Consider the following 70406-nt stretch of genomic DNA (forward strand, 5'->3'; position numbering starts at 1 on the left):
ACAGCCTTCCTCATTATGGAGTAAACTGTTCAAGGCCATTTATTTTCCTTCACAAGACTTTCGTTATGCCCATAGAGGTGTCCGCCCTTCATGGGGTTGGTAGAGCCTTCTGTCAAGAATGGATGTTATACTACCTAATCTTCTATGGTCGGTTGGCGATGGATCAAATATCAAAATTTGTGAGGATAGGTGGCTTCCTAGGGCAATTCTTGGCAGTCCCGCTCAAAGAGAAGAACCAAAATTGGTGGGCTAATCTACTGGTATAGAATTCAAACAACTGGAATGTCACTACTCTAAATAAATTTTATGATGAACAAACAACTGAAGAGATTCTAGAATTCCAGTGTGAGCTAACTTTATTGCAGACAAACTGGTATGGACAGCAACAACCAACGGATAGTACACAGTTTGAAGTGGTTATCACTCAATTAGGAAAGCAGAAACAAGCAAACTCACGCGGCAAGCTTCATCCTCCTACCAACAGCCTCCACAACTTTGGAAGAGCATATGGAAGCTTAAACTAGCACCAAAGGTCAGGGTTTTTTTCTGGACTATTTGTCACAATGCATTGCCCACGAAAGAATCCAAACTTTGTTGTCCAAGCTGCACTCGCCTAGGTTAAATCTACTTAGAACTATGCTCTGCCTCGACGAGAACAAGGAAGAACCATGAAAACATTAGCCATTTTTTGAAATCCCCCGATTCGGGCACTCTGAAAATCAATATTGATGGGGCTTATACTTCAGGTCATACAGAGGGATCTATTGCTTTTATTTGCGAGGATCACTCCGGACATTAAGAAGGCTTTACCAGAACTATGCAAGCGTCATCATCGTTGCAGACGGAATCTCAGGCACTAATTGTTGCTCTACGCCACCTTTTGCAGCAAGGGAAGATTGAAACGCCTTTGGTGATCGAATCAGACAGTTTATTCTTGGTAGATTCCACAAACAGCCAGCAAGAACCCCCATGGGAGATCCGCCCTCTTGTCCATGAAGCCGTCGCTCTGTGTCGTCTTTTTCCCATCCTACATCTTAGGTTTTGCAAGAGGGAAGCCAACTACGCAGCCGGCTAGGCCGCAAGAGCACACAGCAAGGGTTCCCTTCCCCCGTCTTGGGTGGAATCCCCTCCCCCTCCTCTCCTTGACCTGCTTCTTTCGGACGCTATCGCAGCGGAATGTAATTTGCCCCTCTATCAATAATATTTCCTTTCTAACCAAAAAAAAAAAAAAAAACAGCACAAAATCCACCATAGGCTTCGAGGGTAGGACAGCCAATTGGGTGAGAGTTCATTTTTCCTTTGTGCCTTGGCTACTCAATCCGTTATCTTATTTGCCTCTCTTGAACATTGGGTTAGCCTCGCAAAATTAAGCTAGACCACCTTTGCAATACACTCCTCCAACTAGGCCTAGGTTGTTAAGGCTATATCTATTACCTAGAGGAATGTGAACAAATTAATATGATAAAGGAAAACATCTGGTGACAAGCTGCACAATGTGAATATCTTATCAGTGTGCAATAATTTATCATAATAAATAAATAAAAGTTTAAGGAATAGAAAAATGCAAACAACAATTATAGTAGTTCAACTTTGATAAGCTTACGTCCACTTTTCTGTATTGGCAGCCTATCGACTAGATTTCACTATGATGAATTAATAAGAGATTACAAGAACTGAGTATTCACATGAAAAATTATCTAATTTCACACTCACGACCTCTAAGAGATTACAATGTTTAGATCACAAGGACAAATGTATTGAGGATAAGATTTTGTTGAGCTTTGGTATTTAAAACTTATGTTCTCTCTCTATTCCTTTAAGCATCACGACTTCCTTTATACTCCTCAATATCCAACCTAATTGTTGGACACAAGCTCCAAGGATCATTCATCCAATCAACTCCTTGGACTTAAATGTTGAAGAAGATCCGATTGTTTCTGGATTGCCGAGAATAAAGTTCCCTAAAAGATCTGTCACCCATGTAACAAATAGGATTTTCATAAGTTGAGTCCTTCATTTGGAAAACATTCCATGTTCCATTGATTGAGATATTCCATATAAGCAAGATCGTATTCAATATTTTCCTTTTGGACAATCAATATATATGGCAACAAATCTATGCCAATCTTCTAGCCATTAGCTTAATGATTCATAGTCAAATCAATATCCTTATTCCATTGAAATTAAATATTAAGGATGAGATCTTCACTACAACCTTGAGTTTAGTAAGTAACGTCTGAGTTTTCACTTGTAAAAACTTACCATCAAAATCAAAAATCAATCAAGAAAAGTTTTGTCAATCTGAGATATTTACAATGCAGGTTTCCCATGGGCCTTGCTCACCATTTAGAAGACAACAAGCAAGTCAAGTACAGTCAGTTTGTACTTCCACTTTCCCATTTCGACTAAAGATTGACCCCAACTTCTCTTCCACGGAGTAAAGGGCATGAAGCAGAGCTAGATTTTGCACACTTCAGCTAAATTGACATGAACGGTAAGTGTGAAGCCATGGATCAACACCCATATGTGGTCTCAAATAACCACCGCCACCGCCACATCCATCGTTCTATCCACTTTCAAGCCTTCCATGTTAATCTTCAGCTCAACCCTCTTTAGTGGCACCCCATTGTGTGAGGACCCTAGGTCTTTACCATACATATATCGTCCGCTTTAGACTTTAAATCCTCATGATTTTATTCTTCTCATGGTAGCCCATACTATCTCAAGAAAACACAAATGTATAGTTAAAGGATCCAAAATCTTATGAGCAAGTCTAGGACTCTTTCCTAAGTGATGTGAGACAGAAGACATGCGCTTAACCTTGCCCATATACTACCGAGGCACAGTCTCTCCTGCCATCCCTCCATACTACCCTAGGTCTGGGTTGTCACGCATTGAGAGCTAAATGATTCTGTATCTCATCCTTATTTGTTGGTCTTGGATTCCATCTCAAAAAGGCAGCCTATTCCGTGAGTGCAAGGTCGATTACACTATTTGGGTTCGGCCAATGTGAGTTGAAGATAAGGGCATTTCACGATTTCCATTTTACCACAAAAGTTGAAGATGAGCATATCAGTATATGTTGTTTTAGTGGGTTGGATTTTTGTTATCGTTAATTAGTCTGCATTCGCACGTTTTTTGTATACATTAAGATATATTGTAAGTTTGCATATTGAACTGGATTCATCCTTACCACAATATATAATAACAAATTTTGCTGTATACATGTGGTGTATATCGTCTATTTGCATGTTGGTCTAGATATGTCTTTGACTGTTTTGATTTAGAATTCAATTAGCAATATATGAGGTGAATTGTCTGTTTACACGTAGGACTTGATTCATCTATTGTTTGTTTGAATTTGATCACATACATGTATTGCATATTTTGGAAAAGACACTAATCACACAAAGCACGACGAGTTGAGCCATCATTTGCCCCATGATGTGGAAACTTTACTCGAGTGCAGTCGGTAAAGTTCTCAGTTTTGAAAACCAAAAGGAAATTTAAATGTATATGTAACTTTAGCAAATCCTATGATATTGCAACATTTAACCGAAAAAGATGGTACCGTATGGGTGACATGTGGCTGCTAAACCTCTCCTCCAGTATAACCGAACCCTCGGAACTAGATATTTAGTTTTGGTAGATCAGCCACAACCGGATGTGAGGCGCTACATAGCTCATTGACATTCGGCGTCTTTTTTCTTGTACTAAATGTATGAGAACGAGCCGACATGATTGAACACGGTTCAATACCAAAAACGTACGTTATCGTGCAAAAGCCTCGAGGGAGGGCCACTAGGGGCACCCCGTCGGACCAAAAAGGGGGCCGACGGCCCACTGTTTAGCTCCAAGATTGGGCATCCTAGCCCCATTCTGGGCTTTGAAGCACCGCCGACACTTGCCTCGACAAGCTTAGAATGATCCTGCTTTTCTTCGTGGCCACCTAGTAGCGTTTGAGTCTAGTTTTCGTATTACCCAAATAAATGTAAATCTCCACGTCGGGGATTAAAGGATCCGAAATAAGTGTTTTTTGAGTTAATCTCACCAAAAACTCTAAACTAGTATATCCGTAACAAATTTAACCTAATTAATTTTTTTTACCACAAAAAATTACAAACTAGGTACACCGTGACAAATTTATCCTCTGTTAATTTATCATTAATTTGCTAAGTTGAATGATATGTAATAATTAACAGATGTACCGATTTGGGGTCTTAGCCTTTATTTGTCACAAGTGTAATAGTTTGTGCTTTTTTTTTGTCTTAAATCCAATTTAACATAAACTAACGAATGGTAAATTTATTTTAAATATAATGTTTTGGGGTTTTTTGTTTTAAAAAAAATTAATTTATGATAAATTTATCATAGGCATACCGATTTTGAATTTTTTAATCAAAAAATTAATTCGAAGTAAGTTAAAGTTGTTCATGATATTAATCTTTTCTTTTAATGGATGGATCTCTTATTATTCATCAAGCAGGATTTCAATATTCGTGCTTCTCAAGTTGTAACTTCTCCAGTCGTCATATGATAACATCGGTAGCACCCGTACCTTGCCTTACTGTTGTTGTTTTTTTTTTTTTTTTTTTGTCAGAGCCTTACTGTTGTTAGTTACTCGAAATTTCGATCGATTTCAGTCGCGGATACTGTTCATCTTGAGGGAGCCCGGTCTTGTCACGTCGGGTAATGTGGACTGAAGTAAGGACAGGACCATCCTTACATTTTTTTTTTTTTTTTTTTTTTTTTTTTTTGGTCATGAGGACCCTCCTTACATTTGATGGGAGAAAATCTGCGGATATTCGTTGCGGCGTTGAATATTCGACGATCATCAATGTATTCATCACTGACGTGCATGAGTTTACCAGTGGGCCGTGGACCGGCGGTTGGCTCTGTCCGTCGCCGCACGCTCGAGATCGGAAACAAGAACAAGGACGGGAAACAAAGAGGAACTAAAGTGACGAAAACAGAGCGAACCGGGGACTGTGGAAACCCACTTGTTAAGTCCGAGTTTCTTTTAAAATCCATTCCTGTGCGGATTCGAAAAGGAAAGGATGGGACTCGAGCTCGAGAAGAGTGCCCGGGTGGCTCCCCATGTTCTACTGATTCTGGTCCTGAGCCTTGCCAAGTTCGTCAATGGCGGAATAACGAGCAGCTACGTGAGAAGCGCCAATTTGTCAGCTGATATGCCGCTGGACAGCGATGTGTTTCGAGTTCCTCCTGGGTACAATGCGCCGCAACAGGTGGGTTTCTTTTTCTCTTCTTCCTTTCTTCCTTTTCTGTCCGTTGAATTCATGTCTTTAAGGAAGGAAATCGTTTTTTTTCCTTCTTTTTGAACTTGTTGGTTTTGTTGGGTTTCGTGAGCATTACGCTGGGGAAATGGCTGCTTAGAATTCTTGATCTCGTGTAAACCGATGGTTTCGAAGGCATCAAGCAAAATTCGAAAGGAACAGTCCCAAAGGTTTACACTTATGATATGAAGTCATAATTTTGTCTATTGACATGCTTTACTTTTCCTTTTTTCAGTTCAAATTGGCCGGCGAGCTTATTGGTTGGCTAATGTTTTCTGCTTTTATCCTGTAGATTGAGTTCATGTGCTATAATGCTTCTATGATGTTTTTATCTCATGTCAGGTTCACATCACCCAAGGAGATTATGTGGGGAAGGGTGTGATCGTCTCTTGGGTCACTCCAGATGAACCTGGTTCGAACACCGTGATTTACTGGGCCGAGGGCAGCACGACCGAAAGCCGTGCCGAGGGCATAGTCACAACATACAAGTACTTCAACTACACTTCAGGCTACATCCATCACTGTGCTATTGAGGATTTGGAGGTAACGTGTTCCCTTTGATGGCTAGTCTCAAGAGTCTCGACTTGCTATACTTACTGATTTTGGAGAGTCCGCCAATCACTGTAGTTTCATTCCATGAGATTGAACACTGCTAGATGGGTCGGATATTATCAATGATGGCCGAGCTTTTCAAACTATGCAGTATGACACCAAATACTACTATGAGGTTGGGATTGGAAATACCACAAGGCAGTTCTGGTTTGTAACCCCGCCTGGAATTGGCCCAGATATTCCTTACGTGTTCGGCCTCATAGGTAGAATAATTCATTTGCAGCATTCGAATGAAATCTGCTGATTCTGAATTAAATATTGCTGAAGTCTGATAAAAAGGAGACCTTAATTTCTTTTTCAGCTATGCATTGTCCTGTGGCAGCATTCCCCAGCTCAGGCATATGTATGGGCTGAATCAAACATACGCTTTTCTCTTGAAAATTGAATGTATGGGCTGAATCAAACTATAATTGCAAGCATAATTGATCACATCACCCCCCCCCGGCTTTCTCTCCTGGAGGGGGTACCCGAGCCCTCTCATTGTTGCATTGGCAACATATAATAGCAGATTCACCTACTCCTCTTTGCTTCATCATCGTTACTAGACTTTGCAGAATTAAATAAACAATGATGTGAGTGTATCTGGAATTCTGTGAAATACATTTTTGATTTGGTTTTAATCCTCATTATGAGCAGGAGATCTTGGCCAAACTTATGATTCCAATAAAACACTAACCCATTATGAATTAAATCCAACAAAGGGGCAAACGTTGCTGTTTGTGGGAGACCTGTCTTATGCCGATGACTATCCTCTTCATGATAACACTAGATGGGATACTTGGGGAAGGTTCATCGAGAGAAATGCTGCTTATCAACCATGGATTTGGACCGCTGGGAATCACGAAATCGATTTCGCCCCCACAATTGTATGGATTTAATCTTCACTTTGATTCTTGAATGCTTATTTCCTGCGAGAAGGATGTAACTGCTGTCTGCAATACCGTTCTGTTAAGATGTTTGCTCTATGCTTATCACATTCAAATTCACTGCCTTTTTCAAATGTCCCTACAGGGTGAATCTATACCATTTAAGCCATACTCCCATCGGTTTCATGTGCCGTACAAAGCATCAGACAGCACGTCTCCTTTCTGGTATTCCATAAAGAGAGCTTCAGCACATATCATTGTCATGGCTTCTTACTCGGCATTTGGTGAGGGCTCAATTAATCACCACTTAATGAACTTTATGGCAGTGCCCATTATGGTAGTTCATTAGTTTGTATTGCTTTATTGCTGGTAAGATGAAAATTTATTTCTGCTGACTCTGGGCTACTTTTTTTTCATTCAAAGGGAAGTATACTCCACAGTACAAATGGCTTAAGAATGAGCTAGCCAGAGTGAACAGGACAGAAACACCCTGGCTCATTGTTTTCATGCATTGTCCTCTGTATAATAGCTATGTAGCTCACTACATGGAAGGGGAAACTATGAGAGTAATGTATGAGCCCTGGTTTGTGGAGTACAAAGTCGATGTCGTCTTCGCTGGTCATGTTCATGCATATGAACGCTCAGTGAGTCCCCTCTCTTCCCTAAAAAAAATGCTGGTATCAACGGTTTGCCTATACATTATCTGTTTTATTTCCAGAAATTGTTCCGACTCTTCTTTTTGCAGGTGAAATTATCAAGCCAAAGATGTTAGATACATAGCCTAGATTACAATTACTTGGACATTTTATGAAGCTTAATTCTGCAAACAATTTTCCTCATCTTTTCTTGACACATCAATGCCCTTATTGTTATAACTGGATATAATTGGGCACAACTTTGACAAACACACACTTAGAGGACTTTCACAAATTGGAGGAATGGTTATCTATTCTCAGGCTAAGCAAGTTTAGGGAAATCACAGTTCTTTAGAGGAACTAAAGGGTTTCTTCAGAAGAGGACATTCATTCGTTTCTTATTACATTCTGAGATAATCTTTTTAACAACTTGACTTTCATCTAACGGCAGATGTATTTGTACTTTAGGAGCGGATATCCAATGTCGCATACAATATAGTGAATGGGTTATGCACACCTATAAGAGATCCATCAGCTCCAGTTTACATTACCATTGGAGATGGAGGAAATCTAGAAGGATTGGCAACACAGTAAGCATGCTATGGGGCATTCGATTTTTTCTAAAACCAAAGATGCTACCTGGAAATGAATAATTATGATTGAGAGAACCCAATTTCAATGAAACTTACAAGAGTTCTTATGCTTAACTTTACAGGATGACAGAACCTCAGCCCCACTATTCTGCATTCCGTGAAGCCAGTTTTGGCCATGGGATTCTGGACATTAAGAACAGGACGCATGCGTACTTCGGCTGGCATCGCAACGAAGATGGCTATGCTGTAGAAGCTGATTCAGTTTGGTTGTACAACAGATACTGGAACTCTTTTGAGGAACCATCGGTAGCTACGGTTGAGGGAAAATCCTATATTTGATTGGAGTCTTATTGACAAAACAGTCATTGCACCTACCAGAGGTTCAGTCCCTTCTCCCAATATATGCATAGTCTTAAAAATTCAGGGAGGGTGGTGGTCATATATATGTGATCTCCCTATCCATTGGCCATTGATATCGCATGAATGTTCTCTTTCTCAGGAGTCATTGCCTGATCCTACTTCTTCGCTAGGGTTGTCATTCCTATTCCATAAGCACTGCACTGGCTGAGTAGGGGGCAATTCTTGGAGAGATTAATCGATGAGAATGTCTGAAATGCTTGTTATACTTGTATCTGTAAACGGGGGACATTTCTACTGCAGTAAAACCACTACTGGCGTCTGATGCCCGTGTTAACTTATTATCTTTTCCGTGCTGGTAGGTTTGACATGTAGACACTTCACAAATTTTAAGGGTTCTCGCAAAGTACCACATGCCAATATTTTCGTACTAATGGATGTCAACAGAGGCATGTCAAGTATCAATTGAATTTCCTCGATGATAGGCTAGCGAGAGAGTTGTGCTGCTTGGGAGTTTTCTGGGAGCAGCTGTAATTCACTCCGGATAGCTTGGCTCGTTAGACTACTCTCTCAAGAAAAGCAAATGGAGCGAAGCCAAGTTCAAATGTCTGAAGTGTCATTTTGAGGCTTCCATTCTATCCGGAGAACTTTAAATGGTGCACAATCAAGTGACTTCAAATAACTAAAACACGATAGTGAGCCTACCTACAACAAAATATTAAGTCAAACCGAGGCAACCTCAAAAATATAACTGCTACATATAATACTCGACTTGACTATAGCAGATTCTTATCTTGACAAACCTAGAAAGTGACATTCGACTTCAGTGAATGCCCTCCTAAACGCCACTACCTCGTCGCATGACAGGGGACGGTCATACTCTTGCTGGCTGCAATTTTCCGTAAAGAGAGCACCTTGAACGTTGTTTTTGGGCTTGAAGAGATGGCCATGCTTTGATTATGATAAAACTAGGAGTTCTCCAGTTTCGTGAGTGCACAGATTCTGGGTCGTGGATCCTTGTTGTATCGTTGAACTACCAAGTTTACGATTATCTCGTGGGATTTTTACCATGGTCTGGAAGGAACAAATTTAACTTGTTTCTCCTGGGCATGAAGAAATAGATTCTGAAGTTTCTTTTAGATACCCGGTTTCTCGATCCATTGTCGCATTAAACATGTTCTTTCTGTTTTTTTCCCGTTCTAATACACATTTACACGATCTTCTTCGGGATTATGATTTCTGGTCTCTCATACTGAGACCAGCTCAAGTTCAACTACATATCATGATCAGCTGCAAAGTTCTTGAGCAGATGATAGCATCTCCCCGCATCAAAGCCGCAGTAGCTGACAGTGTACATCCCGGGACATGAGAAATCTGCGTTGTTCCTGTGGTCCCCGAATGAGTAAAATCAAACATGCCCATTCTTCACCATCTCTTCCCCTAAGTGATTCAATGTGGTAATTCACATAGAATTCTTCAATAACGACCAAAATCATAAGTAACCGGGCTTCACAACTTCAACACGTTGACATCTAAGTTTCTCTCTCCTTCGCGCATTTTATAAATAAAGGTCCAATTTGTCGATGTCATCAAAATACAACCCCTTACCTATGTTGATAGATAGAGCATAGAGCATATAGACTAGGGAATTTTTCATAATATCAAAAGAAAAGGTCAAATAATATATACGTGAAATTTGGAGTATTTTTTGTGTTGGCATCCTCAATCTTAGATTTAGGTCTGTTTAATTATGCATAAAGTCCTATCCTTGGCATTACGAGAGGTTTGTTTTTTTTCCCCACTTATGTGATCTTATTATTTATTGGGATAGGTTTACTATGAATCTTAAAACTTATTGTGAAAGTACAATTAAGCCCTAAAACTCTTAAAAAGTCCAATCAAATCATAAAACTTTTAAAAAATACAACCAAATCTTAAAATTTATCAAATTAATGTAATTAAGTCTTAAAACTTATTAGCATGTTCCATTTATCAAGTTGGATAGAGTTAATGGAAGGATCCAATTGCACTAATATGACAAGTTTTAGAACTTTATTGCATTTTTTGAAAATTTTAGGATTTATTTACACTTTTGTGATAAGTTTTTTTTTTTTTTTTTTTTGGTACTTTTTAAAAGTTTTATGACTTAATTACACTTTCAAAATAAGTTTTAAGACTCTAGTGTACTTATCCCTTGCTTATTAATTTAAATTTATCATTATGATGTTGGTTGTCTCATTGATGATTTGATGCACTTATGCATTATATTTAGAAATCAATTCGTCCATTCCAAGATATGTGTTGCGCATTGGGAAATTGTCTATAAAGTTCTAAATATATTGCACTTTTGGCCAATTCAATCTTAAACATTTTAGTTGTGTTGATTGAGTTCTAAATCTTTCATATTTTGTCATTTGAGTTCATTTGGCCAATTCTGGCTGGAAATCGCTAATGTGAATGTTAATCATCTTATTTGACATAACCGGTGTTGAAATGGCCAAACTAGATTCGAAAAAAAAAAAAAAAAAAAAAAAAAATTTAAAATTCAATTTTAAAAAAAATTTAAAAAAATGTTGACATTAATGATGACTGTCCTACGTGATACAACTAGCATCAATGCTAGTAATTGCAATTAAAATTAGTCAAATAGACTTAATTGGCAAAACGTGGAAGTGTTTATGACTCAGTTGGCACAACTGAAAATTTAAAATTGAATTAGCCAAGGTATAGGTTCAAAACTTTTTAGAGAATTTTCCCATTGGGCATGCTGGAGATTTGAATACAAGTACATGATTTGCCAATCAAACACTCCAAGAACTCTTGGTAGCACCAACGTTGAAAATTTTCAATATAAGAATCAGCACCCTAAAACATCAAATGTAACAGGCTGAAGTGCAACTCCAAAATGTCCACATTCCTCTTTTCAGGACTGGTAGTGGCAAAAAATAAAGAGCACTGAGTGAATTAAGAACAAGTGATCAAGCTAGATCGAGCTGTTTATGAGCACATAATGTCAACATAGACTATAGAAACAGCTTATGATTTTGTTAATTTTGATTGGAAATAATTGACGTGACAGTCCAATTAGCATCAATTGGCTTACATCGCACGATTAGTGCTAAGATGGACAATTTTTTTAAATTTTTTTCTATCTATTCTGTCTTTTCTCTTTTTCTTTTCTTTTCTATTTCCCTCTACTGGTTGCAAGGTCCATGTTAGTGCTGGTCGTCGACATCCATATCAACGAATTCCAATCAAAATTGATCGAAAAGATTATATTAGAAAAATATAAAAGAAAAATTGGTACTAAATTGGCCAAATTAAAAAAATTAGAACCGAATTGGTCATCATATAATAGATTTAAGACTTTTGGGACAATTACCCAGCTGCCTACACAGACACCTTCATTCTGTTTTATCAATGCCAATAGTAGACATCAAATAGCAACAACTTTTTAATTCTCATTGAATAATTGCATTATCTCTTAATCACAGGAGACTTCCCAAGATCTCTCAAGCATTACGATGCATTGTCTGCGAGAACTAAAAGGAAATTTTCTGGCTCGATAGAGAAACTCGTAGCTTCAAGCGGAGGATTCGCTCGAAATCATTTTAGACTTGATGAAAATGCAGACGTCAAAAGCACGAAAAGAACAAATCCGTAGACACGAGGTTCTTTTATTCATATGGAAAACCGGCTAAACTCCTAAAATAGCATGAAAACTGGAAATTTCGTCCCTTCAGAAATTGCCATCGCAAAACGGGAACACGGCACAGCGACCGAACCTGAAACTTCCCACAGTATCACCTTGGTCAACAATTTACAGTTTCAGTTCCTCGCTCAAACACCAATTTACCACGGCAGCCTCATTGGAACAGAAGATGCAGAAGTCCAGAACTTGTGAGTCTATGATGTGCTGGTCATGCTACAGTTATCAGCAACCATCTGATGTATCCAACAATTCCAAAACGGAGACTGCCTTTGTAATTACAAGGACCACTTGTGAAGCAAAAAAAAAAAAAATTATCAGGGTTGCAGTTCTCTACTAATCACATTCTTTTTGCTCTCGCAGAATCCCGAGCAAACAGTACTTCATTGTTCCGCCAATTTGGCATCCCAACCATTTACAAAATCTTAGCCACGGATTCCTTGTTCTCGTCTAATGGGAGCATATAGCTTAATCAAGATGTTTAATATTCTACGGCATGAGACAAACACGAGTTCTCACCGTATTACCTTCCTCTTCTTCTTCCCCACGCCACTATCTAATAAATCCGAGATCAATAGACATATTTCATAATTGTTAACTCACAGCAAATGAGACGACTTAAATACCCTGAAAAATCTCAGCCTCTCACCACGAGGCTGTCCAAAATTCTAAAGATTTCCAGCAGCCCATGCCAAGAATTGTTTATAAGCAGGACATTCTCACGCCCACCAGAATTGTCCAGGGACAGGAATGGAGCAGAAAAACTCAATAATTAAATAATTTTAAGTCACAAACTATGTTAATGTATATTAAAGTGAAATTTCATTCTGGAGATATAAAACAAAGAGAGAAAGAGAATCAAGTTACGTCATTCAACGATGACTTGTATTCAGGGAGTCCTTGGTTCTAGGAAAGCTACCAACTATACAGAACTTGTCAACTAAGCACTGTTGGAGGAACGCACTTCTACACATAGGGTTGAACTCAATAGAACCATTCCTTGCCATCAACCAAGTCATCACTTCACTCGATGCAGGAACAACCAAATAACTACATAAGATACCAGCCGCTTTCCAGTCAACTGACCACAAGAAAGCACCGCATCAACAGGCCTTACTGAAGCTTGAGACTTATGAGTTTCCAACTGAGGCTCACTAGCCTATGGTTGTGCTTGTGGCTGAGGAGCAGAGAATATCTGAGGTAAACGACATCAAACAGAATTTCTGAAAATTCTTTTTGATCTTTGATTTGGAGAAACCATTTTGTTTATTGGTGTCAAAGTAGGATATGGGGCATAAAAATGGAGAATCTATTCTCCTTTCTTTTTTCTTTTTTTGAAACTCTTTGCTTACACAGTAGTGATATTTTGTGTTTCTCTCTTCAAACTAGCTGAAATATATGGCAAATCTATTCAGTACTGGAACTTTTTATTGGCCAAAATACAGAGTTGACTCTCTTTATATTCATATACAAACTTAAACAGTAACCCAAAAAAAAAAGGTACACAATACCACTTCAAGGAATGCCTAATCATGAAGAATGCTTGAACCACCACAAACCAATATGACAAACCACATAAAAACTATCATCCCATGCAGAAAGGTTCAACAGTCTAATGAACAAATTGGGCAAGAAGGTTTAATCATGCACAAGCAGCAAAAGCTGACAAATGTATCAATATTCCAGAAATCATTACACCAGGGAAGATCACACAACTTCGTATGAACACTAGAAAAAGCAGAAAATACAAGTTTACTGAATATTGGATGCCCCTGGCCAATCTGAACCATACTAAACGAAAAAGCTCTCCTGGCAGCAAAGAAGATATCAAGGAGCTTTCTTTCTGCTTTTTATGTGTTTCCCCATATCATATCAACAAGAGATGGTTGTAACCTGTGACATGAAGTGTAAAGCAGAGATTCATGGCGCAAAGCGGTATGTGTGAAAACAAGAACTTGTACTCCAAGGGTTTTGATTCAGGTAAGCTACCACAGTGTACACAAACTGATCAACCAACCACTGATGAGACATTGGCTTTGGCATAATCTTGAGAACCATTCATTGCAGCCGACCAAGAGAAGAATAAACTTGGTAAATGCAGGAACAGCTCAATAATACATCGTGCTCAGCCACTTTTCAGACACAACAGGCAGGAAAAGAAAACTCTTTTCCATGATGAGCCAGACCCTTCATAAAATTTCCATGTGGAAATTCTGCAAATTAATCTTAATTACATCCGCCAAGCCCTGAAGGAATTGCCACTAGCTCTTCAAAAAATCCCTCAAAGAAAATGGTAGAAAGGTATCCTAGAAAGCCACATAAAAATATGTCAGAAATATAGAATTGTCTTGATTATTCTACCAAACAATGTCATGATGAAAAGCAATAGCACCACATCGTGGACATGAATATGAGCATGACATTAACATATATATCTTAATAATGTCCTACTAAAAATGTTACCCAATATACACAATAGTAAAGGTCTTCTGCACAGGATCAAACCTCATTTACCAAGATACAGCATATTTCCTTGAATTTCTCCAAAAAATCATTCCAAAAATGGATATGCTACGATTTATGGCAAGCTTCACCCTCCCGCGGCCCCAAAAGACAAAAAATGGGGTATGCATACCATTTTAGTTGGGTTGAGCCTTCGGGTGATAATAGGTGAAGACTTGTACCGAGGGGGGAGATTGGTATTTGATCAAGGCCTTGTCATCAGACGATGGCACGTAGTACGCAACATTGAACTATAGACTGATAATGGACTTGACTATTGAAAAACAGATCAGTGGACTGACTCAATTACTGATGTTTAGATATGGATGTCATTGAAATGTTTTGATATACGTAGATAACTCCAGAAAATTACATTGAAAGTATTAAAGTTAAAGATGCTCATTATTATTACCGTATATATTGCATTCAAAAATTATTTTAATCTTTTTTTTTTTTACATAAAAGATAATCCAACAAGTACCACTCACTCAGCTGGGGTTTTGTTGCTAACTTCCCCTTAGTCTACTGGTTGTAGGCTTGGTGTATGAGTACAGAACTGACTATGGTTTTACAATAAAGAGTCACCTTATAACAATAGCACCTTTTTTCCTAGTCATTTGAGATATTATGTGAATGAACCTACTCCTGAATTTAAATAAAAAAAATAAAAAAGGGTCGCACAACGGAGCAAATCACTCACCAAAATCAAATCTTTGTTTTCTTCCAACTAGATTCTAAGACTAGTAATTCCTATAATTTTTCCTTTCTTTTCTAGGTTCTACATTCCTTTTCCATATTTGTTAGTTATAGAAATTGTCTTTTCATATCATAAATTCCCATCTTCACTCGCCAAAATCAAATCTTTGTTTTCTTCCAACTAGATTCTAAGACTAGTAATTCCTATAATTTCTCCTTTCTTTTCTAGGTTCTAAATTTTTTTTCCATATTTATTAGACATAGAAATTGTCTTTTCATATCATAAATTCCCATCTTCGCAGCTAGTTCCAGAAAGAACCTTTCAATCTAATACAAGAAAACAATGTGTGACAACAAACATTGTTGTTGTCGTCATCGTCGTCATTGTTCTCTTCTTCTTTTTTCAATACTATCTACCCCTTTTACTTGTTACTCTAATTCGTCTCTTTTTATTATTTATATAAATTTTTGGTGGTGGTGGTAGTACTCTGGACGGTGTCACCAGAATGTTTAAATTTATTGTGGGTTCTAATTACTTTTGAGGTCAGTTAAGATTAGTTACATTCAAAGGCTTCAACCTTCAAGTACGAGAATGTCATGTCATTTTAAGTTGAGCTTGGGGTGTAGGCACAACTGATTAAGTAACAGTAAAATATAGCAGAGAAGAAGTACATGACTTCTGCCAAAAAGAAATAATAATAATAATAATAATAAAGATGCTTTAAGAATTGCACAAAGTGTGTGGACACCCCACTGCAGTAGTTTGGCTTGGTGTAGAACTGACCTTGTACTTATCCATCTCTAAAAACCCCTAGTCTATTAAAATTTGTATGGTAAACCCCTCTAACAGATTTTAACGTTTTCATGATGGAAATCCCACACAGTGTGACACAGTAGCAAATTTGGCCAAAAATTTGTGTCAAGCCCCTTATTTGTAAGCAAAACATTAAAAACTGGAATTTTATCTTCACTCCAACGCACCACGCCTGCTTCTATCAATGAACTAGGGCAGTAATATGGATTATCAACCAAGATTTGCTGATGTGTCATGCCACTTATAATTTCTGGACATCAAACCATTTAAAAAATATCAAGAGGGGACAATGTACAAATGTAAATAGCACAAAGGGTTATTCTACAGAAATGAAAGGGGGACTCCATAAAAAAGCAAAAGTTCCTATGATTCCTCATGATTCACACTTATAATTTTTAAACTTCTGAACACAAAATTACCTTGCCATGCTCTTGACTTAAAAGTTGTCTAACAACCACAATCTGTTTTATCAGCCTTTCCAGTGTGGAGTGACTTGGCTGGTTTGCATTTGCTGGCCGAAATACAGATGCACAAGTAATGAGGTCAACTTCTGAACGATGTTAGATACACAGTAAAAATTATACCAAGTCAAAGAATGAGGAATCGATCTTCGCACAGGAAAATATTAGTGTAAAGCAGTAGCATTTAATGGACTCAACCTAAAATTGGGCAACATAGCTCAGCAAGCACTGTAAGTAAGACAGACAAGGAACGGACCAAGGATTGCTCGATTCAAGCTATCAGCAACAGACTGCCTGTAGTCCGGGCTGACAAGATGAAACATTGGTGATTTTTCAGGCTCCTCATAAGCGAGCAAAGCCATGAAGTCCTGCAGCCATGGCATTTTATCTTATTCAGCCACATGATAAACTGGATATGTATAGACATCAAGTAATTCATGAGACTGACATACTTCTAGCTTTTTAACATATTCCTTCCCGAAAGGAGCCAATTTGGACTGAGCAAACTCAAGAGCTTCTGTGCTGCCCAGAAAAGATAACTTTGAATAAGAAGAGAATTTAAATCATGTACCCAGAAACCAAGAAAATCTAGCTCACCAGCTCTTGGAGCAGACAAGCTCGACAAAATGAAGGGTTAGAAGATTGAAATGCAAGTCCGTATTTTCCTTCAACAAGTCAGGAGCCAGCTCCTCAGTCAGATCGATGGCCTTGAGAGCATTACCCTCCGCAGCAAAGTGAAAAATTCCTATTTATAAATATTCCAACCAACAAGCATCGATTAAACTGTATTCAAGTAAGTCCTGGGACTCAAAAAAATCATTATCGCTTTTCAAGTCCTTGAGAATAGTGGAACTCAATGCAGGAATCCTGCCGTCTTAGAAAAAATATCAGTCAAGTCTAGGTCAATCCATCAAGAAACATAACAAATGGATGAACAACAGTTCTTCCTATACTTTGGAAGATTGCACCCATGCAAGACCAAAATTCTCTACAGTTGACTAAGCATTAAAAGGCTTGGTGTTTAATGTTCTTAGCCACTAAAATAAAATATAACTGTCAGAACATTACCTTGCATCCTACATGCAACTCTAACAAGACAAACTTAACCAGCATCATGGGACACATGCAAGCTTATGCTCAAGAGAGGCATCCACATAGCATCAGACTCATATGGTCTACACCACAGTGCAGTTTAACAAACAAAGAAATTATCTCCTACTTATAAAGGAACTACCTACTTTTTCTTTTTTCCATGTCCTCGCAACAACTAGCTGGCTGCTTCATCCCCGTACAGGTGGTGAGAGATTCGACAGTTTCTTTGAAGCAATTATGCACAAGATATGAAAGAACAACACTGTGTATGTCATCCTCATTAATAGTCTGCAAAATGCACAAGAGTAAAAAGTACGAATAAGTAAACTGAAAGTCAAATAATTCAGAAATTCCCACGCAAATTTTATGCAAAGAACCCAGAACTTATGTGTCGCTTCGTCTTTATTTAGAGGAAATGGTAATGGCCACAACGGAAGTTAGGGAACCATTGGAGAACGATTATTCAGACACATGGCAAAACACAGATCCATGACAACCACAAAAGTTACGGAACTATCGGTATCAATGCCCACATACCGAAAGCTAAAAAACAATGCAAAAATGAAGTATCACGGTCATTATTTGCATCAAAAAGTCCTTGTATTGAGTTAAAGTTGTATCAATTGCCCATGAACCGGAAAGCAGCTTGCTAAGAACCAGCAGGCTTTTGAAATGGAGTGCCCAGGATAATGGACTTGTTTATACTATTGAATTTTATCATTACATGCGTCCTAATCGAGCTTCCTAGAGTCATCGGTAGCCTCTCACGCACAGTTCCAATTAAACCAAAAGTATCGTCTACTCCATGGCTTCTAAAATTAACATTCCGCAGGCAAATATAAAACAAAGGATTCTCTTTTAAAACACTTCCCACCAATCAAATCTCAAGTTTCAACATGAAACCCAGCAAATCACAGCGTGAAGCATCAGTAATTTAGCAAAGCAACCTGGCGATGAAAAATCAGCGGAGGGCGCAGCAATCGAAGTTACCAAAAGAAAAAAAAAAAAAAGGAGGAAAAAACTAGAACTGCCAGAGCAACATCGACGAATGAGAACAGCGCACAGATGTTCGCATCGCAATTCGAACCGCAGCCGATGATCGGGCCTTCGAGAGAGAGAGAGGGAGAGGAAGGGAGCTCAAGGGATACCGAGATTTAGCATCAGACAAGGAGAAGGAAGGAAAATCGAAACTCACGACTTGTTCGTATTGACGAGGATCAACGTCCATGGCTGCCGGAGAGAGAAATGGGGGCGTTTTTTCTTCTCTCTCTCTCTCTCTCTTTTTTTTTTTTTACCTTCGCCAGGCGTGTTCGTTTCGTCTTTCGCCGATGCGCCTCGACCTCTTTCTCGATGAAACGCTACAGAGAGAGAGAGAGAGAGAGAGAGAGAGAGGGGAGAACGGGTGCCTCCGTGGTTCTCTCGCACACGTGCCGTCGGTGTTGTTTCTGTGCTCTACTCTAAACATGAAGGGAAGAAGGGAGCAGGAGAATATTTTCAAAAAAAAATTAATTTCTGCTAAAACAAATCATTTTATTTGAGGATAAATGCACTAAAAATCCTAAATGCAATTGTTGCACATACACGACACCTGAAAGTATGTCGGGCATAGAGGGATGCAAGGAATTTCACCTTATCATGTCCTAAAAATATAACGATATCGCATTCATAAATTTTGAAAATTACTTCGACAATTATAATTTTTAATATTTAAATTTTAGCCAGGAGTCGTTTTCATGTGTTTTCTAATTTAAAAAGAAAGTATTGAAATCAAAATGATGGTTTGCAAAAGTTTCGACAGCAAATTACATACCATACAATAGTTTGTATGCATTTTGTATTGTTCAAGCAGATTGTAAAATTAGGGATGATTACACAAAATGTTGTTATTGAATTTTTAATTTATTTAATATAATTCCTAATATTCGATAAATATTTAATCTAATTCTTGAACAATATGATAATATTTAATGTTATCGTTGTGATAAATTCAAATTCAGGAATAATATTGAATATTTTTAAATAATACATGGACTAAATTGAATATATTGTTAAAGTTTAAGGGTTAAATTGAACAAATTAAAAATTTGTGGACAATATTACATATTAAATTACAGTTGAAAAGTCGTATTAAACAAATCAAAAGTCAAATAATGACATTGTATATTAAACTAAAATTTAGAAACTATTTATGTCATTTTTCAATATAATTATCCAATGCGACATGTTCCTGCGGCTGAGCAAGTCCGTAATTCATCTCCTTTTTCGATCAATTAAAAACTCGGGCAGCTGGAGTTTTGGGTGTTTTTCTTTGGCTCAACATTTTCATAGGAACTCCATTTCCGACAACCAAAGAAAAACCCCAAACCACCTCTCTCTCTCTCTCTCTCTCTCTCTGACCAGTGACCATGAAGGAGAACAATCCTTACACAACTCTCTGTCTATGCCTCTTCTCTCTCCTCCTCGTCTTCAACCTCGACCTCTGTCTCTCCTCCTCCACCTCCTCGCCCGCGTCGGAGCTCTTCGAAGCCTGGTGTAAGGAGCACGGCAAAACTTACTCCTCCGAGCGGGAGAAGCTCCACCGGCTCCAAGTGTTCCAAGACAACTTCGACTTCGTGGCCCGCCACAACAGCAATGAGAACTCCTCTTACGCGCTCGCCCTCAACGCCTTCGCCGATCTCACTCCCCACGAATTCAGGTCGTCCCGGTTGGGCCTCTCGAGAGCGGCGGTCAACGCCGGGCGGCCGCGCATTCTGGGGCACGGGCCCGGCCACGTCGGCGACGGCGACGTTCCTTCTTCCGTTGATTGGCTGGAGAAAGGGGCGGTGACGCGCGTCAAGGATCAAGGAAGCTGTGGTACGGATCCAGTGAATTGAGTGCGCTGTTTTGGTCTGTTTTGTTAATCGAACTTGCCCTGTCGTGAATGGGGAGCTGAGATTGACGATTGTTTGGCACTTCGGCTCGTCGATTTCCTTTTTCAGTTAGATATTGGTGCAGATGCAGATCGACAACACGTTGAAACTTGTTTCTGATTGGTACAATTGGATTCAGTGCTTTCCAGTCAACCAATTTTTGGACTTTGTGCAACGTATGAACGTTCGAGTGACGATTCTGTGTTCATGAGTTTTCGTGATTGCACTTTGTTCTACCTGTGACTGGATATTTGATTGGCTGAAGGACTGAAAATTCCTGTATTTACGTGTGCAATTTGTAAAGGATAATTCGGTTTGATGTGAGTTGTTTTTCAAACTTCTCATTGCTCTGGTTGGCCTTTTGGTTTTGAAAATGGTGGAGGTAGCTAAGAGTAGAATTACAAAGTTCAGAGGCATTGTCATGTAACATGCGGATAGGGGTTCAATTCTGCCAATCTTCTCCCGGTCGGGGTGAAGAATCCCTTGTTTGTATGGACTCGGTTAATGTGCTTTAAAACTTGTATGGGGTGAAATCAGGTCTCTCCATCTGATGAGACAATCTGTGGAGGCGACTTGATAGCTTTGATGCAGAGCTGAATGGTGTCGCTGTTCTCTGCAGGGGCTTGTTGGTCATTCTCAGCCACAGGGGCCATTGAAGGAATCAATAAGATCATTACGGGATCTCTCGTGAGCCTGTCTGAGCAAGAGTTGGTTGACTGTGACAAGACATACAATGATGGCTGCGGTGGTGGACTCATGGACTATGCATTTCAGTTTGTCATAGATAACCACGGAATAGACACCGAGGATGATTACCCATATCTCGGTCAAGAAAGGACCTGCAACAAGCAAAAGGTAATCGTTGGAATTTCCCTATACTCAGTGCACTTTCCTGGTCAAATATTATATTCCACTCACATTCTCCTGTAATGAATATGGATTAATATCCCTGTTGTTTTCTTGTTGGCGATATCACTTTGCTAACATCCAAGCTTAGGTTTAATTAGCAGATTCAATTTTTTTGGTTTGTTTCTGAAACATTTGTCTTGCTAATGTGCTATAGCTAAGGAGACATGTGGTGTCAATTGATGGATATGTTGATGTGCCTGCAAACAATGAGAAAATGCTGCTGCAAGCTGTGGCTAATCAGCCAGTAAGTGTGGGTATTTCTGGAGGCGAGAGAGCATTTCAGTTGTACTCAAAGGTTGGTGTCAAACTTTCAAGTGCACTTCTTACCAAAGATTACCTTTAACTAGATTTTTATTGGCTGTGGTCTTGATGTATGAACTCTTTTAGGGTGTTTTCACGGGTCCATGTTCAACTTCTCTGGATCATGCTGTATTAATAGTTGGGTATGGATCGCAAAATGGAGTTGACTATTGGATTGTGAAGAACTCATGGGGATCAAGGTGGGGAATGAATGGTTATATTTATATGCAACGTAATAGTGGAAATGATGAAGGCTTATGTGGCATCAATATGCTAGCTTCTTATCCGACTAAGACTAGCCCAAATCCTCCTCCCCCGCCAGCACCGGGTCCCACAAAGTGTGATCTTCTCACGTATTGTTCTGAGGGAGAAACTTGCTGTTGCAAGTTTCGCTTTTTTGGAATATGCATTTCCTGGAATTGTTGTGGGCTCGATTCTGCTGTATGCTGTAAGGATCATCGGCATTGCTGCCCACAGGATTATCCTGTATGTGATACAACACGCAACCAATGCCTCAAGGTATGCACCCAGTTTTGTTTTCTTTCTCCTGCCGGAGTTGTTAAGGAGTATGAATGACAGATCAAGTTCTTAGTTTCCATGGCATTGGATCCCATAATTGTCTGATGATTTTGTAGCAGTTCACATGATTCAGTGTAGTGAAGAAGGACATGTATATATGCAGTGAGTTATCTCATATCTGTGCTGTAACCAAAATTGTCATTCCAATCCACACTTATCGGCCTTTGCTAAACATTTAAGGGAAAATTCTTCTTGGTAGTATGTAGTTTCTGATGCGAGGGAGATTAACTGGTTATCCTGTTCTTATAACTGCGGCTCCTTTCCTTTTTAACTAATGAATGCTACCTCTTCTGGCTGTTGTGACTTATCTTAAAACATCTTAGGCTGGGCTAATGAACTTTTCGGATATTTTGCAGCATTCTGGGAATTTTACAGAAGCAGAAGCCCTCAGAAAAAGAGGTTCTTTAAGGAAGCAAAGCAGTTGGCAATCCATAGTAGAGGGTTGGATTTTGTAGTCTCAACAAGCATTACACAATTCTCCTCAAAGTTGCATACTCGTGTGTATGTAAAGAGGAATAGTAGATGTCTAGCTAAAAAGATGGCATCAGTTTGCAGGACTAAACAAGGTTTTTTGAATTGGTTGATAATGTGATAGATTGATTTTTTATATTTCTCAATGTGTCCAAGGTGCTGTCATTTCAGGAGGTTTTAGGTGTGTGTGGATTTGAAGAACTCCCAACTGCTAAATCAAAGCGGATTCAAAAATTGGGGAAGACACGTGATTGACAAAAAAGCTCGAAAAGGAAGTCAGCTGAATTCTTGTTTCTCAAGTAACAATACAGAGTAAGCATTATATATGCGGCACTCCAAGACTTCTGCAGTGAGTTGAAACTCTACTACAGAGCGTGATTTATTTCATCATTTTGGGGCGGGTGGGGGTTGCTTCAGAATGAGGTTTTTGGTCAAGATTTACCTTTTGTAAAGTTTGTTGGATGAAATGAAGATAGTTTGGCAAAGCTGAAGGATTCTCCATTCCTCTACTATGTTGTGCGCCGGTCTTCAGGAGGACAGAAACTACGCTTGCATCTTTTGATACTTTGGTTTGTGTATTATGAATAATCAGTTATTTCTTAGAGGGAAGTGAAGACAGTCTAACGTCTACTTCTACAAAAGTTCTCTTTGACGGATCTTGTGACCGTGCCATGCAATGAGTTCCGTAGACAGACCAGGTCACTCAAGTCTCAATGATGCGATAGATGTTAGCAAGAAATGAGCATCACCCAAATTTAGAGGGAAATAGGACTATGATTTGTTGAACTTCACAATGATGATGCAAAGATGGGGTTTGTGGCAATAAACGTATGTAAGGCCGCTGAGTACTGGTGCAAGGAGTTGCTTCTCTCGTTCCAGCAAAATTAGCAAGAATGTCATCAATGCAGTTAGGAATGATCAGCTTTCAGACGATTTTACTTGCCTCTGAAATCGACCTCAAAAAGTATAATTCCCAGGAATTTAATGCTGCTTACGTGTGAAATTCTACTTCATTAGAGAGAAATAGGACTAAATGCAGTGCATGCTTTCCCCTGTAGAACTTCACAATGATGATGGCGATGGGGTTTGTGGCAATTAACGGATGTAGGGCTGCTGAACTCTGGTGCAAGAAGTAGCCTCTCTTGTCCCAGCAAAATTAGCAAGAATGCCATCGATGCAGTTAGGAATGATCAGCTTTCAGACCATTTTACTTGCCCCTAAAATCCACCTCGAAAGACATAATTCCCAGGAATCGAATCTTGCTTACATGTGAAATTCTACTTAGTCATCATACACCTTGCGGTAATGTTGTTCTGTTCTAGTGGCTCATATAATCCACACAGTTAATACCAGAGTAAACACAAACGAGATGCCTTGATGGAATAATACTAAGCTCGAATCATTTACAAAATCAAAAGAAAAAAAGAAAAAAGAAATTTACATCTTAAAAAGGTTTTCCTTCCTGTGTGAATTACTTAACAAAGTCCAGGGGAGTTGGCATGAGAACACTCAGCTTGTTCTCCGCCTCTGCTCAATCAGTAAGTGATATCAGTCCTCACCCGGTCTCGCTGAATTCGATCACGGGGACGGGAACACGTCCTTGACGGCGGAGGCGGCGGTCAAGTAATTGAGCGTGTTCCTCAGCGTCTCCTTCTCTCTCTTCAGCCTCGTCGCGGTGTCCTCCAGCTCGAGCAGCGCCTGCTGCTCCCTCGGCGCGCCCTCAAACGTGCTCCCCACGAAGAAGGAGAAGGGCGTCGGGAACAGGTTCCGCCTCAGGTCCTGCACCTCCTTCTCGGGCTTCCCGCTCAGCCGGTTCGAGATCCGGATGACGTCCTTCATGTAGGCCTCCACCTCGCTGGCCAGCGACTCCAGGTCGTCGGCGCCGTCGGGGGAGGGCCGATCCTCGAGCCAAGTGACCTGCGCGACGAGGTAAGGCTTGGTGCGGACGATGCCGGTGACGCGGAACCGCTCCTGGCCCTTGCAGATGAGGAAGAACCGGTCGTCGACGAGGCGCTCGTGCTTGACGATCTCCCCGACGCAGCCGACGGAGGCCGTGCCGGTGACGGAGTCGGTGTAGATGACGCCGAAGCGGAGGTCGGTCTGGAGGAGCGTGTGCATCATGATCCGGTACCGGAACTCGAAGATTTGGAGGGGGAGGATGGCGCCGGGGAAGAGGACGAGCGGGAGCGGGAACAGGGGGAGCTCCACGACGTCGTCGGAGGACGGGGACCCGGCGTGGCGCCTCTCCGAGAAGGAGGAGGCGGAGCAGCGCACCGAATCGAGGCTCCGCCGCCGCCGGCCGCGGAGGGGCGGGGGAGCCAGGGACTTGGAGGAGGAGGAGGAGGGGTAGCAGCCGGCGGGAGCGGCAACCGAGGGAGGGAGTGAAGGTTTGGGGGAGAGAGAAGGCGAAGAAGAGGAGTAAGAGACGAGCTGAGCGAACGCCATTGTTTCACTCACGCGTGCGGAATTGCAGAGAGAGGGAGAGAGAAGACTGAACGGAGAACCATTAGAAGGGGAGAGAGAGAGAGAGAGAATGACACACTGGTTTTGTTTGACCGTCTGTTTACTGAGAGAGAGAGAGAGAGAGCGTCGTTGACCATGCATTTGATACGCTCATTATTATTATTATTATTATTATTCCGCTCTGTGGTGGGGAGGAGGGAGGGGGAGGGAAAATGTGGATAACATGGTATGGTGGGAGAGGGTGGGAGGGAGAGATATGATTGTTGTTTCTCGATTTGATTGGCTGTCTTGTGGCTTTGAAAATTCCACGTGGGATTTGAGGGCCACGTGGCACTCCCTCGTCGGAGGGCATTCGGACCGGAGGTTTCGGTGCGGGGAGTGGTGGACCGGTGGTGCCCTTTGTTTGGCGTATCATTTTCGTCCACCTCCCCTAAAATATCCCCGTTTGGAGTTTTCGCGTTGGAAAATCGGGGGTTTGGCTTTTGGAAATTCACTCGAAATGACGTAGAATCCTCAATCCCGTCTCGTTCCTTGGATTTCGCTAAGCAATCCTTTATGCTGCACCTGATCGTAATTGGATTTCGATTGGGATAGGAAAAAAAAAGAGATGGAATTAGGAATCCTGTAATTATCTCTCCAGTTATAAAAATTTCATCCTATTTTTGCTGCAATGCAATCTTTCGAAATCTCGCTTACTCAGCGCCACTTCGCTGCTTGACTTCTCTCACCATCATCTCAAACTCGCTCTCTCGCGTCTCCTCCACCAGTTTCGCTAAATCAACCGCCTTACTCAACTTCATCGAAACAGAACACCAGCAAAGACGAGCCTCAGGTTGTCAAGAGCGTCGCAAAGCGACCAGGGAGGTACTGGCCACGGCAATCTGATAGACAAGGCAACAACGATGTGGAGGCGAAGGGTGGTAACGGGGAGATGGGTGCTGCGCACAAAGCTCGGATGTCACCTGACATCGAAGCCGATATCAGGATTGTGAGGGGATGACATTAGGGCAGTGAGTAACAAGACGACTTCAAATAATTTAGTGCACTCGTGAAAGGATTCGAGATCTTCGATAGTGATAACCATGAAATATATAATTTCTTATTTTCACCCTCAGAGGACAATCGGTCGGACAGAATGATGATCGATGGTTGGAGGCGATTGCACGATATACGGAAGTGATGATGATTAGCTTTTGTGGCACTGGTTCTTGCACGGCTTTGTCGAAGTCCATCACTCCATCATAGAAAGAAAATTATTAAATTACTTCAATAAAAAATATTCAATTCGGGTTTATCCCACCTCTAGCCTGGATTTCTTATTTGACATTTATTTAGGTATATCCAGATTTAACCTCTTTGGATGAGGTCACCAAAAACCATATATAAAATTTTGTTATTCAATCCAATCCAAATTCAAATTCGAACTACCAAATGTAGCCCTAAAGATTTGTTCAATAAATCCATCAAGGTTGGATTTTAGAACATACTAAATACATTTTATCCATATAGAAAGTGCCAAAATGCCTAAAGCTAAACAATTGATGTTAACAACTCGAATTTTCCACCCTCTTTCGAAAAATTTTATACTCAACCGACATAAGGTTACCAAAAGTTGACCAAGATTCGACCAATGCGATACAAGACACAAAACACAAATTTGACATCAACTGGTCTTTTAATTCTCAGTTTGCCACTCAATTTTATCCCTTTGCGAACGATTGGGAAGTTTGCGATTTCCTGATATCAATCACGCATTATGAAACTAGAAATTGCGGGCATTCCAATGCCATTAAAATCGGGTCCATCAGATGCCGGATGAAAATGTCATCCTCGGTTAAAATATTTTCTGCTGGGAAAGTAGCTTTGGATTCTTGTCTTTCGATTGTATGATCTCATTATGTGTTTTTTCATAATCGGACATCATTTAATGCACCTAAGGCACCAAGGCTGTGTTTGGTCGACCGGATAAAAACCAAGATATGATATGTTTTATCATATCCCGTGTTTGGTAACTGTCTAGGATAAGATAAGGTCGGATATAAAAGGGATATAAACCGGATGAAAAAATCCAAGGGAGTGGGATAAGATTTGATAGGATTTCTTTTATCCGAAACATAAAACCTACACTTTTTTTCTTTCTCCGTCGTTCACCCACAGACGACTCCAACTCCTCTGTTTTCAAAGTATCGATGTTGAAGCCTTCTCCCCAATAGCTCTCCGATTCACATCAAAATTTTACAAAAGCGACAAATTTTTGAACATGCTCTCTCTCTCTTTCCAAAGTATCGACGTTGAAGCTTTCTCCTCACTAGCTCTCCAATTCACATCGAAAATTTACGAAAGCGACAAATTTTCAAAGGTAAATAATCATTCTCTCTCTCTCTCTCTCTCTCTCTCTCTCTCTCTCTCTCTCCCCCCAAAGTATCGACGTTGAAGCCTTCTCCTCAATAGCTCTCCGATTCAAAGGTAAATAATCATGCTCTCTCTCTCTCTCTCTCTCTCTCTCTCTCTCTCTCTCTCTCTCTCTCTCTCTCTCTGTTTCGGCTTACGTAGGTCAGAATTGTAGTTCTATTGGTTTTTTTGTCGGTTGATTGGAGATCGTCTTCTTGGTAGTTTTGAATCTGCAGATTTATAAAGGCCTTTCTGTTTTTGTGCAAAATATTTGATATCTTCAACGCAAATTGTTCATTCTTGGTTCGATTCTTCGATATCCAGATTTCCAAGGCTACTGCATCTCCTACAGCAATTGTTTCACCATGGACAACAGCTTGTCTATACAGAGCTTCACCTAAAGATGTCTAACCCATGGACTCCCCGTGCCATCTAACTTCTTTATGTGTAGAGGAAGGCTTACTTCACCTAGGTGATGAACCAGTTTTCGGACTTTCCTCTAGATTTACCGATATGTCTTCATTCTCCTCTTGCTCCTCAATGTCATCCTCCTCTTTTGCATATGTGCTTGTTCCCTCTTTTATTTCCTTTGGTGAGTATTTGGAGTAGTGCTCACCCCATATTTTATTGATAAGCCTGGTTGTTGTCGCCTTCATGGCCTTTCTCTTAGGTAAAATAGGTCCCATAACTCCCCTTGGATTTAAGTTTGGCAGGTTCTTCAGCAAAATCTTCTTCTTCTTCACAAGCCACTTGGTGTGGTGTCTCTCCTCCATTTTCTTTGAAAGACCGACCACAAAGGAACATTTCTTGATCTTTTCATCAGGATATACTGCAAACAGTTGCATGTACAATTGGTGGGTTAAAAGAAGATGGACTTGTAACAATAGAAGAACAAATGGCCATGTTTCTACATATACTTGCCCATCACGTGAAAAATAGAGTCATCAAGTTCAGATTTATGAGGTTTGGGGAGACAATAAGTAGGTATTTTAACTTAGTTTTAAATGCGGTGATAAGAATGCATAGTGTGCTTCTTGTCTCACCTGAACCATTTCCAGAGGAATGTGCCGATGAGAGATGGAAGTGGTTTAAGGTATGTTTGTTATGCTATTTCATGGACTAATTTCATACTTTAAAGAGAATTTTATTTTATTAATTTTATGTTTCTAGGGTTGCTTAGGAGCATTAGATGGCACATATATAAGGGTACATGTTCCAAAGGTTGATCAACCGAGGTACCGAAATAGAAAGGGTGAGGTTGCGTCCAATGTATTAGGAGTTTGCTCACGTGACATGAGATTCGTTTATGTTTTACCTAGATGGGAAGGCTCAGCAGCAAATTCTAGAGTGCTTCAAGATGCTTTAGTTAAAACCAATGGTTTAAAGATCCCCGTTGGTAAGATAAGCATTTATCAATATATTGCATTCTATTTATTGTAGGTTTTAAAGGTTCTAAGACAATTAATAATATCATCATTTGTTATTAGGTAATTATTATCTTGTAGATGCTGGATACACAAATGGGGAGGGCTTTATTGCTCCTTATAGTGGTACTTGATACCATTTATTTAAGTGGACAGAAGCTCATACACCAAATTCACCTGAGGAGTACTTCAACGTGAAGCATTCTCAAGCTAGAAATGTCATAGAAAGATGCTTCGGTCTACTTAAGTTACAGTGGGTTATTCTTAGGAGTCCATCATTTTATCCAATTAGAACACAAGGTCGAATAATCATAGCTTGTTGCCTTCTGCACAACTTGATAAGAAGAGAAATGGCTATTGATCCAGTTGAGGCACAGTTAGATGAAGTTGCTACCACTATTGAAGATGTGGAAACAATTGATGTTGTTGAGCCGTCGGATCATTGGGAAACATGGAGGCAAAATTTGGTAGTACAAATATTTTATGAGTGGAATGCAAGTCGAGGACATGAAGGAGTTGTATGATTTTATATTATTTAAAAAAAACATTTGTTTTCCATTGTTGCAAGACTTGTGTTATAAGACATTTTTTTCCCATTTCTATTAGAAATTTGTAATATGGTGCCGGTTTGTCATTATTGAGACATATATTTCCTATATAATGTTTGAATTATGACTTTATCATTTTAAATTTGAAGTACTATGTTGTTTCTATCATTAAATTTTCTCTACCACGTTATCTTCCATCATTAAATTTTCTAAAATTGCAATGAGATGTTTAGGAATGGAAGGTAGCGATTTCAGTCAAACTTAAGGAAGGGGAACAAAGAGAGACCGACGTATTTGGACAATAGATGAAGAAAATGCACTTCTAGATAGTCTTGAAGAATTAGTTACGCAAGGAATGAAAGCCGATAACGACTTCAAGAGTGGTTACATGATTATGGGGATAAGTACACTAATGGTGCCATAAGTTGTGTACGGCGCTCACTTTGGTGCCAAAAGTTTCTGTCGGATCACTTAAGTGCCAAATCGGAGGAAAAACGCTCACTTTGGTGCCACCGGCGAAAGATTCCGGCCTCCAGCGAAAGATTGCGGCCAAAATGATTTTTTTTAAAAAAAAAAAATCGATAAGCCTTTAAATGACGTCGTTTTCGGTCCTCCTTAAGAAAACGACGTCGTTTTGCCGTCCTACGTGGATGGCTTCATGGAAACGACGCTGTTTAGCTCACATGGGGAAAAATTAGGGTTTCCGCCGCTTGGCCACCGTCGTTTGCCCGCCGTCGCTCGGCCACCATCGCTGCTCCGCCACCGTCGCTCAGCCACCATTGTAGTTGCTCGACCAGGTGAGCGAGGAGAGACTGAGATTGTTGCAGGAAAAATCGAAGGTGAGGGCGGAGGAGGAGGAAGAAGATGGGTCGAAGGGGCTGCTAGTGCGCTGCTGCTGGTGGTGCGTTGCTGGTGTGCTGCCGGTGCTGTTGCTGGTGCCGTGCCTGTGCCGTTGCTGGTGTGGGTCTTCGAGAAAGAAGAAGACACGAAGACGAGCTTCCCTCTCTCTCAATTTGGGGATTAGGGTTTCAAAGTTTGGGGAAAGATGCCAAACAGCGTCGTTTTGGTGTTTGGATGCTAACTCAACTCTCCGATGAGCCACGTCGACATCAAAAATTAATAAAAAAAAATGCCACGTCGGATTTCCGGCCAATTTCGTCCGAGTTGGCACCAAAGTGAGCGTTTTCAAATTTTTTTGCACTTAAGTGATCCGACGGAAACTTTTGGCACCAAAGTGAGCGCCGTACACAACTTATGGCACCATTAGTGTACTTATCCCCATGATTATGTTAGAGAAGTGGTTTGAAGAAAAGTTCCCTTGTTCTGGCATCAAGGGTAATCCTCACATAGAGTCAAAAATGAAAAACTTGAAAAAGTTGTATAATCTGATATATGACTTGAGGAATCAAAGTGGCTTTGGGTGGGACCATGAAAAGCATTGTGTTGATATTCATTATGAGGATAGTTGGCAAAAATATTGCAAGGTTTATGTCACTTCTTCTCATTTTTCTTCTTTATTAATTGTTTCATTTTTAACAAAATAATATATTTTCTTTGTAGACCTATCAGAGGGAAGTCCTTCCCTCAATATGATTGACTAGCAGCCGTATTTGGAAAAGACCATGCTAAGGGAAATCTCAGTGAAGACCCTTCAGAAGCTCATGCAGTTGTGGATCATGAGGAAGGTGAAAATCATGATAATGTGGCAACCAACGGTGTAAGTCAAAACTTACCACCACTATCATCTCCTTAGACACAAAATGTTTCTGATTCTTTAAGAAGAAAAAGGGCTAAAGCAAGTGACAAATGGGCTACCGGCTTAGTTGAGATAGCAAGAACTTTTGGCTCATTTTTGGAAAAAGCTAACAAGACAATGGAGATAATCGCTAGCCACATCAGACATGCTAAGGATTTGGATAATGACAAACGAAAAATCAATGAGGAGCTTCTTCAAATGTCTTCAGGTACTATGGATAGAGTAAAATTATGTAGAAAAATTGTGAAGGATCCTGAGAATATTCATCTATTTTTGGGATTTCAAAGAGACGAAAGAAAGCATTGGTGGAATTACTTCTCCAAGAGATGAGAGAAGAGAATGAGTGATGATTGGAAGTAATGGATCGCAGTGAATGAAGTCGTATCGGATTAGCACTTTAAACTTTGTTCCAAATTAGACATCTGTCTTAGAGTCTTATATTTGGTGTTTATGATTTTAGTTATATTGAGTTGTTTCTGATTTTGTAGGAGATATGTTTTCTCTCCATACTTTTTCTTTTTTTCTTCTTTATATTTTTTAAAGGATTTTTGGGGCTAGCTATAAGCTTTAATGTTATCTTTTTGGACCTTTCAGTTGTAGCCATGACTTGAAAAGAGGTGGATATGGCTTGAAACTTTATCTCTATGTTGATTGCCAAGAAAACCATTATCTATAATATTCTTTGCCTCTGTCTTTTATTTTCCTAAATAGTTTCTCTGTCTCTTTGGCAAAAAACCTAGCCATGAACTTAAAAGAAGCCTTAAGTCAAGATAATTCGCATCTACTGCTTTATATGGACCTAAACATGAGTTTACTTTAGTCAAAATGCAGTTGGCCGATACTCAACAAATGTAATATACTTTATAAATGCAAATTGTTCAGAGATTGTTTGTTAATGTGATTAACTGTCATTGCATCCTCGTGACAACTGGAAAAAAAAAAGTGAATGAACTTTGGACTTTATGCATTGTTCTAATTGGGCATTTGTTTGATTTGGTATTGGACCTGTAACAAAATGGAAACAAATGAAAAACTTGTAAGAGAGAAAAAGAATTCATGTTTCAAAGTGAATATATTGAAATTGAGGTTATTCTTAAAACGTTTGATGTTGAAGGGGGTAACCAAAAGATTATTTCAAAGGAATGGAAAAGATTATTACGATACGTAATCATGAAATTTGATGGGAATCTATTAATTTGAAAAAGATATATTGTTTTGGATGATTTTGTGAATATTAAACCTGCAAATTTGTACTTGCCTAATGTTATTGTTTTTAAAATATCCGAATTTAAATCCGTAGTTCACCAAACGATAGATTGGATAAGATATGAGGATATCCGACTTTAAATCTGTAGTTCACCAAAAGTAGATTTGATTGGATATGAAGATATCCGACTTTAAATCCGTAGTTCACCAAACAGTTGATGGGATATGAAGAAATCCATGGATTTCTTATTCTATCATATCCAATCCTATCCCGTTTAGAAATCCGGACGACCAAACGCGGCCTAAGATTTGAATGGTCAGTCATAGGGAAATAGAAAAGTCAACACCTGATGTTGATCAAGTGAGTCACACATTTCCTTGCTTGATATGCTAGATGCATGAGATTTACTGAGTGCGGATTCATAGATGCCCTAACTTTTTGGTGGTTATATTCTTTCCAGCATTTGAATGCTTTTATTCATTGTGGTGCGTGAGCGAATGCCTTGGAGGTGGATTGAAGAACGTTGAGGATCTTCATTTGTTTCCTTTAAGATTAGAGTTAGCTCTAGGATTTAGACTAGATCATAGATGTAGCATCTTATTTGAATAATTTTGGGATATGATTAGATTGGTATCACTTAGACATTGGTTCAATAGCGCAGCTTAGACATCACCTTTAAAGAAAAAATAAATAAAATTTGGTAGTAACTAGCTTAGTTCATGTTAGTATTCGCCTTAGAAATCTCTTTTAATTTAGAATTACTAATTAGAACTAGAATATTGGATTAGAATTCAAAATCAATGAAAAAACTCACATGGGATTTGTTTTGGGCCCTACAAATAAAGCATTGTAATATTATTTACCTGATAACATATCAATTTACTTTGTGTATTCTACTTTTACTATTTTTATCTATGTATTTACATCATGCCATTTATTTATTGTGTGCTTTTAGTTTAGTTGAATGGTTAGGCTAGAACATTAGGACCATAATCAACTCAAAAAAATTGCATAGACACTTCACGGATAAAACCTTAGAAATACAAATTTGGTAAAAGGATTGCATGACACTTGTCACGACCTACCCCTTGGGAGAGGAAATATGTTTAGGCATAGTGTCTTAAGGATGGGCCTACAACCCATGATTTAGACGCAGGTTCTCTCAAACACATAACTCGTGTGACGTCAGGTGTTCAAATTGTCGATATGAAAATTTTCTAAAGAATGAGTCAATACTAGTCTATTGGGGTCACTTGGAAACTAAGTGAGGTATGAGAATATACCTAACTTTCTACACAACTAAAGAATCTAGGGTCGAAGGCTTGATTATGCTAATTAACCAATTAGTGCTCTAAGCTCTTTCGATACCTAATCTTGTTCATTTTTTAAAAAGATTTTTGTCAGACAGTCTAGATTGATTTTATACCTATCCACTAACATGTGAAATGATCACGTGGGTGCCATTGTCGTAACAATCAATAGCCAAGGAAAGTATTAAATACTTTTTATGGGATAACAAAGACTTAATACTAAGAAAAAAAAATGCTAATCCTAACTAGATTAAAGGGAAACCAAAATCATCATATCAATATTGTGTAATCAATTACATTTGTCTCTAAAGACAACTGAAATCCTAAGGCAGAGCCCCAAGGGCTTGGTCAATCTTGAGCATAATTCTAAATTGAAAGACCTCTACTTTTTAGGAGAATATAACCCAAAAGATTAATTTTAACATTTTCAAGGATTTTTAATTTAATTTTTTTCAAAGAATTTTTTTTTTTGGGATTTTTGGAACTTCTTGATAATCTTTTTTAAATATTTTTTCGATTTTTTAAATTTTTTTAATTAACTAATTTTTTTAATTAGAATTGATTTTTTCGTTCTTTTTTATGTTTATTTATTTATTTATTGTTAATAAAAAAAAAGGGGGATTTGGACCGAGTCAAGAGACCGGATCCAACAAAACCGATCCGAACCCTATTGGATCGGGTTGGACTAAAAACATTAACCCTAAAAGGCCGCTCGGAATTAATTATAAAAGCCCATGAACTATTTTTTATTTTTTGAACTCTTTTTTCGGTCCACATTTGAAATGAGCCCGGCCCACAATAGAACCCCCTAGCGCACTTTTCATTTTTTTCCTCTCCCTTTTTAGTTTCTTTTAATTCTTTTCTCTTTTTTTTGTCCTTTTCCGTTTTGTCTTATTCTCTTCATCTTCTACCTCACTACTCCTGCAAATTGAAATTTTATGGAAACGGAAGGAAAAGTATTGGGGGCTCAGGGCGCGCATAGATTGGCTTAAATGGGGAGACAAAAACACAAAGTATTTTCACGCCACGACAGTGCAAAGAAGGCAGCGAAACAAAATCACAATGCTGAAGATAAACGAAGACACATGGTGCAAAGAGCCAAATATGCTTAAGCAACACATCAGGGACTTCTATCAAACACTTTATAAAACCATGGGCCCGAGGAATTTTCAGCCAGTCCTAGATCAATGTCCCAGTCTAGTCAATGAGGAAATGACCACACATCTAATGAAAGCTATGACAATTGAAGAAGTAGAAGCAGCAATCTTCCAAATGGGTGCACTCAAAGCTCTAAGGCCCAATGGGTTAAACGGGCAATTTTATCAGCATTATTGGGAGGTTTTTCAGCTAGTATAGCTCTTCTTTGAGACAAGTACTCTTGATCCCATCCTAAATCAAACCCACATTTCCCTAATACCGAAGGTAAAAAATCCAGAAAGTATAAACCAATTTAGACCTATTAGCCTATGCAATTTCAGCTATAAAATCATTGCTAAAGTGCTGGCAAACAGGCTGAAGAGATGGCTCCTAGAAATTATTACTCCTGAACAAAGTGCCTTTGTGCAAGGGCGGCAAATTCAAGATAATATTTTAATAGTTCAGGAAGTTATCCATCAGCTCAGAATTAAAGAAAGAAGAAAGAAATTTCAAGCCATTTTGAAATTAGACATGCAAAAAGCGTACGACAAAGTAGAGTGGGATTTTTTGAGTGAATGCTTGCTGAAATTGGGATTTGATTCAAGGTGGGTAGGGCTGATAATGCAGTGCGTCTCAACAGTCACTTTTAGTGTGAAGGTAAATGGAGAGCCTACGAACTACTTCACACCATTCAGGGGATTAAGGCAAGGCGATCCTCTCTCACCTTATTTGTTTATATTAGTGTCAAATGTTATATCATGGCTGATGCACAAGGCTATGGAAGACAAGAGCTTAAAAGGGATAACATTGAATACGCATTGCCCTACCCTCTCACATCTTCTCTTTGCCGATGATTCTATTTTCTTCTTGGATGGGACTATCTCAGAATGCCAAAACCTGGCAGTTGTCCTTAACCAGTATTGTTATGCTACGGGCCAAGCAATCAACCTCAATAAATCAGGAGTGAGTTTCAGCAGTGGCTGCCCTATGAATCTGAAACGGAATTTGGCACATGAACTCAGAGTTCCAATCATAGACAAAACATGGAAATATCTTGGCATTCCGACGGATTGGGGCTGTTCAAAAAAAGAGATGTTTGATTGGATCCGCTAGAGTAAACATGAAAATGGAGGGTTGGAAAGAGAAAATTCTATCCAAAGAAGGTAAAGAAACGTTGATCAAAAGTGTTGTACAAGCCCTTCCTCAACATGCCATGTCGATCTTCAAAGTACTCATCTCCATATATGTAAAGCAATTGAAAGAAGAATCACATCTTTTTGGTGAAAACAAAATGATACAAGCAATGGGTTGCACTGGAAGAAATGGGAAGTATTGAAAACGAGGAAGGATGAAGGGGGGTTAGGATTCAGAGATTTAATAAATTTTAACAAAGCAATGCTAGGAAAACAAGCCTAGAGGTTATCTCAATGTCCCACAGCCTTATGGAGCAAAATTTTCAAAGGAGCGTATTTTCCAAATGAAGATATGTGGAAGGCAGGAAAAGGGCAGCGTCCATCATGGGGTTGGCAAAGCATTATGGTGGGGAGAGAAGCTATTGAAAAGGAGGTACAATGGAGGATAGGTGATGGCAAGAAAATTAAAATACGAGAGGATAAATGGCTGGAATTTGGAGTGATAGGTGGCCCAGCAAATAAAGATGACCCCATAACTGTGGCTGAACTTATAAATGACGAAAACAAGGGATGGAAAGAAACTAAGGTGCTGAACTTATTTGAAGACAGAATAGCAAATGAAATTCTAGCTATCCCATTAAGCCCGAATGAGAAGAAAGATACCCTAGTGTGGAAGGGTAATTGGGCGGGAAAATACACGGTTAAAAGCAGATATAACAAAGCATGTGCACAAACCAAAGAAGTAGAACATCACAGAGCCTCAACATCATTTCAACCTCCTCGAACATTGTGGACAAAGATATGGAGTTTATCTATTCCCCTAAGATGCGCATCTTTATATGGAGCATATGCCATAATGCAATCCCAACAAGAGAGAATCTATACAAATGGAAGGTGTTACCTAACCCAATTTGCTAGCTCTGCAACACACATCCGGAGACCACTAAACATTTGTTCCTCCTCTGCAAATGGACAAAGAACATATGGATAGATCCACGGATAAATCTTAACTAAAAACCTAACTTCATAACCCGGTTTGATAAATGGCTATTGGAGAGTTTTGCAGGTGACAGAGACCTACCTGAGAGAGAGTTTGTGGCAACGGTGTTGTGGTTCGTTTGGAAAGCCCGAAATAACTCGATCTTTAGAGCAAAGCAACTGAATCCGAACACCATAGTGGATCTTGCGCAAGCACATCTCCGAAATTTCAGCAGATGGCGGCACAAAACAAAGGATAGAAAACCCACAAAGCAGCACTTACAGAGAAGATGGAGACCGCCGGAGGAAGGAAGGATGAAACTCAATGTCGACGGCTCCTGGGTACAAGGCGAACCGGTAGGCTCAGTCGCCAGAATCTTGCGAGATCAAGCTGGGCAACTCATCGACGACTTCACGCGACAGGTACGAGCCTCCTCCCCTGTTCAAATCGAAACCCTAGCGATTTTGCACAAGATGGAGTTTCTGCAATTCAGAGAGAAACTGCACATGGGAGAAGAAGTGTTCGATCAAGTACAACAGGGAGAAGTGGTCTGTGAAATGGACTGTTCAACAGCAGCATAAAGCATCGCGGGCTGGGCCGAACCTCCGTGGAATGTGAAGCCCATTGTGGAGTGTTGAATTATCCTGATTTTTAGGATCTGATTATTAGGAATATTCAATCCTGATTTTTTGGGTCCTAATTATTAGGAAATATCTGTAAATAATTAGTTAGGAAATGATTTATTAGTATCCCTTTATTTGTGGGATTATAGCTGTATTTTACATATCTGTTTTTTCCTAGTTAGTACTTGTAGAAGTCCTATATATAGCTCTGTAATCCTGGTACAAAATTATTGAGAATTATCACAATTCTTTCCTCTAAATTCTTCATGGTATCAGAGCATTAGGCTCATTTTTCTGGGATAATGTTGCAGCGCATCCTTCATTGATGCAATAATCTTCCAATCACAGCCTTCATTGCTGGATTTGTCTTTGTCCTTAACAATCTGATTGCAACTGTCATTGTTGTGATCCCTTTAGCTATATTTTTCCCTCTTTGCTTCTAAACTTGTCCCAATTTTTTCTTTTACTCTAAAACCTTATTCACTTGCAGCAGTCTTTACTGCTTCTGTTTTCTTTCGCTCTTCCTTTCCAAGTACTTTCTTTGTGCCTGGAATTATCCATGTCTGAGAGAAAATTGATTGGAGATACTTCGGGTCAAAATGAGGAGGCCAACACCAACCATATGACCGGAGATCTACAAAATGTGAGAGCAACTTATAGGCTGAATGAAAAGAATTATCTCAAATGGTCACAATTCATCAAGACCTATTTGAAGGGTAAAGGAAGACTCGGCCATCTTCTCGGAACAGGTCCAACACCAGAAGATCCCACGTTCAACGCATGGGATGAGGCAGATTCAATGATCATGTCATGGCTTTGGGATTCAATGGATCTGGCCATAAGTGATACATGTATGTTTCTCAAAACTGCAAAGGAGATTTGGGATTCTATTCGCAGGACTTATTCGAAGGCTCGAGATGCAGCACAAGTATATGAAATCAAGGTAAAGACAAGTGCAACAAAACAAGGGAGCAAAACGGTGACGAGAATATGCCAATTCCCTTCAAAATCTATGGCAAGAACTCGATCATTATCGAGTATTTGAGATGAAGTGTGCAGATGATGCTGCAACTCTAAAAACCTTCATTGAAAAGGATCGAGTATATGATTTCTTGGCATGTCTTAATTCTGAATTTGACCAAGTCAAAATTCAAATACTTGGAAAAGAAGAAATCCCTTCTTTGGAAGAGACAATCTCTCTAATCCGAGCAGAAGAAAGTCGAAGGGGAATAATGCTAGAGCCTCAAGCTATGGAAGGCTCAGCATTAGTAACTTGAAATGTGTCAACACAAGAAAGAGGAAAGGTGGATGCTTCGAGGTCTACATGGAGGGATAATCGAGACAGCTTGTGGTGTACCTACTGCAAGAAGCCAAGGCATACAAAGGAACGTTGCTGGAAACTGAATGGCAAACTAGCAACCTCAAGCCGAGAGTGGGGAAACAAAGGAGGACAGCCAAGGCCCCAAGCTCATCTAATTGAACAGACCAACCAGCAAATCAGTCACGGTGAAGGATAGGTGAAAGAATCCTTCAGCAGTGAGGAAATAGAAAGAATTAAAGGGCTTTTAGGGTCTCTTGATAAACCCTCTAGTGCATGTTCCTTAGCACTCTCATGTAAGTCTCCATTCTCTTTTAGTTTAAATGCCTCAGAAAAACTTTCAAGTGAAGGTTGGATAATAAACTCAGGTGCCACTGATCACATAACTCACACTTCACATTTTTTTAGTACCTACACCCCTTGTCCAAGCAATAGAAAAATAGGGGTGGCAGATGGTTCTTTGGCCACTGTTGCAGGAGTTGGTGATATCTATGTTACGCCTATTTTCACTCTAAAAGATGTCTTCCATGTGCCAAAATTATCAGCCAACCTAGTCTCCATACAAAGGCTCACCAATGACCTCAAATGTTATGCAATTTTTTACCCTACCTACTGTGTTTTTCAGGAACAGGATTCGGAGAGGAAGATTGGACTTGCTAAGGAAAAGAATGGGTTGTACTATCTTGAGACGCCAAGGATTTCAAAAAGAGTCATGAACAATCCACCCTTGTCATTTCTTAGTGCTTCAAATAAGGATGTCATTTGGCTTTACCATTTTCGTTTTGGTCATCCATCTTTTCGTGTCTTAAATATCATGTTTCCTTCTTTGTTTAAAGGATTAGATATGAGTCAATTCCAATGTGATACTTGTGAATTTGCTAAGCACACCCGTGTATCTTTTCCTATAAACAACAAAAGAAGTTCTCATCCTTTTGATTTGATTCATAGTGACATTTTGGGACCTTCCACAATTCCAAATATCTCAGGGGCTCGATGGTTTGTTTCTCTAATCGATGATTGCACTAGGGTCACATGGATATTCTTACTCAAACACAAATCTGATGTAAGTAGTATTGTTCCTAATTTTAATTCTATGGTTCAAAATCAGTTTGGAGTTAAAATTAAGAACTTTAGATCAGATAATGCTAGAGACTACTTTAATCACATCTTGTCAACTTATTTCCAAAAGGAAGGGATAATCCATGAGTCATCTTGTGTAAACACACCATAACAAAATGGGGTGGCTGAAAGGAAAAATGGTCATTTGCTCAACACTACTCGACCATTGTTGTTTCATGGAAATGTCCCTAAGTCTTATTGGGGGGGAAGCTGTCCTTACATCTACATACATGATTAATAGATTGCCATCAAGAGTATTAGATTTCAAAACACCTATGGCAGTTCTTTCTAGCATTTATCCACATTTCAAGACAACAAATAATCTCATACCTAGAGTCTTCGGTTGCACCTCTTTTGTACATGTTCATAATCAGCAAAGGGGAAAACTAGATCCTAGAGCAATCAAGTGTGTCTTTCTTGGTTACTCCGCTACACAAAAGGGGTATAAATGTTATCATCCTCCTTCTCGAAAAACCTATATTTCAGTTGATGTTACATTTGTAGAAAACAAACCTTACTTTTCACAATTTTATCTTCAGGAGGAGAAGTCATTAGTTGAAGATAAATACTTTGAGGTCCTTAATCTTGACTTGCCTCCTAATAATCTTCCAATCCGAGCTCCCACTTTTGATCAACCAATCCCTAATCAATCAACTCCTGACCAATCAACCTCCAACTCTAATCAACGGGCTCCTCATGAATCAGTTTCTGATGAATCAGTTCGTGCTACTTTAATCCCGGACTCACTCTCTACAATTGAGCCTATTCCGGAACAAGAGTCCACTCCCATAACTCCTCGTATTTATGACTCTATGAGATTTCCTCAGGTATACTCAAGAAAGACAACTGTTCCAGACCAAACACAAGTTCAAGATTCCCATCCGAGTTTTGCAAATGAATTTCCGGTAAGTTCTTACTCTTATTTGCATAAACAGTCAATTGATATGCCTGAAAATGACTCGCATCTTCCCATTGCTGTTAGAAAAGGTACAAGAGAATGCACAAAGCGACCCTTATATCCATTATCTCAATATGTGTCACTTGACCGCCTATCACCATCTCATAAAAATTTCATTATGAGTCCAAACACCTTTTCTATTCCAAATACTTTATCTGAGGCATTGTCTAAAGAAGAATGGAGAAATGCAATGAGAGAAGAAATGAATGCACTAGAAAAAAACCAGACTTGGGAGATTGTCGAAAAACCTAAAGGAAAGAATCTTATGGGATGCAAATGGGCTTTTACCTTGAAATACAAAGCTGATGGTTCTCTTGAGAGATATAAAGCACGATTGGTGGCAAAGGGTTATACTCAGACTTATGGAGTAGATTATCAGGAGACATTCGCTCCGGTGGCAAAGATGAACACTGTGAGAATTCTACTCTCTTTGGCAGCTCATTTTAATTGGCAACTTCAGCAGTATGATGTGAAGAATGCATTCTTACATGGAGACCTAGAAGAAGAGATCTACATGAGTATTCCACCGAGATTTGAAGGAGAAAAAACAACAAACAAAGCATGTAGATTACTGAAAGCATTATATGGGCTCAAGCAATCACCTAGAGCTTGGTTTGGGAGATTTTCCGGAGTTATGAAAGCTTCACGCTACAAACAAAGCCAAGGTGATCATACTCTCTTCATTAAGCATTCGGCAAGAGGAAGAGTGACAGCACTTCTAGTGTATGTTGATGATATTATTGTCACAAGTGACGATGATGAGGAGAAACAACAGCTAAAGCAATGTTTGATAAAAGAGTTTGAAATAAAAGAGCTAGGAAGACTCAAATACTTTCTTGGCATTGAAGTTTCTTACTCTAGACAGGGAATTTTTGTCTCACAACAGAAGTATGTGACTGATCTCTTGAAGGAAACTGGAAAACTTGGTTGTAAACCAGTAGCCACGCCTATTGAGCCTAATAAAAAGCTTGGAGATGCAAAGGAAGAACCTGCTGTAGATCGAGAAATGTATCAAAAATTGGTTGGGAAACTTATCTATTTGACTCATACTAGACCTGATATTGCCTATTCAGTAAGTGTGATTAGTCAATTTATGCATGACCCAAGAGAATCACACTTACAAGCTGTCAATAGAGTGCTACATTATTTAAAAGGAAGTCCCAGAAAAGAAGTCCTATTCAGAAGAAATCAAAAACTGATGCTGCAAGCTTATACCGATGCTGACTATGCAGGATCCATGGTGGATAGAAGGTCAACATCTGGTTATTGCACATTTCTTCGCTAAAATTTAGTGACTTGGCGGAGTAAAAAACAGAATGTAGTTGCAAGATCAAGTGCTGAATCAGAATTTCGAGCAATGGCTCAAGGAATATGTGAGTTATTATGGCTTAAAATCATCCTAGAAGACTTGAAAATCAAGTGGGAAGGTCCAATGAAGCTGTTTTGTGACAATAAATCAGCAATTAATATTGCTCATAATCCTGTGCAGCATATAGGATGAAGATATTGAAATTGACAGACATTTCATCAAAGAAAAGATAGCAGATGGCTTGATCTGCATGTCCTACATACCTTCCGCAGATCAACTAGCTGATGTGCTAACCAAAGGACTTAATGGTGGGATCTTTCATGAAATAATCTCCAAGCTGGGAATGGAAGACATCTATTCCTCAGCTTGAGGGGGAGTGTTGAATTATCCTGATTTTAGGATCTGATTATTAGGAATATTCAATCCTGATTTTGTGGGTCCTAATTATTAGGAAATAGCTGTAAATAATTAGTTAGGAAATGATTTATTAGTATCCCTTTATTTGTGGGATTATAGCTATATTTTACAGATCTATTTTTGCCTAGTTAGTAATTGTAGAAGTCCTATAAATAGCTCTGTAATCCTGGTACAAAATTATTGAGAATTATCACAACTATTTCCTCTAAATTCTTCATGGAGCAATGCAGAAGCCTTCTACTCAATTCCAAGTCGACGAAGCTGGTCCACCGCACGCGGGAAGCTAATAAGGCAGCTGATTTGATCGCGAAGATGCATAGAGCTAAATCCCTACCTCAACACTGGTGAACCGTCCCTCCTCCTGCTCTCTCGGAAATTTTATGCTCGGAATCTTACCCGCTGACTTCTTGTAATGCTCATACTTAATGAATGAAAGTAAATCTCATCTCCGACCAAAAAAAAAAAAACCTCACTACTCTTGCAACTCACCGAAGGTCTACAGAATATGCCAGCCTTGCTTCTAAAAACATTTGATGACTCAAACCATTAAAAGAATCCAAGCTTAATCAAAATGATTTAGGCTCCCTGCACCTATCTACTCCGCTCAGACCATCATCCATCGAGATTTAGGGTGCGTTTGGAATCAACTTTACAAGGGGCTTTGGGCTCCTAAAGATACTTGGGCTAAAGCTGGGGTGTTTGGAAACAGCTTTAGAATTCCCATTAGGCCAAAGCTAGCCTTCTCAAGGCTGAAAGCCCAAGGCAGGTGAAGGGGTGCCTTAGGCTTTCAGCTTTCTCGGCATACAAGTGACACTGTTCACTTTTTTTTATTTTCTTCCAAAACTATCCTCGGCTACTCTCAATTTTTCCGATTTTGCCCTCGTCATTGTACTGTTCATCTTCTTCTCCGTTGAAGGCCGACGACGTGTTCCTCGAAGCTGTGAGCAGCCGCCGACAGCTCGGCATGGTCGCGGTGGCCCAGGCGACCGTCACCGGGGAGTGGTGCAACCGCCGCCCTGTCTGGGTCGCGGCCATCGCCGTGGGTCGCGGCAAGGTTTGGGTCGCCGACCTCGCCGCGACCCAGATCCGAGGGCGGCGAGGTCCTCCCGCGACCTCGCCGCCCCAGATCTTGGTTGCAGCGGTCGCCGGAGGTCGCGCGACCCCGTCGCGACCCGGATCCGGGGCCGCGAGGTCCCGCGACCTCGCGGCCCCCGGATCTAGGTCGCGGTGGGGTCGCCTGACGTCCGGCGACCCTCGCCGATGGTCTTCGGTGGTCGCCCGACGTCCGACGACCCTCCCCGGTGGTCTTCAGTGGTCGCCCGACGTCCGACGACCCTCGCCGGAGGTCTTCAATGGACATCCGGCGGCCACCTGCCCTTGCCGGTCTTTTTTTTTTTTTTCTTTTGAAAATTTTTTTTATCACCAAAGCCCTTTGTAAATGTGATTCCCCCAAACACCATTTTACTCAAAGGTACTTCAAATGGGCTTTCAAACTATAATTTACCAAACACACTTTGCATTTTGAAAAATACCTTTAACTCAAAGGACTTTGCATTTTCCTAAAGACTTTCCCCCAAAGACTTCCCAAACGCACCCTTACTCCTAACGTTGTAACATCAAAGCATACATAGCATTGTTAGAACAAGCAAGTAAAAATAAAAGGGATGTCATAAGCAAACTGGAGTAAATGCCCGCAAAGTCAATGCTCAGGTCATGGGCACAGCGTCGTCCACTCGCCCACAAATGCCATTGGTGACCACCAGAACATACGGGCACAATGTAAGGAAAAGACGGAAGGAGTGACGTTTGACAAATGTTCCAACGCATCAGTAATAGAGCTCAGTAACCTCAAAACAAACACCATGACATTAAAATGATAACGGTCCGTGTTCCAAACAGCTACTAATCGGAGACAAGTTCATGCGGTTTTAGTGTTAACATTGGCGTCTGATCAAAAGATAAAAGACACGTCGATGAACTCATGACCAACGCTCGATCTGACAAAACTGATGAAAAGCCAATCTCATCTCAGTCCCAGCCCGACTGCTTCAAAGACAAAAGCTAAAAAATGGATTCCTCCTAGGCTAGAGTAGGGTATAGCAGATTCAGCAGTGTTAACCTTGAAGCGGTTCTTAGCTTAAATCACGAGGCCTGCTGGTGCGGGGAGAGACCGGGACACGTCGCTCTTGAGGACGAATGCGGGCTTCGAAAGAAAATCCGTTTGGAGCCTTCAAGGTCGAGGACTGGACACGAGAAATCGTTCTTCGTGGCGTCCGAACTGAGAGTGGCGAGCGATGGGAAGATGGATGGAGATGGCGAAGACGGCTTGGACGACTCAGTGGAGGATTCAGGAGATGACTCGCTCGCTTGCTCACCGTAGGGAAATAGGAATCTGTGTTGTCAGAAGATTTCCTACAATTATTTCTAACATGAAATAAGTCAATAATATCTTATTGAACAAAAAGGGTGATATTGTTCCTTCATTAATCAATAATTTCATTTTTTTGGGATATATTACGATCATCTAATAATATTGATTTTTATATTTTCAAATGAACGGTTTGAAAACCTATAACAACTTATTACAGAGTTGATCGTTCAGACCTTTCAATTCATAGACGTAGATCTCGGATTTATGAACAAGGGTATTCCCGAAACTCACAAAATTAAAAAAGAAGTGAGTTAAACCCAAAAAGAAAAAAGAAAAAAGAAACTTGGACAAAAAGAGATGTAACTTGGACAAAACGAGGTCTCTCTCTCCTTTGGACTTTTGCTTAAACCGAAGAAGAAGCCCCCCCTCTTTGGACTTCGTTGAAGCCGAAGAAGAACCCCGCCCCCCCAGCGAACTGAGTCCTCCTCTCTCCTTTTACACCTGGGGGGCAGGCATGCATGGCCCCTGCCACTACCAACTATCTTGCAAGCCTAGCCCCTGACCGCCAGCCTTAGTCGTCTCTAAGGTCCGTGGGCAATGCGTAAGGAAGGAGGAGGGAAAAGGTCCGCGGGCTAGGCCATGGACAAAGGGGAAAATGGATTAGGCCCAAACGGGATAGAGGAAGAAGGGAAAAGAAAGAAGGCCAGGCTGGCCTATCCTCGGCCCATTCTCGCTTTCTTTTATTTTTTATTTATTTTTTAACACTTTCCATTTTTTATTGATTTTTTTAAAATTTAATAATTAGTGATAGTTATGTAAATGTACCTAATGTCTACGTGCAATGCATTTTTATGAAAACATACGCGATGAAAATTATTTATTTTATTTTTCTTTTAATTAACTAATTTTTTAATTTAATTTTTTAATTTGTTTAAAATTTTCATATTTTCTTTTTTAATTAATACTAGTGATGCTAATGCTCCCAATATCTCTATGTGATGCAATTTAATGAAAATTAATTTTTATTTAGGGTTTAAAAATTAATCTATAATTTTCTACGTAATAAAATCCTTAATAAAATGGTCAAAATTTAGGTATCAATAATACTTTAATTGACAAGTAATCAAATAGTGGCACTATTTAGACAACTAGTGTTATCAAGTCCTTGACCACAAATCTCTAAATAGATAGGAAGTGGTATCCTCCCGTACCTCACTCGATTTCTTGTCAATTCTAAGAGGCTAATGGTGAATCCTCTTCACATAGAGTCCTCATAGGTTAAATCGAATTAAATGAAGAGAAAAAGATACAAAAATCCCTAAACTATACCCACCAACACATCTACTCTGAACTTTTTGATGACGTGAAAAATCTCAAATTACGTCTATTGTAACATATTTATCTTAAAGTTATGTAACACATTTATCTTTTGTCAATGTTCTATTAGATCATTTTTCAGTCAAAATAACGTCATCCACAGGGGTATTGTGTCAACACTGTTTGTTTTCTAGCATCCATGTAAGTAGATTTTCAAAGATTCTCATTGACAAAACTTTAATGAAGGGTAAATGCACACGGGTATAGGTTTGAGATTTTTTATGTCATGGAAAAAAATTATAGTAAATGTGTCACTGTGGACATAATTTAAGATTTTTGGTAACTTTTGCCCTAAAACTAATATACGTTGGGAGAGGTAAGGATTTGGGACAGCTTGTGATGATCGAGGACCGTCTTGTCTTTCCTTGAACCCCTTGTCTTATCCAGTGATTATTGTCATACCATACCATTTTCTCATCATGTTGAAATTCCATAATCTCCCAATATTATTTCATATAAATAAGCTATAATTAGTAATAACAAGTTATCAAAATTGACCATCGAAAATTCATGAAAGAATCTGCCCTCCCGTCGCGAACTTTGATACATCGAACTCCACAATCTCGAATCACCTACATTTGCAAAATTGATGGACTGGGATCACAATATAAACCTTATAATACTTATATCCTCAACAAAGTAAACGCCACCCAAAGATCAGATATTTCATAAAATGCCAGAAGAGGCGGAGACTAATTCGGTTATAAAATGCCAGAAGAGGCGGAGACTACTTATATCTGCTTTGGTCCATTCCATAATAATTATCTAAAAAATCTTAAACCTATTATATGTTGACTAATTCGATTATAAACATTTCGATCGTATCAATTTAGTTGTAATCTTTTGGTGATTTACCCCATCAATCCTAATTTTTTAATTTTACCAGTTTAATTCTAAACATTTTGGCAAATTGTTAAGTTAATTATAAACCTTTCGATTGTGTCGATTTAGTACTAAATCTTTGAAAATTTGTCAATCTAATCATAAACCAATTATTAGATAATTGAATATAATGACTATATTGATCAATCATCAAAAAGTTTAAGACTAAAAAGTAACTCATCGAAAGTTTTAAGATTAAATTAGCAAAAATATTTTGGACCGAATTGAACATCGTACAATAAATCTAGAACTTTTTGGATAATTTTCTCATTCAATTCCAGAAGAGTATTTTTCATTCTCTTATCTTTGATTTCTTCCATGTGAATACATAAACATATATAAATAGCAAATACAACATTATTAAGCCTGTACGGTGAGCGTGAAGCTGCCTAAGAATCAATCTTTGGACGGTATAATTTTAATTAGGTATCAATCAGTGTAAGAAATGATTTCGACCAAAAAAAATGGAAGAAATAAATATACAATTACAGGAGCTTAATAATAAATCGAAGAAATTACTTATTAGTCGTTCTAATCTAGGAAAATCCATGACACGCGTCAGATGAGCTTTCTCACGCGTTGACAAGCTGAGTCGCACGTGACGCGACAGATGTCGTTAGGGATAACACAGTTCACCCAATCTCATTGGGCCACTTCAATTGCCGATCTCTTTAATTTAATTTCCGTCGATGTTGATAATGGTCGCCGACTCGCCGCTTGTTCTGGTCACGACAAATTTCGCACGTTTCTCCTTCTTATCCTTTTCCCGCCTCAGCCGATGATGCCCCTGCCCAAGCAAATGACGCACGTGCCCGCGTCATTTGGTCCTCCCCCGAAGCAGAGAAGCGCAAATACCTCGACAAATTGTCCATCTCTTCCGATTTCTTTCCAAGATTCTAGAGAATTCGTATGCGGGCTCTTCCGGGAATAAATACGGGGCCTCCGGGTCTCGTTCGGTTCATACAGCAAGCAGCGAGAACCCCGGAATTTGCTGAGATACCCCGAATAAAGTTTTTGAATTTCGTTCACGGTTATCTGGAGAAACGAGAGGAGAGAAGAGAAGCAAAGAGATGGCAGGTGAAGGGCAAGTGATTAGCTGCCACACCGTCGATTCTTGGAACCAGCAGCTCCAGACAGGAGCCGAAAGCAAGAAGCTGGTACGTAATTTCGCTTGCTCTGTCTTCTGATTGATTTTGTAGTATGTGGGTTTGATGGGATTCCGATGTGAGCTCGTGTTCTGTTTTTCGTTCCGGTGCTATGCTTCTTTGTTTTTCTTCCCGCGACTCCTTCGCGCTCGATATTCCTGCGATGGGTTTAGCACGGAGTTGGTTTTCGGTAGTTGCTATGAGAGATTGTGAAGGGCGGAGGCAATGGAAATGGAATGGTGTTTGAATGAATCTTGCTTTGTTTCGAGTTGATTCCACCCCCCCTATCAAGTGTTGGGGAGACTCGCGTTCTTGCGATTCTTTATGGCGAAGCGGATGAACCGAAAGGCCAAATTAAGTGTGCGCTTCATCGATTTCTTGTTTTGCCAGATATCTTCGTACACTGATCTGTACAATTTGCAACATGTTTCGTGCTTCCTAGTACTTTTCTTGACTGCCTGATATCCAATTCCGGGTTCTTAATCTCTTCTTCGGACCTTGGGTGCGGAAGTTTCTGTGCCCATCGAGTTTGCATTCTTCAAAGAGAGCAATTGCATTTTGCATGGAAAGAAGCTTCCGTGTCTGGGTTCTCTATGCTGAGGAATGGGCTTAAACATCGGAATGAGAACTGCTCACTCGAGATGACGTTTCGAAGCTTCATAAGTAAAGTTATCTCTAAAACTGGATATATATATTCACTAACAATTGTAGAAGCTTGCAGAAGCTCAAACCAAAATCATCCCGTTGTTGTTTTCGTCTATAATGTCTGCATTTGTGCCACTATATTGTCAGAAACATGTTGGATAGATATAAACCGCATTGTGGTTAACGCTTGTGCCACAAATTGTGTATGTACTTTTGAGTATTCATGTAAATGATTTGGTCCGTTTGATAGGTGGTGGTGGATTTTAGTGCTACATGGTGCGGTCCGTGTCGTCTCATTTCCCCAGTTCTGGACAACCTTGCGAGAAAGCTGACTGATGTCATTTTCCTGAAGGTCGACGTCGATGAATTAAGGGTATAAACCATCTGGAACTTCCTCTTTGCTTACGATAATGCATACTTTGTGGATTACTCCACCTCATTTTCCTGTTATAACGTGTCTTTCTGCTTTGTTATGATGGATGCCACACTGGTAGTACAACTTCTAATTGGGGATTATCTTATACGTGATGAATGCAGTCTGTTGCTGAGGATTGGGCTGTGGAGGCGATGCCCACTTTTATCTTTATTAAAGAAGGCGCAGTAGTGGACAAGGTTGTTGGTGCAAATAAGGATGATTTGCAGATGAAGATCGCGAAACACGCAGCCGCTACCGTGACTGCTTGATACTCTATATCTAGTGGACACATGGCTTGCCGTTGGATTTGACCATAGCATATCTTGGTCATTTCTCTGAAGTAACTCCTGTATAGCTTCAGATGTAATTCCATAGTCCAGACGACTCCACTTTTCAGTCTTTGTATTATATGGTGTTCGATGAATAAAGGCTAGTAAGATCTGTGTGAACTTATCATTTGAGTAATAAAGGCATAATTTTGCAGTTCTGTCTCCCCTGGAGTGACATAGATTTTCAGAGAAATATGATCATTGATCATACAGTAATATCTAGTTAAACCCTTCATCAAGAGCCTGAATATTTGCCCGATGGATGGTAAAAACATATAGAATACTGCCGCACAAAAATCACAAGCAAAATCATCGAGATTCAAAATGTAATGCGGCATGAATGCTCAGTAGAAGCATAGTAGATATGGTCATGAAGAAGCATATCAGTATAGTACCCGATTTTTAGCCTTTTTAAGTCATATTGATCAAAAGACATACAGAAAGCAGCAACCGCTCGGGAACAACTCCACTGTGCTCGACCAAACCATCTTCATTAAATTGTAGATGCTGATTTGGCGTTTCGCGCCTTCAAAATTTCACAAAGAAGAGATGACACATTTGGTACAATGATATGGATTATGAACAAGTTGAAGCAAAAAACTAGCCCTGCTAATTTCATTCCGCTATTCTCCATATACTACCATACAAGAAGTTAAAATAGACAGGCCTCTATTTGAGTTTTATCTCTACATTTATCTCCCCGAAAGGATGAAGGACAATCCAGCATGCACCCAATGAAACCCAAGGCGCCTTCATCTGTGAACTCCCATCTCTTCTATCCATGCCTACCTTGAAATCATAGAGAAAAGAAAGTCTGTCCTTTCTTTTTATTCAATATAGTGGTCCTCAGTTTCTTGAATATGGCCCAATGCACCAGCTGTGGAACGAGTAGCTTCAATTTACGCCGACGCCAGTCTCTTCACAAGAGAGATTTTTGATACATCCCCACCAAGTTCCTCAAAAATCACCAAAAGGTTCCCGTTTGGCTTTAACCATGATCTCGGAACATGATACCTAAAACACAAAATTTCAAATAAATCAGGTAGAGTTTAGAAAGCCCACTTCATTATTTTATCAGCCAGCAAATATTGCAGGTATAAATAAGATGCATAAATTCCAGTATGGTAATGGAATTCGAGTCATCACACATCAAGTACCATCTTTGTGTTGGTTGGCCACAGCCAGACTGGCACTTCGGAGGCCGATAAGTCCCGGAATAATCGCACGAATTGCAGTTTCCATTTGCAAAAGTCATCCAATATCGCCCGATACTCTGTCCATTGACCCATACCTGCCCCTTTCCCATACTTTGCAAATCCAAAGCCAAGGGTTCATCACCTTCAGGTGCATCAAAGTGAGCCTGCGAGTTTCAGTCCACGTTTAGCTTCACTTATACCAGACATGACCTTTGGTTCACCCTAACTATTCTTTAACTGACCTTATGCCATGTCAATGGTTGCTGGGTTTGGGTAGCCAGTGACTCATGGATCCAATCAACAGCTGAGGCACCATTTGGTGAATTCAAGTTCATCGTTTCTCCTTTTAGGCCAACCTATTTGAGGTATGCGTGAGACTGGCAATTCTCAATATTATGATGTATAACAAATTCAGCGGATAGATGGATGAAAAATGACGTTGCCTGACCTGGTAGGACCATTTCTGCCATGTCAAATCCTTCTTTCCCTGGCCAAGACCGTCTAGTAAAACTGGACCTAGGATTCCAGTTTTCCAAGTTTCAAAGTGCAGCCCGACATTCTTCAAGTTTCATACAAGTTGAAAGACAAAGGGATCTCAGTTTAGCATCCAACTTCAGTAGATTTCATTCATAGATATAGGCATATAATATTGCAACTATGTTGGGCATGTTAAGTAAACACACCGGTAGTCCCACTGCTATGCTGAGTAATGCGATTCTATTTGTTCCAGCACGGAGGTTGACAGGTCCATTGAATGTGAAACCCCTGTTCACCCTGGTCCCAAAGGCAGATCCTGTAGTTATATGACACAGCTTCACTGACTTAAATCATGTTCACAAACGATTATGAAGATGCAACTTGACTCATGCAAGGTGGATATAGCTCAATAACTGACCAGAAAGTTGCCCATTGATGAAGACATGAAGAGCATGCCCGGCTGACTGTACACTGAGCATGGGCTTCTGTCCTCCCCGTAAAAATGATTCTGATGAACTAATGTCCACGCTGAAAATAAAGAAAAACGGAGTCCAATAAAATGCACCACATGAACTTAGAAGTTTTCCACCAAATAGTGTGGCCTCTTCTGAGATACTTGCTAAATTAATTCATGTTAACAGTTTCAACAATCTATATTATGAGCGTTAAAAATTAATGAGATTTCCACGTGCCCAGCTCTGGCACCATCCGTCAGTTTCCTATTTCCTCCCACTTATAGACATCAATATTTTTTTGGCCTTTGCATACCGAGGATGTTAAAAGGGACATCCCATCTTCAGACAATTACACAATCTTGGAAAAATTCGGCCTAGACAGTTGCATTAGGGCAAGACATTCATTACTAGGTATAAAGGTACAGCTCCAGAAACTGTATTTTTTACATAACACAAGAAAAGCATCATGTGACACCAAACTCACCTAGTCACATACCACAGGTAGTCACTGCTATCTCGAGTGACGTTTATTTGTTCGAAGAGTCCAACAGTTGTAATTCTTGAGGCCTCTTCAAGTGAAGAAACATCCTCATCATAGGTCTCCCACGAAAGAAACAAAGAATTACTTGATAACATTTGGGCCTGCGAGGTAGGAACTTTCACCTAAACAAAGAAAATACAATAATGTTAGTTGAAACAGAGAATTATGTGGTGGATTGGTGTTTGTGGACTAATCAGGGCATTGCTACTGACATACGAAGCCCCTTAGATACCCGCCTTACAAAATAAAATCATGGATACAGTATACTGAAAAGAAAGTCCCATAAAAAATTTCCATCAAAAAGAGATGCAGCAAATACGCTCAGTATGTTCAGATTTATTCTGTAACTGTAGGACAATGGATCAGAATATTTGAGAACTTCGTGCACCTTGGCTGTATTGAATACTTCGTTCTTGCAATCAGGAAGGATGCTAATGGACCAAGGAGGCAAATTGTAGTGCCTACTCCTGAAAGTCACACTAGCAGCTGATTTTGAGTTGGAGTTTGACAGAAAAGCTGCACAAACAGGCCCTGAAGAGAACACATGAGCCTGAAAGACACAAGAATAATTGTGTCAGCAGAATGAAATCCTTAGAGCGAAGACAGTGGTGTCTTTGAAAGATGACCTCCTGATAAGTTCCCAATGATGTAACGGTAGGATCGGAAGATAGTAAAGCAGGTTCACATTGCTTAATGGCTTGATGAAGCTCCTTGAGATGACCATATTTGGGTTGCCGGATCAAACCTGAGTGGACTTAATCTTTAGTCATAGATCACACCATTGTATTCCATTAACAGGTGGTTAGAAATACAGCTCTCAGGGTGAATGAAAATGATTCGGGAATATTTTGGCCATGAATATGTGTAGCAGGTGTTTTGACCAAAAAATATATATATATATATATATATATATATATATATATATATATGCGCGCGCGTGTGTGTGTGTGTGTAGCAGGTGTTTAAGAATATTATCATGCCTTTAAAGTTAATCAACATTATCAGCAGAGCAACAAGTTGCTAAATGTATGTCACTGCAGATGATGAGAAGGTAATGTTTTGAAGGTCCTGAACAAAAAATCCCAGGAACATGATAAATGAAATTATGTTTCTTTATAATAAGCCTGGATGGTCACCATATTCATCTATCGGAGCATCATAGTCATAGCTAGTTGTGATAAAAGGACCCCCAGCAGTACGTCCAAAGTTGGTTCCACCATGATACTGCCATATCATATCATAGCTATAGATCAGTTTAGTGCAAAAACCTTATTTGCAAACACAATCATGAAGTTAGTAGTTAACTAACCATATAGTAATTAACGAAGGAGCCACCCTTTTGAATGAAGCGGGCTACCGCAAAAGCCAAATCTTCAACTGGCCGCTCAGGAATTGTTCCGCCAAATTCCGTAAACCTTTCTCATTGGGAATAAACCATAGATGGTTCAGAAATCAAAGTTAAGAAAGAAGTCTGTTATTCACAGCATTAACTTCATAGGCACAAAGAGATGCTTTACCAGCCACTCCAGGCTTCAGTCCACATTGTTGGCTTGTAAGGTCTGTTGGGTGAGAAAGCATCACAGTAAAACCCATTACATGTATTTATCTGCGGCCAGTGATGGAAAGTCAATCTACATAGGAAGCTCCAACAATAGAGAATTTGACAAGCAAAAATTTGGAACATCTTTTGGCACCAGAGACAAACCAATTGCTATGGTTACACTTTCAGTTAATAATGAGACATTTAAAATGACATTAAGAGATAAATTTCCTCACCACAGGATCTGGGGCATCATCTTCCTTGCACATCACCCACGGGACCCCTGTATCCAATCCAACGGCCATTTCTGCAGCCCAATTTATGTATGCATGACCAGCAGCTCTAAGTGCTTTGCTTTCAGGACCATATTCATTTTCAATCTGCAGAGAGAATTTGGAAGATCAATGGTTCATACTGAAGCGGCAGTTCTAAGTGATAATAAACTCGGAATTCCTCTTCCTGGAAAACTTAGCTTCAGATAAAGTAGCTCAACGTCTCAGTATAGTAAAATTAACCTTGCAAACAAGTAAAGCTACAACGAAAAAAATTACCTGAGAGAGTATAATAGGACCACCTTGCGATGCAAAAAGTTGCTCATCTTTCATCATCTGTACAATTTTCTGGGTGAATCCTTGCATTGCAGCCTTCAAAATTTTGACAATGAAAAGTCAGAAGAATCCATTCCCAAATAAGTAATTCTGGAAGTAAATCTCTCAAGGGATTAGTGTCAAGATTTTATTCTAAAAACTTTTGTTCAAAGATATCAGGTGAGTCGAAGGGATGCTGAAACCTTGAAAGGCTCATTATCAGTTCTGAAGCTGATCCCAGGTACATATTTCAGCCAAACAGGAAATCCCCTGCACAAAGAAAGCATTCAATGTACCGTCAAACGAGCCACAAATCCAATTAATGGTTAAGCCCCAGTGTAAATATGCAAGCCCATCAGTCAGGAATATTCGGGGTTCACCAAGAGAAAAGAGCAATCTAATCAACTGTCAAAAGGAAACAAAACAACATTAAAGAGAGGAAAAGAATATAAAGCAGATACCCGAAATTCCACTCTGCGCAAACGTAAGGTCCAATGCGGAGATGAGCGTAGAGTCCTACTTTTTGGACCGTCTTTATGAACCTCACAAGGTCGTATCTCTCATCAAAATTATACTGAAACACACCCGTCAGAAGCAAAAGAACCAAAATGCAGGTCAAAAAGAAAATAAAATTTTGAGAAAATGGCCATAATTGACACAAAGTAAAGAGGGGGATTTGGAGGAGTACTTTGCCAGGAGAAGGTTCATGACCATTCCAAAAGACATAGGTCTCAATGACATCCAAACCTCCATCTTTAGCCTTTTGTATGAGGTCTTCCCACATCTACACCCACACCCATTGGAGAGAAGAGCCATGAGCCACATTCTCAACAGAAAGAGAACAATCCACATTGCTAAAAAGGAAAAGAATAAAACAGAACCAAAGAAAGAAATGGAAAACGGAAGTGAAGCTAAAGAGTGAGAGGTGAGAAGAGCTTGTACGTCTGGAGTGCTTCTGGGGTAGTGAATGGAGCCAGAGATGAGGATCCTCCTCTGGCCATTGATGTTCAGTGACTTCCTATCGTAGCTCACACTGCACCGGGTCAACTCAAAACCCAGGAACAAGCAGAGCAACAGCAACGAAGTTTGCAACAGGGGAACTGAGCAAATTCCCATTCTTGTTCTTTGGCTTCAGACACTTTCTCACTCTCTCCCTCAAAAATGGAGGTGGAAATGAAGTGGGTAAGAGTGGTTTCTCTAGCTTCTGTGTTCTAGAGGAGCTGTGAAGAAAGAAAAGCCATTTGGGTTGGTCGGTTAAACCTTGATGGTGTGAGCACACGTCTTGCTCCCTGGCCTACAGGTCCTGAGCTCGCCGCTCAGCAGAGTATATACGGCCATGGGGGGGAGACAATGAGATCCAGCGCAGCTTAAATTTTTGAATCGTCAGAATATTTTATTAATTCTTATTTCCAGACTTTTTCTTTCAAGAAAAGCATAATTTATTGTGGGACATGGTCTTTTATCGAGTGACTCCGGATAAAAGGTTAAAAAAAAAATCAACTTTGCCTGCGTTTGCTTGCCTTTTCTTTCTCTTCTTGTTTTTTCCCCCGAAAATGCTTTCCGTACAGCTATTGTGGAAGGCCAGAAGCTGCCTTTTTGTTTTTTTTTGGGAGGGCGGATTCACCCGCCTTTTGTAATCGCACGAGTTTTGGTTCCATTCGAACTTGTTTGGCTTGATTTTGCCTTTACACATGGCTTGAAATAATCATGATAAGTGCGTCGAACTTGTCAATTCTATGTAGATTTAAATTAACAACTTCGACAAAAAATAATCAATAACAATTCATTCATTGTATAGATAATCACAACCGATAAATCAATTGTATTTATATTTCTTTTATAAAAAAAATTTGGTCAATATTTTAAAAAATGCCCTTAAGACACTTGATATGCCTTACTAATCATGTTATAAAATACAAATATAATGTATGTGATTTTCTTGACGTTCGATTTTACTATTCTTAATAGTCTTAATTAGTATCCATGGTACTTGTTAGCAGGACCTCATTTTTTGTTTTGCTTAATGTTTATGGTATTACTCCATGTCAATTATGCAATTGATCTTTTGATAATAAGAATAAGATTCATTCAGATAGATATTTGAGATTTCACATTTGGAGTTCTCTTAGGGTTCTCAAGAAACATTCGTACGCCGAATCCCACCGTTTGTGGTTGATCTATTTTTCCGAATGCTTTTCCTTTCTTGTTTTGCTAATTAATTACTTGATAGGATATTGCAATTCTATAGATTTGAATTGATTATACAAAAGATATAATGCCAACGACGTATTCTTGGTTTAGATTATAAATTTGTCACTTGAATTAAGTAAAGGGAATTGTTATAAAAAAAATTAAGTAAAGGAAAAATATCATACTCACCATGACACATTTGCCCTTTTTTTTGTGAAATTAAAAATCCAAAATTATACCCATCATGACACATTTTTACTCTAAACTTTTTCTTGTGATATAAAAAACCCAAAACTTGTACCTATATAACACATTTACCCCCCTTCAAAGTTCCGTTAGATAATTTTTAATCAAACAATGCCACTATTATCTCATCTAAGTCATGTGAATTTCATATGATGAAATCTTGATGTAGAATGTCTCACACATGTACAAATTTGAAATTTTTGGTGTCATAGAGAAAGGTTTAAAATAAATGTGTCATAATGGATATAGTTTAGGATTTTTTTTTTTTTTTGTGACTTTTGCTCGTTGGCAAGAAATTTTGAGATTTAAAGACCGAAAAGAAAAAGGAAAGTGTAAAAGAGGAACAGTCTTCAATATTTTCCTACATATAGTAACACTAGGCCATGCATTCATGATAATGACAAAATTGTATCCCTTTGCATCATAGTATTGCCGGTGTAGCCATGTGACATTTCTACATCGATCGACACTTTTTTTTTATTGTCCCGTATAAAGTGGTTCCGGTTCGTCCATTTAATGTCAGCTTGGGTTTGTTGCTAAAGCTTAATTGCGTAATGCGACGGCATAACTAGAAATGCCTATAATGACGGCTGTGAGGGCAAAGAAGCCCACCTAGCTCATGAACCCTAAGTCGGTTTTTAAATTTAATATTCTTGCAATTACAATAATCTACTTTTTTATAGCATAGACGCAAAATGTTTGTTATCACATAGAGTAGAGGTAAACTACACAGCATGCCATGCTTGCTTAGTCTTACATATGTAACTATAAGCTCAACTGTTGGTTACTTGGGTTTATTTGATTCTTTTTGAAAAAAAAAAAAAAAAAAGAGACAAATTGCTGGAATATTGAATTGAGTTAAAAGTTGAAATTCTTGACTTGGGCGGGTCGTGAACCTAATGAAGTAATTGAATCTCTTATATAATAATGTGAAGAACAATTCTCAAAGCCGACTAAGCTAGAATTTGAACTTAAACTAAATTTTTTCTTTTGAATCTGTCAACACGAGCTTCATGATACCATATGCTATGAACTCAGAGCTTAAGACATCCAGTTCAATGCAATAATATGAACCTTGAATATTCAATTTGAGTTCAACTTCAATGATAATTGATCCGAATTAATTACATTCACAACCGAATTAATTACATTCAACTAAAATGCAGAAGGGGAAGGTAGCGCCTTAAAATCAATCGATTTAAAGAAGGCGAGCGAGAACAACCCCGTCGATATAAAGAAACCGGGCCATCATTTTCTTCCATACCAATCGTCACAGCCTTTACCTAATCTTTTTTCTCACACGCTTTGCTCTAATCTCGTTGTCCATCTCATGCAGATATACCTAACAAAGGCTTCAAGCATTTAAAGCTGCTCGTGACATATTCAACTCTCGCGATTCGAAGCACCCACGAAGGTTTTTTAAGGTTTTTCTTTTTAATGGTGTCGAAATGGCCTTAAATCCTTGGCAATGGACGATGGTGACTTACTCTGAGGTTTCTGTTACGACAGCTACATTTTGTCATCTCTTGCTTTTTAGGTTTTCTGATATTTACCGCCGACAATATTCACCACCGACACCAGCTTTGCACTGCTGGTTCAATCACCTAATGATTTGATTAAGGTCGCATCAAGTTTGATAGAACGGTTTAGTGATGTCGGCACAAACCATTCTTAACCGCGCCACCCAAACTGAGGATAAACTAATGTCTGTGGAGGACTATGCTTTTTTTACTAACTTTGTTGTTTCGTCATTAAATGTTAGTGCTTTGGATTAGCATACGAATTTGGAGTCCTCCTTAAAGAAAATACAGAGATATTGCGGTTGCCTTCATTTAAAAAAAAATAAATAAATGATTTGTAAAATATTTTTTTGAACGATCACATATAATGTTTACTGAAATTGAAAAAAAAAATATTTTATCCTTTACGAGAATATTCAGACATAAATTGTTATCTCTAATGAATTTTTTCCTTGATCAATTATTTCAAGCGATTATTTTTAGGAAAATGTTACACAAACTATTCATTTTTTTATGAAAAGAATGGAGACTACATGTACTGAAAGATCTTTCTAAATTATTTTTATCAAATGATGTTGCAATATTATAAAAACAAGCTAATCATTTCAATGCTTAGATCCCACTTTTTTCAAACCTTGTCATATAAACTTGTAAGTTTTATTAAGGTTTTTCAATCAAATGAGAAATTATTTGAAAAAATTTAAACTTATTTTCAAGTGACTAATTCAGTTATAAATTTTTTAATTATGTCAATTTAATTATAAATCATTTGAAGATTTGTCAATATAATCATAAACATTTTCAAGATTTGCCAATTTAGTTGTTCCATCTAATTTTAATTGGAAATCACTTATGTGAACGTCAATTGTATCGCGTCCATTATATCTTTTTTTAAAATTACAAATATTTTCTCAATACAGTAAGTATTCTTTTAAATATTTAGAGCAAAATAAGTGTACAAGAGAGCTTAAATTTGAGTGACCAATTAGAGTTTGATCTTGCATCCCTAAGACTCTAAGGAGTCTTATTTATAGAGAAACAAGTTTAACAAGCTGTTAATCACAATTAAAACGGCTAATTTTTTGACCGTCCACAAAATTAGACGTCCAGACACAAGTGGTTGGACGTCCAAAAGGGCATAAAAAATGCTCTCGCTAATATGCATCTGAAGTGTTAGAAAATATCCAACACTGAAACTTTTGCAAGTCGGATGTCTGATACTAATATGGACCAAACTCTCAAACACAATCTTCTTCAAGGTTGGATGCCCATACCATACGTGGTCGAACGTTCAATTCTGCTTGTACTCTTGTCCCCAACTGCTGCAGTTTCTGACACTTTTGATGATGTCTAAAATCAATATTAGCGAACTCCACAAATAATTAGATAAGTTAATTATTCAATTTGAGAAGGTTTTGTAATCCTAATATTTAATGTAGGTCAACACCGCATTTAATGGATCTTGTTATATATGTGGACCCTCTTCATTTAGTATGTTAATGTTTTTTTTTTGGGTCAAGATTAATATGTTAATGCTATTTATTGGAATTTTCTGCAGGTTCCGACACTTATGATAATGTATAAAATCAATATAGTGAACGCCGCAATTACTTTCGACCAAAAAAAAAAAAAAAAAAACTCCGCAATTACCATAAAAAAAGAAAAACTCCACGATTTTATAAGTTAAGTATTCAATTTGAGAAGTTTAATCTAGGGTCAACACTGCATTTAATGGATCTTATTATGTATGTGGACTCCCTCCAATTTAATATGTTAACACTATTAATGATTTTTCTTTTCCTGTGGAGAGGCCAAGAAACCATATGGCTTTGTCATTAGCACAAGGTGTATACGTTTAGATGTTAGTAAATTAATTTAATCGCAGTGGTAGTTGTATGAGAAATTCTAGAAACACTACGAACCGACTTTTTAAACATGGGTTTCATTTGTTAATTTTTTTTTTTGAAAATATGATTTCAAATTCTTTAGTAAACAAGTTTTACTAAAGATTCTTAGTATTTCTAATATTTTTCCTGTTAAGTATAACATCACATTTATGAAATTTTGTTTAGTAAGTAATTTGCAAGATTGTACTGCAATCCAATTTTTTAAACATGGGTCTCACTTGTTTAAAAACCCTACTAACTATTCTTTCAAATTCTTTAGTAAACGAGTTTTACTAAAGATTCTTAGTATTTATGATATCTCATCCTGTAAGTATAATCTCAATAAAACTTCCTCACATCGTAAAATTGGATGATAAGATACATCATGTATGAGTAACCAGGTGAATTTTTCTAATTTGCTGAAAAAATCATTATCATTGGACCAAAAAATTATTTTTCCAGATTAAACCAGGCTCATACTATAGTTTTTTTTTTTTTAGTGATTAACATGGGTAAATCAATAACACCTATCCCAATTGCTTGCAAAATACCCATATTCCTACTTTGTTCTTCTGCGCGGTCTACTTGACGAGCCAATGGAAATATATTCTTTTATATATGAAAAAGGATTAAAGTCGATTATGAAAATTAACATCTTAGAATATGCTATCCTTATTTAAGAATCAAAAAATTTTTGGACCAAAGGTATCATAAATTGAGGGGATTTTCAGCCAATTATCTAAAGTGGTGAAGTCATATCTTAATCCAGGCTGACCGAGGAAAAAGAAAAGGGGTCTCTCATAATTAACTCATCCGATAGAAAGCAGCTGTCCCTTGACGTAGACTCATGTCTCGTGGATCATGACAATCGTCAATCAAATGCATCAAGGAAGTTGCGAACTCGTCACTCCACGATAGAATTAACGTGGAAAACGCGAAAGAGAGAGACAGACAAGCGCGCAGTGGTCAAACGGGGAGCGAGGAAGCATCGGGGCACCGTTCATTTCGCCGTCTCCCGATCGATCTGCTTTTGGGTTTCTCAACTCGTTTTTCTATCCTCCAGAAACCAGAGCTAGATCCCCGTTCCGTTTACGTCGGTGCAAGCTGTTTTAGGGGCTTGAGATCGGATGATGTGCGCGTTGATGGGTGTCATTGTCTCGTGGTGGGCGCCAAGGAGCACTTTCGACGAGTGCCGTAAAGAGCTTTGGGATCTCTCGGTGATTAAAAAAAAGGGTGCATTGGATCACGTAAGAGTGTATCATCACTCGATGTCTTCCTCCTTTTTTTTGAACTGGGTTTCTCTTGATAATTGATAAGGATGACTGATTACCTCGCACATGCGAGTGTGACTTTTGGGTAGAGCAATGTTTGTCCCCTACGTAGTGTCCCTCCCCCTGCTTGTGCTGTACGCAAGAAGTGTGGATTCGGGGCGTGATTTCACCTACTTCATGTCTCGATTGATCCTTTCGTTTTGCATGTGGGATGGCGTTTTATATGCAAGGCTGTTGTTCACGTCATTCTTCTGTCGAGTTTTTAGGTGATGACTGGGTGTTGAAGCAGGATTTAAAAGAATCTAAGATTTGGATTTACACGTGTTCTCTCTTCTTTATCTGTACCTTTTCCTTTTCCTTTTTTCTTCTTACCTAACGTAGCAGCTCCTTCTTTACGTGCCCCGCCATTGCTGTCGTTAGCCAAAGTCTCCTGTCAACATCAGCCGCGTCGCAAGCGCCATCGCCTGGTCCCGTCGCGCTTAACGTGCCTCTCAGCCTTCGCGTGCCTCCACGCTCCTCTCTGTGTGCACCATAGATGGGGGAGTTCAAGCTAAGGCAGCTGGGTGCACGACAATCTCGTTTGGGAGGGGCTGCTAAGGAGAGAGAGGGAGAGAGACTTTGAGCGATTAAGATGTGATGATCTGATATGTTACTTTTTCCCCCTAAAAATATGGCGTTTTTAGCAAAATTAAGTTAAATGAGCTATGTAGATGAACTTGAGCCCTCGAATTTGTTGTCAATATGTCAACCACTCAGATGTAAATTTACACCTTAAGATTTAAAGGATCTTCATCTATTTAAAAATATAGGACACCTTGATTGAATATGCAACTTCAACAAAAAGTTATATACGTATGATTTCTCTTCGAGTGGTGACTAAAGTTGTTTGTGGAATTTCTATTACTATGGTGCGGCTATTTATTCGTTGATGGATGCATTGCTGTACCGCCCTTGTCGCTGAAAAAGTTGCTGTTCACACTTGATGACAAGTCTTTAATTTGAAATTGCAGTCATGATTCCTTGAATGGTCGGATGTGTCCTTGACATTTTTAAAGGTTCGATCCAATCATATCAATATGAGAAACCTAATTTCAACAAGGAAACCATGCATAGTTAATTGGTAGTCACGCACAGATTTAGATCCAACATATTTCTTTGATTTTCTCGAGCCACAATGCGAGACAAAACCCTAAAAAGATGAGTGCATAGCTCGCCGTCTTGTTCAAAATTTTGTGTACAGCCTATGAGGTTGATTGTTCCCATTTAGCTCAACTATATATATTAAGTTCACTGGATAATTGCTCGTCGTCAATTAAGTTCAAAGCTATTTCGATGATGGCTACTTGGACCAAGCTGCCGGTTGATTATGGGGACTAACCACCAATCTCCACCTCCGTGACCTCCACACCATCGACCCCGACAACTTCCTCCTCTGCTTCATGTCCCAATCGCGTGAAGTCTACCGCCAATCCCGCCACCGTAATCCTCCATACGTTCGATTCCCACGAAAGCCCTGTCCTTTCTCTCTCTCTCTCCTTGACCCTCCGGTCCTCCCCGTTGGCCCCTTCCAACTCCTCCTGAATCGCATCCTAAACCGTAGCATGGATGGTGTATAATCTCCACTAGACGTTACATACTGAAAAAAACGTTGGCTTGTTAATCTGGCTCACGATATTATAGAGTTCACCTTGTCAAATTTTCAACCCACCAGTTCAGCTTGATCCTCAATATGATTATAAAACGTTGGATCATGTTACTTGAACCGGGAAGGCCCATCCTCAAAAGCCCATCTAGTTTTCGAGGTGAATGGAAAGAAGATGAAAGAAGAAAATTAGAGCCATAGCTGTTCTACGATTCTAAGGGAAAACATTTTCTCGCAATGAAACAACTCTCTAGTTGGCCATCTCATGGGCGTGGCCAATGAGAAATGACAAACTTAAATTATTTCCCCGCAGCCGAGTTGCAAAAGCATTGTGGCCAATGTGTTCATTGTTTTGCCCTAAGCCCCCAAAAAAAATTCTTGTAATTTTCTCGACAAAATTAAACAAATAAATTTATTTTGGGGGGGAGGGAATGGCGAGCTCGGTTGAATTCAACTAACACTTATTTACAATTTTGGAGATTTTCAGATTTTTACAGTAAATGAATGTCTCGATCAAATTTTGAATATGTATGTATTGAAATCAAAAGTGACACTGTCACTAGGGGTGTGCAAAATAAAGGGAACCGCCCGGACCGCCCGGAACCGGACCGAACTGCCGGAACCGGACCGGAACCGCCCGGAACCAGCGGTTCTTGAGGGAACTGGTCCGGTTCCCGGCCCAATTTTTGGGAACCGGTAGGTACTAGTCCGGTTCCCGGTTCCATGGGCGGATCCACCCGTCCGCCCACCCATACCGGACCGGAATCTTTTTAATATTAAAAAAAAATTACTAAAAGAAACCCTAAATCTCATCTCACTCCCTTCGTCTTCGGCTCCTAATCCTATCACCATTTCACTGCGTTTACTTCTCCCGCCATCCGCATCTTCACGTACTTAAATTTAGTTTTTCTTTTTTTGGCTTACTTTGATGTCACGTAGTTGTTCTATGTTGAAAATCAAAATTATTTCGTGTCAAGATCGGTTCCATGGATCCACCGGGAACCGAACCGGACCGACGGTCCGGTTCCCGGGTGGATCCATGCAACAAACGGGTGGATCCCGGTTCCAATTTTTTGGAACCGGTCTTTAGCGGGCGGTTCCCGGTTCTAGGTCGGGAATCGCCCGCCCGGACCATGCACACTCCTAACCGTCACCACATATATAGCTTTCTCAGATTTCTTTCTTCATTTATTGCTTCTGAAAAGATATTATGCATGAGCCGTATAATCTTTTGTCAATCGGCCGCCTCCACCCAAAATATACTCAATAAATAGACTTTGAAAGCAATATCTTATTCGGAAAAAGAAAAGGAAAAAGAAAGGAAAGAAAAGGGAAAAAAAAATCAGATTATTTTAAATAGTTGTAAAAATCATTTATGTCGGCTATGCTATATATGATGGCCAATAGAAGATGATTGACACTGACTGAACCGCCATGTCAACGTTTCCGATTTAATTATATTGGAAAATGTCAAAAACTTTAGAATTACAATGGTCAAATTGAAAAGTTTTTTTTTTTTTTTTTTGGTAGGGATGTTAAATTGAAAATGAAAAGTTTATAACTGAATATATTGTTATACAAATGTATAGGACTTTTTGGATAATTATCCCCCAAAATGGAAGGTAACATTTGAGATGAAAACCCTGATAGCGCATTTTAATTTTATTTGTTTGCTAATTAAAGTGAAGATGAGAAAGTGACAAAGGTTTAAATGAGCTCACTATCATACTACATACCTTCATAATGGGCCTCAGTACTCCTAACTGATACTGAGTATGAGCTAGATGTGGTAAGAGTCCCTATGCATAGCTACTTCATCATCTTCATTCTTATTCTTTGAACTAATACTTTTATCATCATCGCGACTTCTTTATATTCAATCTCATTAGCATTAACCATAGGAGTCCCTCGATCCCCATTTGTAAGTTGAGGTTCATGTGATTCCTCAAGTGTTGCAAATTGTTCTTTATTATTATTATTATTATTATTTAAAATTCCCTTTGTTACCTTAACCATGCAAATTCCTCATCAGAAAGACGATCTTAATTCAAGCTCAAACTCAAATTTGAACCTTTTTCATTAAAGCATGAACGTTAAAGTGAAATGAAATATATGCCTCTTCATTCATTGTTTGTCAATTTGAAGTATCGAATTACAGCTGTTCGAATTGGATTGTTAATGAAGTTAGTTGCAGTGGCTAATGATATGTCTAAAAACCAAAAGTGATGTATAGAAAGAAGTTTCTTATTAGTCTCCAAGCACGGAACACCTCCTTTTGGTTGGAGTAGAACTTAAGTTTTTATTTCGATTAATTAGGAAACAAGGAGTGACGACCAATATTAGCGAAGCTTCTAAGTGTTGTCACTAAAGTCTCATAGCATTACCAAATATTTGTATTGAATCATAATTATTCTACATTACTTGAGATCTGAGATTGACAAACTTGTCATTGTGGCCTCCACAATAGAAGCCAAAAGCGTCTCTATGGAAATATGCCGCAACATGAATTAGACATTCCTCACGATACGATTGACCCTTCATCACTAAGTCAATTACTATGGCAGTGACAAGAACAAAACGTAATCTTAAGCTCCCTTTGTTTTGTGAAAAATGTGGCGTTTCTGGAACATGTTTTCCAGAAAACTATTTATCAAGAAAAAAATAATTTTTTCAATATTCGGCTGAAACTTGAAAATGAACTAGAAAATATTTTTCACCGTTTGGTATAGAAAATTCGATTCCATTTTCCTCTATGCACTCATTTTAATAAAATTTTGTTATATTTTATTTTATTTTTTATTTTTCTGAAAAATGATTTTTTATTTTTTATTTCCTTTCTACTTTTTTTTTTTTTTTTTCCTTTTTTTTTCTTTTTCCCCGTCCTTCTTCGGTTGGTTGGTGGCCGCGTGATGGCCGACGATCGACTATAGGCAAGCCTTGAGCTCGAGGCTCACCCACCTTGGGCCTCAACAAATTGGTGAGCCGGAGGCTCGCGCTTGTCGATTGGGCAAGCCTTGAACTCGACGCTTGCATGTAAGAAAAGCAAAAAGAAAGAAAAAAGAAATTAAAAAAAAGAAAAAGAAAAAAAGAGTAAGGGTTAGTAAGGGTGTGAGATAACAAAGAGGGAGTTAGGAAAATATTTTTCCTCATTTTTTTTTTCAATTAATTTATTTCTCGTGAAATGTATGTCTACAAACTCCTGAAAATATTTTCCTTCCTTGCTCAGTCCCAAAAAACTGCTGGCAATAATCCACAATTTTTCGCCTCAGGATACTGACCAGATAAGATAGCGGAAGGAACTCCAAAATGCAGGGAGGAGCCTCCTCGCTGGATTTCTCCACCTTCCACTGCTCTGCAGTTCATCATCCATCTGCCACTCCGTGATCAGCGGGATTGCAACGCTCGAACGAGAAACCACTGAGGAGCAATGGAAAACTTGATAATCCCATGCAAATCGAGGCTTCCTGTGGTGGTACCACCACCACCACCACCACCATCAACACCACAGCCCAAACAAGACACCCCATTAGAATTCACCACTCGGCCCTTCATTTCTCTCTCTAGAAAGACCCACCCAAGAATGGCCGATGCCCACTTGAACTACCTCTGCCGCAAGGGTCATCTCCGCGAGGCCATCGCCGTTCTTGATTACGTCGGCCAGAACGGGCTCAAGGTAAGGCCTAATACGTACGCGAAATTGGTCGAGTCTTGCATCGCCGAGAATTCTATCCAGTTGGGTCGGAAGGTGCACGCCATGGTGGACTTGGTCGAGGTTTTGCCCCTGTTTGTGGAGACTAAGTTGGTGGGTATGTATGCAAAATGCGGGAGCTTGGACGATGCGCGAAAGGTGTTCGATGGGATGCTTGAGAGAAACTTGTACACGTGGTCCGCGATGATCGGGGCTTACTCGAGAGAGAAGAGGTGGCGAGAAGCAGTTGACATGTTCTACTTGATGGTGGAGGAGGGTGTTATGCCAGATGGTTTTTTGTTCCCTAAGATTTTGCAGGCTTGTGGGAATGCTGGTGACATTAGGACCGGGATGCTCATCCATTCTATAGTGATTAAAAGTGGAATGTGCAGCCATGAGCGTGTCACTAACACAGTTTTAGCTGTCTATGCAAAGTGTGGAGAATTGAACTCGGCCAGGAGGCTTTTTGACAGCATGGAACACAAGGATACAGTGACTTGGAATTCTTTGATATCTGGGTATTGCCAGAAGGGAGAGATGGACGAAGCTTATAGACTGTTCGATGCAATGCAAAAAGAGGGAACTAAACCCGGTTTGGTGACTTGGAATGTCTTGATTGCTGGCTACAGTCAGATGGGGAAATATGACGTTGCCTTGGAACTTATGAGCAAGATGGAGAGTCAGGGCTTGGTTCCTGATGTGTTCACTTGGACTTCTCTAATATCGGGATTCGGTCAGAATAATAGGCAGAGTCAAGCACTAGATCTGTTTAGAGAGATGCTGATGGTGGGCATCAAACCAAATGGTGTCACTATCACGAGTGCCATTTCAGCTTGTACATCATTACAAGCATTGAACAGGGGGAAAGAAGTTCATTCTGTTGCCGTTAAGATGGGTCTGGGGGATAATGTGCTGGTTGGGAACTCACTCATAGACATGTATTCCAAGCGCGAGGAATTGGAAGCTGCTCGATGGGTTTTTGATGTGATCAAGGACAAAGATGTTTACAGTTGGAACTCGATGATTAAAGGATACTTCAATGCTGGTTACGGTGGTAAAGCCCATGAAATTTTCCTCACAATGCAGGAATCGGATGTACGACCTAATGTTATTACATGGAATGTAATGATATCGGGGTATATGCAAAATGGAGATGACGATCAAGCAATGAATCTCTTCCAGAGGATGGAAAAAGATGGTAAGGTAAAGCGCAATACCGCATCCTGGAATTCGCTCATTTCTGGTTACACTCAAAATGGGCAAATGGACAAGGCTTTGGGAATTTTCCGAGAAATGCAATCTCTCCATGTTTCATTAAATTCTGTTACAGTTTTGAGTGTCTTGCCTTCCTGTGCAAACTTGATAGCCGTAAACAAGGTAAAAGAAATTCATGGTTGTGTGGTGCGGAGGGATTTAGAATCTGTTCTCTCTGTTTCAAATTCGCTCATAGATACTTATGCCAAGTCAGGGAAGATTGAATATTCAAGAAGATTATTTGATAGGGTTACATCGAAAGACATCATCACCTGGAACTCAATGATTGGTGGTTACATATGGCATGGCTGTCATAGATCTGCTCTTGATCTGTATGATCTAATGAGGCAGTTTGGATTGAAACCTAATAGAGGTACTTTTCTTAGTATCTTAAATGCATATAGTCTGGCTGGGTTGGTGGAAGAGGGAAAACGGGTATTTTCTACAATTACTGAAGAGCATCTGATTGTGCCTGCATTAGAACATTATATAGCAATGGTGGAGTTGTATGGTCGTGCTGGAAGGCTTGGGGAAGCAGTAGAATTTATTGAGAATATGCCACTAGAACCTGACTTTTCCATCTGGCTTGCTCTGTTATCTGCCTGTAGAATCCATAAGAATATTGCCCTGGCAGTCCTGGCAGCAGAGAGGTTGCTTGAATTTGAAGTGGGGAATCATTCAATTTACCAGTTGTTATCGCAAACATTTGGTTTATATGGAAAATCTGAGCATGCTCTAAAACTGAAAAGGCTTGAAAAGGATGCTTTAGCAAGAAAATCGCCAGGAGAGAGTTGGATCATCAAGGGAAATAAAGTCTATAGATTTATTGCCGACTGCTCCACACCATATTTTGAGCATCTGCATTCATGGCTACGGGAAATTGAGGAAAAAGTAAGGGGATTTGAATCTTACGACAGGCTATGCATTGAGGAAGAGGAGAAAGAAGAAACTGGTCGAATCCACAGTGAGAAATTGGCCATAGCTTTTGCTCTTGCTGGCAAATACCGTGCACCTCAAACCATAAGGATCATGAAAAACTCTAGAATGTGCGTGGATTGTCACAAGACAGCTAAATACGTGACTCTCTCCTATGGCTGTGAGATATATTTGAGCGACTCAAAGTGCCTCCACCATTTCAAAGATGGTGTTTGCTCTTGTCGAGATTATTGGTGAATCTAATGGCACGACCTGAAATTTGTGTTTCCGGGATTGATCTAACATCAGTTTTGACAAAGAGTTAGAAACTATTCAAGACAGAGATATCTTGACCGAGTACTTACATATGATGATGTACTTGACTCCATCTTCTTAATCATGTATTCACAAACGTTCTTGATCCTTTCAGAAAATGTATATAGAAAGTTTTGGCAAATCAGTAACTGTTTATATCCCTACAGAAGCATAGCTTGTTCTTTTGATGGAATCGGGCGATGGATTATAATTCCACGTCTGAGATTGAATTTGGATATAATTCCCAACGGCAAAGTGGAAAATTAGATGATCATCCGATGAGATTGGGAGTTTCATGAACTTGAGTGGTCGTTGGTTGTCTTGTTTTAGGTTGGTTGAGTGAAGCATAATCATCTACATGGCATCAAGAGCAACTGTGCTTGAAATGAATCATTTATTTCTCTTGTATGTCTTCTTACATATGAACAAGGACTGATTTATGAAAATCTCGAGGTGACATCTAGACTCCTAAGTAAAGGTTCTCTATTCCTAACATGATATGAAATGACTTGGAGACTATACGAAATTAGTAGATTCGAATATGCTGCTACGCACACGCAAGCACGCGCAAGAGTACTCTCACTTCGGCTAATTCATATTTATTTATTTATTTCCTTTATTTCGGATA

General features: G+C 39.3%; 7 protein-coding genes across 8 annotated transcripts; 4 read left to right on the forward strand and 3 right to left on the reverse strand.

The window, feature by feature from the left end:
* Window positions 1–4865: 4865 nt before the first annotated feature.
* Window positions 4866–8701, forward strand: LOC104448978 (purple acid phosphatase). Of its 2 annotated transcripts, XM_010062952.3 has the most exons (9): window positions 4866–5246; window positions 5637–5837; window positions 5998–6109; window positions 6543–6772; window positions 6918–7056; window positions 7196–7416; window positions 7876–7997; window positions 8123–8380; window positions 8500–8701. In XM_010062952.3, exons 1-8 carry the CDS (start codon window positions 5058–5060, stop codon window positions 8337–8339), a joined length of 1431 nt encoding a protein of 476 aa, XP_010061254.2. In that variant the 5' UTR covers window positions 4866–5057; the 3' UTR covers window positions 8340–8380; window positions 8500–8701. The 2 variants fall into 2 exon arrangements, with proteins under 2 accessions (XP_010061254.2, XP_010061253.2); XM_010062951.3 differs by having other exon boundaries at window positions 8123–8701.
* A 4929-nt stretch (window positions 8702–13630) lies between these two features.
* Window positions 13631–19054, reverse strand: LOC104448979 (glucose-induced degradation protein 8 homolog). Its single transcript, XM_010062955.3, has 7 exons — window positions 18827–19054; window positions 17778–17919; window positions 17137–17284; window positions 16992–17061; window positions 16796–16907; window positions 16498–16589; window positions 13631–14372 (listed from the first exon to the last, which is right to left on the reverse strand). The coding sequence occupies exons 1-7, from the start codon at window positions 18857–18859 to the stop codon at window positions 14328–14330; spliced, it is 642 nt and encodes a 213-aa protein (XP_010061257.1). The 5' UTR covers window positions 18860–19054; the 3' UTR covers window positions 13631–14327.
* Window positions 19055–19942: 888 nt separating this feature from the next.
* Window positions 19943–23561, forward strand: LOC104448980 (low-temperature-induced cysteine proteinase). The gene is made up of 5 exons (XM_010062957.3): window positions 19943–20484; window positions 21160–21395; window positions 21604–21744; window positions 21837–22268; window positions 22685–23561. Exons 1-5 carry the CDS (start codon window positions 20037–20039, stop codon window positions 22781–22783), a joined length of 1356 nt encoding a protein of 451 aa, XP_010061259.2. The 5' UTR covers window positions 19943–20036; the 3' UTR covers window positions 22784–23561.
* Window positions 23562–24041: 480 nt separating this feature from the next.
* On the reverse strand, window positions 24042–25410 carry LOC104451723 (lon protease 2). The gene has a single exon (XM_018876296.2). The coding sequence runs from the start codon at window positions 25401–25403 to the stop codon at window positions 24378–24380; it is 1026 nt and encodes a 341-aa protein (XP_018731841.2). The 5' UTR covers window positions 25404–25410; the 3' UTR covers window positions 24042–24377.
* Window positions 25411–48335: 22925 nt separating this feature from the next.
* LOC104448981 (thioredoxin H1) lies at window positions 48336–50213 on the forward strand. Its single transcript, XM_010062958.3, has 3 exons — window positions 48336–48678; window positions 49562–49684; window positions 49849–50213. Exons 1-3 carry the CDS (start codon window positions 48592–48594, stop codon window positions 49993–49995), a joined length of 357 nt encoding a protein of 118 aa, XP_010061260.1. The 5' UTR covers window positions 48336–48591; the 3' UTR covers window positions 49996–50213.
* A 294-nt stretch (window positions 50214–50507) lies between these two features.
* On the reverse strand, window positions 50508–56187 carry LOC104448982 (beta-galactosidase 5). Its single transcript, XM_010062959.3, has 18 exons — window positions 55794–56187; window positions 55540–55635; window positions 55313–55425; window positions 55055–55121; window positions 54816–54908; window positions 54501–54644; window positions 54242–54330; window positions 54034–54139; window positions 53861–53948; window positions 53351–53469; window positions 53113–53274; window positions 52668–52846; window positions 52147–52256; window positions 51935–52044; window positions 51700–51810; window positions 51494–51607; window positions 51213–51415; window positions 50508–51069 (listed from the first exon to the last, which is right to left on the reverse strand). Exons 1-18 carry the CDS (start codon window positions 55965–55967, stop codon window positions 50955–50957), a joined length of 2193 nt encoding a protein of 730 aa, XP_010061261.2. The 5' UTR covers window positions 55968–56187; the 3' UTR covers window positions 50508–50954.
* Window positions 56188–66842: 10655 nt separating this feature from the next.
* Window positions 66843–69944, forward strand: LOC104448983 (pentatricopeptide repeat-containing protein At1g19720). Its single transcript, XM_010062960.3, has one exon. It carries the CDS (start codon window positions 67034–67036, stop codon window positions 69719–69721), a length of 2688 nt encoding a protein of 895 aa, XP_010061262.1. The 5' UTR covers window positions 66843–67033; the 3' UTR covers window positions 69722–69944.
* Window positions 69945–70406: the final 462 nt, after the last annotated feature.

This window comes from Eucalyptus grandis, chromosome 6, assembly GCF_016545825.1.
Source record: "Eucalyptus grandis isolate ANBG69807.140 chromosome 6, ASM1654582v1, whole genome shotgun sequence".
Classification (NCBI taxonomy): domain Eukaryota; kingdom Viridiplantae; phylum Streptophyta; class Magnoliopsida; order Myrtales; family Myrtaceae; genus Eucalyptus; species Eucalyptus grandis.

Excerpts from the sequence above, each read along its gene's own strand:
- LOC104448982 (XM_010062959.3), bottom strand. The coding sequence starts at position 55,967 with ATGGGAATTTGCTCAGTTCCCCTGTTGCAAACTTCGTTGCTGTTGCTC. Across the intron at positions 55,426-55,539 it reads ATGAACCTTCTCCTGGCAAA|TATAATTTTGATGAGAGATA; the intron begins GTACTCCTCCAA and ends GGTGTGTTTCAG. Across the intron at positions 53,949-54,033 it reads CCTTCGTTAATTACTATATG|TATCATGGTGGAACCAACTT; the intron begins GTTAGTTAACTA and ends ATGATATGGCAG.
- LOC104448979 (XM_010062955.3), bottom strand. The coding sequence starts at position 18,859 with ATGGACGTTGATCCTCGTCAATACGAACAAGTC. Across the intron at positions 17,285-17,777 it reads GGACATGGAAAAAAGAAAAA|GAATTTTTCACTTTGCTGCG; the intron begins GTAGGTAGTTCC and ends ATTTATAAATAG. Across the intron at positions 16,908-16,991 it reads AATATGTTAAAAAGCTAGAA|GACTTCATGGCTTTGCTCGC; the intron begins GTATGTCAGTCT and ends CCATGGCTGCAG.
- LOC104451723 (XM_018876296.2), bottom strand. The coding sequence starts at position 25,403 with ATGCATGGTCAACGACGCTCTCTCTCTCTCTCTCTCAGTAAACAGACG.
- LOC104448978 (XM_010062951.3), top strand. The coding sequence starts at position 5,058 with ATGGGACTCGAGCTCGAGAAGAGTGCCCGGGTGGCTCCCCATGTTCTA. Across the intron at positions 5,838-5,997 it reads GTGCTATTGAGGATTTGGAG|TATGACACCAAATACTACTA; the intron begins GTAACGTGTTCC and ends CAAACTATGCAG. Across the intron at positions 7,057-7,195 it reads GGCTTCTTACTCGGCATTTG|GGAAGTATACTCCACAGTAC; the intron begins GTGAGGGCTCAA and ends TTTCATTCAAAG.
- LOC104448983 (XM_010062960.3), top strand. The coding sequence starts at position 67,034 with ATGGAAAACTTGATAATCCCATGCAAATCGAGGCTTCCTGTGGTGGTA.
- LOC104448981 (XM_010062958.3), top strand. The coding sequence starts at position 48,592 with ATGGCAGGTGAAGGGCAAGTGATTAGCTGCCACACCGTCGATTCTTGG. Across the intron at positions 48,679-49,561 it reads GAGCCGAAAGCAAGAAGCTG|GTGGTGGTGGATTTTAGTGC; the intron begins GTACGTAATTTC and ends TCCGTTTGATAG. Across the intron at positions 49,685-49,848 it reads TCGACGTCGATGAATTAAGG|TCTGTTGCTGAGGATTGGGC; the intron begins GTATAAACCATC and ends TGATGAATGCAG.
- LOC104448980 (XM_010062957.3), top strand. The coding sequence starts at position 20,037 with ATGAAGGAGAACAATCCTTACACAACTCTCTGTCTATGCCTCTTCTCT. Across the intron at positions 20,485-21,159 it reads CAAGGATCAAGGAAGCTGTG|GGGCTTGTTGGTCATTCTCA; the intron begins GTACGGATCCAG and ends TGTTCTCTGCAG. Across the intron at positions 21,396-21,603 it reads GGACCTGCAACAAGCAAAAG|CTAAGGAGACATGTGGTGTC; the intron begins GTAATCGTTGGA and ends AATGTGCTATAG.